Here is a 63,529-nt window from a genome sequence, read left to right as displayed (position 1 = left end):
GATAAAAAATTAAAAATACATATATAATTTTGTAACAGGTTATGTATTTTTTAAATTAAACTGGTTTTTAAAATTATTTTTGGGTTAGCCATATTACCATCACTTTTTTCTTCCATCGACTATGATTGATGATGCAGTGTGTTACATTTTTATAAATTACGCCCTAAATAATAAATGTTTTATACGTTCCCAGATAGCACAGGACATTCTATGGACATCCGTTTTAGGTCTACACGTCCAAGGACATGAAATGGGCATCCATCGTATGTCTGATTTTGGAGTCTATTAATGGCCAATTTTTGGACGTCCACAGGATATTCATATTTATATGTCAATCGGGAAGCGCGCTATTATCGCGCAAAAATAATGTTTCATACGTCTTTTGTCGCAAATACAAAGTATGTTTACATTTGGACATTTTAAAAATATCCATCTTATTATTAGGTGTTGGAATTAATTCGTAGCGTTTTACGAGAGATGGCGGGGATACTACAGTTTTCTGTTTTTACCGTCAGAAGCAAATTTATCTTAAATCAGTTGTTAGGTTAGGTGTTATTTTTACGACATCTTACTTTCACTTGTTAATAACATCAAGTTATGATTATTTAAATATGTCTAAATTTATACCAAATAAAGTGTTTTTGCGGGGAGTTTTATTACATTACTTTCATATGAATAAAACTGCTGCGGAAAGCCATAGGATTTTAGAAGAAGTTTACGGTGAGCAAGCTTTAGCTGAACAAACGTGTCGGAAGTGGTTTGCGCGATTCAAGAGCAGTGATTTCGACTTAGAAGACAAGAAACGACCTGGACAGCCAAAAAAGTTTGAAGACAAAGAATTGGAGACATTACTTGAGGAGAACTCAACTCAAACGCTCGAAGAGTTGTCCACATCGTTGGGGGTTGACTTTTCAACAGTGGGAAAACGACTTAAAGCGTTAAGGATGATCCAAAAGGAAGGATATTGGATCCCATACGAATTAAAGCCGAGGGACGTTGAAAAGCGTTTTTTGACTTGCGAGTTACTGCTTCAACGGTACAAAAGAAAAAGTTTTTTACATCGGATTGTTACGGGTGATGAAAAGTGGATATATTACGATAACCCCAAGCGCAAAAAATCATGGGTTAAGCCTGGACAACCATCATCATCAGTACCAAAACGTAATATTCATGGATCTAAGCTTCTTCTTTGCATTTGGTGGGATCAACGGGGTGTGGTTTACAAACTGCTAAATCCGAATGAAACCATCACTGGGGATCGTTACCGACTGCAATTGATGCGCTTGAGTCGGGCATTGAAGGAGAAACGGCCGGAATGGAGCGAAAGGCACGACAAAATTATTTTGCTGCACGACAATGCTAGACCGCACGTCGCAAAGCCAGTGCAAACGTACCTGCAAACACTGAAATGGGAAGTCCTAACCCACCCGCCGTATTCTCCAGATATTGCTCCTTCGGATTATCACTTGTTCCGGTCGATGGCCCATGGTTTGTCCGCGGAGAAATTTACTTCTTATGAAGAATGCAAAACTTGGATTGATTCATGGATCGCCTCTAAGGACGAAGCGTTTTTTCGACGGGGTATCCGTCTCTTACCCGAAAGATGGGAAAAAGTTGTGGCAAGCGATGGAAAATATTTTTAGTAATGTATTTTTATATTTAAACTTAGAATAAATCGTTGTTTCTCTCTAAAAAAAACGCTACGAATTAATTCCAACACCTAATAAAAAAATTTTCTAAGTCTGCTCGCGACGTGGTACTTTCGCTGCAGACCTAACCATTTTTTTTATGAAAAAAATGGTTATTGATAAATATTTATTTTAATTTTGTAAAAGAACGTTTTCTTAACATTAAATAAAATAAAAATGTTTTTTAAAGTAATAAAGATCGAGAATCTTTCTCAAGAATTTTTTCCGGAAATTTCCAAGCGATCACCTATCCAAGCCGTAATCGTAAAAAGAATTTAATTTTATATATGCTTATATAAATAATATGCTTTAATTATATAATATGTTTTATCTTTTCAATACCATATATTGATTTGATATACACGTGTTAACACAAAGTGTTCACAGATCATCACCAGGCATCAGTTCGCAGCGGTCTTACAGGTCAAGCAACGTTGGGCAAGGTTACGACTTGGATGGGTGGCCGCTTGAAAATTTCTGAAAAAAAAATTCTTAAGAAAGATTTCTGACTTTTTTATTTTAAATAACATTTTTATTTTATTTAACATTAAAAAACGGTTTTTTATAATATTAAAATAAATTTTTATAAATAAATTTTTTTTCCGGAAATGTACTGAAAATTATGTCCATTTTAGGTCCTTTTGGACGTCCAACATCAACGTTTTATGGACGTCCAGCCGATTTGCCAGCGTACGTCGAATGGACCGGCATACTTACAGAATCTCTAGTTACTAAGCGAGGAGCGAGGGCTCCTATATACATGTCCCAGAGCGATGTATACATATTATCACGATGAGGTAGAAGAGATCAAGTTAAATCAAAAAGTCTAATACCATTTTGCGATATTTGCAATAACTTTCGAGTAATAAAATATTAAAGTCGGCGAATAAGAGCGCGCGAAGAGACAAGCGGTCACTCGCCTGAGTCGTAGGACCGCCCACCGCTGCCCGACTGTAGGCGACGCCGCGACGGTAAGTGTCAGGGAGGGGGCGGGAAGGATAGCTTGGCACCGCACGACTCCCTCATGCCCCCGCACCAAGCCGTGGTACGCGTCAACGTTATACACTCGCGATCGCGATTATTAAGTATTTTGTTTTTTGTAATATTTATAGCATTTTTTATAGCAAAAAACCAAAAGTTAAATAATATACCTTTGCGAATATAGTATGCTGACACCTCCCATTTTAAAGCACAAGAATACAGTAAATATTACAAGTTTTAACAACAGTAAGAATTAATCATATTTGAGTCCCACCATTATGTGTAATTTCAAAAATACGTATAAACTGTTACTTTTTTTATACTTTTAAATAGGGCACGATATTTAGAGAAAGTGTGCTGCTGATTATTTATCGCAGTTTTAATAGAATATTTTCTACGATCATCAATTTAAGCACAGTTACAGCAGCAACATATTTTAATGTTAGATTTTATACTTTTTTTTATAATAATATATTAAATTACATTTAATAACATTACTTATATTTACAGTAACAATGTGCTATATTATTACGTAAATATTTCTAATAAAAACTGTCGCTAAAACTAGACTAAATTATAATCAGCATGATACTATTTATCCGAGTGTCTTATCGTGCTTAATATGAAAAGTATAAAGAAATGGTAATAGTTTAAATTTTTTACTTGAAATTATACATAATGCTGAGATTCAAGTAGTATTAATTAAAACTGTTGTTTAAGGAAATAATATTTACTGTGTTCTTGTACTTTAAAGAGAGATGTAGTATAGTAGAATATAGTAATGCTATATTCACGAAGTTATATTATTTAACTTTTGGTTTTTTGCTATAAAAAAATGCTATAAATATTACAAAGAACAAAATACTTTAATCGTGACCTCTCACCATCGAAATGGAAGGTCATCATTTCGAACATTTATTGTAATTGAATAGTGAGAGGCGAGGGGACTCACCGAAATAAAGCACCCCGATGGTGAGAGGCGAGGGGACTCACCGAAATAAAGCACCCCGATGGTGAGAGGCGAGGGGACTCACCGAAATAAAGTACCCCGATGGTGAGAGGCGAGGGGACTCACCGAAATAAAAGCACCCCGATGGTGAGAGAAAATGGCAAAAACTAATTTTTACTGATTACATCTATCACGATTCGAAAAAATGTCTCGGACAAAACTTACGTATTTTTTTCCAAGGAATCCGAATCTGCAATAAAAAATGGGGGTTCCCACTTGAAATTTCCAAGTTGACACCCGCCCCACCCCTAAGGGGCGGTGGGGGTGGGTTAATTTTTACACAGGCAGACGTCCCCCTTGATAATGTTAAAAGTTTATTTGGGACATTTTTTCGTACAATGCTTATTTTTCGAAATATTTAGTTGTCTCAAGTTAAATGGGACACCCTGTATAGTATCCCACACTATCTCATGACTTTCTTCTTTCCTTTACTTGATAAAATTAATTTAATTTGTAACGAACCGATTTTAATTAGCTCATCGGGATTATTCAGGGCGATTCGAGATCCGAGAGAACTAGATGTTAATTTAGTTTAGTAAGACAAATGGAATTTATTCAAGGTGCGTTATATACATCCATGGTAACTGATTCTGTCCCTTAAAAAATTTTCTAAACTGAGAAGTCACCATCTTTCTACATACTCGCAGTTCATGATTAATGTAACGACTAGAACTTATTGGTCATCACGTTAATCATGAACTGTAAGTATGTAGAAAGATAGCAACTTTTCAGGTTAGAAAATTTTTTGAGAGATAGAATCAATTTCCGTAGGTGTACAAGAGTGCTACATTGACATTGCGAATAGATATTTGGCACGTATATGGAGACCTGACAAAATAAGTATTATATAACTGAATATAACGCACGTTGTACAGATAAACGGGAATTGAACTAACAATAAGGTACAGAAACAACAGAAAATTTATATTACGTGAGTCGGAACGTTATCAATAAATTACCGACGTCGGCGGTGCAATTTACCAATGACGGTCGCAGTGAGTAAGCGCACGTAATTATACCGGAAGAACGGTTTACAAAAGTTGCGAGTTACGCGATTATTTCCTGCAGCACGGTATTTCAATTCGTGAGCGCGATGTATTTGCTTTCCAACGACGCGGCGATCAGCTGTTGCTGTGCTATTATTAGATGGTACGAACCGCTTTTTCTGCACGCGTTAACACGCGCTGAGTCGAGCGCGTTTCTAGGTGGGCAGGCACTCGGTAGAGGGACGCGACGCACGAATATGCGGCCTTTAATTTCGAGATTCACGGTATTTGTGTGTTAGAATGGGACAGTGCCGAGTACGCTCGGCAGAAGCAAAAACACTTTACCTCGTAGTTTTTTAATCGCTGCTTAGGGAATAATTCGGGTGTTCAGACAAGAACACTTGCTCAAGTACGTTTAAACCCAGCGTCGGCGGAAAAGACGGATTATCGAAAGATACCCTGTCAAGAAACAATATTTTTTAAATGTTTTTTAAATATTTAAAAACGTTATAATGAAGAATAAATATTTAAAAAACATTTAAAGAACTTGTCTGTTGATAGGGCGTTCGGTAAAGGCAAAGCACGCTTTACCTCGGGGCTTTCTGTTGGATGCTTCTTTGAATAGACTAGATCAGGCATGGCCCTGTGGGCGCCCACAAAGCATGCGAGAAGGAGAACATGCTCTCTCTTCGCACGGTTGCTTCTTCCCGTCGTTCCTTCTGACTCCGCGATCCACCTATCCCCTCCATACGACCGCTCTCGGTCCCTACTATGCTACAGTATGTGTACGTGACTCGCGCGTGTGAAAGGGGAAGCGGAGAAGCTCGAGCTATAATTTGTGGGCCATGCCTGGACTAGATGGTGGAATTATTCTTCTGAATAGTCGGCGGAGAAGACCCCAGTATCTCGCTGCTCCGGTTCTATTATACCTGCATCTCGAGGCGTCACAAGAGACGTCGGGGATGTCCGAAAGCTTCTCATAGTCATTTCCGCCGCTCGAGATTGGTTTCAAACAACAAGCAAAGTAAAACGGAACATGCTAGCTAGGCGTGCAGATCACGCTAGCCGGCGTTGGTTCGGCGTAACGCGCGTGCACGAGAAAATACTCGACGCGCAGATGCGTTCTGGACGCTTGCGTACGCGCGTTATAGAGAGATTTATCGACAAAATGCGCCTGGTTTTCGTTCGATGGATGATTAGCCAGGAGGTAATGGATGCGGGGGATGGCAAAAAGGTGGGTTGTTATAAATTTTTCCTAACACTGTTTTATCTTTACTTATTGTAATTGTCAAATGTGTTATAATATATAAATCTAAATTTGATTTTTTTTGTATACTTTAAACGTTAAGTCACTTTATTTTAATTTGCAGAAACATCGAAAAATTTTATTTGGACTCGTGAAGCTACCAAATCTTTTTTACAAAAATATGCTAAAAGAAAACATGGTTTTCAAAATCCAAAAATAAAAAAATGAACTATGAGAAGAAATACAAAAAAGATTTAACAAACGTAGGTTATAAAGTAACCACTTAATGTTAGAGAAATTCGAAATTTAAAGCATCTTTTTAAACAATAAAGGATATTACCCACATAACAAAAAATGATCCAAGGTATATCCTGCTGATCCCGCTAAACATGAAATCTTCAGGGAACGTAACGTTTTGACCGTAATTTAGTGAATTTGTAACGTTTCATATGTACAGATAATTAACAGATCATGTAACGTTTAAAAGTAACGTTTTACTTGCGTTAGTTTGTGGAACGTGTCAGAAACATTGCGTTTTTACCTTAAATATAATCTTTTGGAACGTCACAAAATAAACGTTTTGTGACGTAACAGTAACGTTTTACATAAACCGTTTTTTTTGTAACCTTAAAAACATTACCTCAACGTTGTAACAAACCGCCTTTTTGCACCCCCCTCGGACCGTCCACTGTTCAAGGCTGTCTGGCCGAGCAACCGCCGGACAGCGAGAAACCGGCGCACAGCGCCAACAAAAATCGTCAAAATCGCCATAGCGCGCATATACGCATCCGCGCGTCGAGAGATCTCCGCGTGCGCGCGCGCTTCGTAAAGCGACCGAAGTGGCGGTCGCTGCCGATCTCGAGCGACGGAGATTCCCCTTCCGTAACCGCACCGTCCCTGCCCTCGAGATTCGGCTATATAAGCGCCGCCGCTCCGATAGTCGAGGCTTCTTTTCCCATCCGCCTTCCGTCCGAGAAAGAAGTACATCCTGAGTGCTAGTCGGAGTTAAGAGAACAGCTTCTATCAAGTGATCTTGACAACTAGCCATCCGCTTCCCAAACTGCCGGTTCACGGGCTCAAGTCCACCTTGGGCTCCACCAGGAGATCCTGGTAACCGGCACTTTCCCGATCCGCTGTCCTGCCACGGCATCAACTCACGACTCGGGATTTGGAGCTCCGCGCCTCCACCAAGTGATCTTGGCGTGAGTCGATTGTCACCGCCGTATAACATCGCGGTACTAACCGCAACGCGTCGCGATCGGATTCGAAGGAAAGTACGGCCGTACCGCGCGCACGACGTCTCCGGCCGTGGCTGCGGCCTTCGGCAAGGCCACGGCACCAGCGCATCAACAGAGATTCCGAATTCTGAAAAGCTCAGTTGTGAATAAACACCGCCTGTAAATATCGCGTTTAAATCCGACCGTTCCAATCACCGTGTTCGACTTTCCGCCTTTGTTTGTCCGCGCGTTCTGATTTTCCGTTTGTCCATCCGCACGTAAATATATATAAGCCTCTAGGTGCGTTCGGCAATGTAAATCTGAGATGTGAGCTAGCAGATGGTGAGGTTGATCACGTGATCTTCGAGCAATCCGAGTGCCGAGAATTAATTCCGAACGATACAGAGCATACAGAGCTGTCATTTAAGTAAGATTAGGTTAAGTTATAAAATAAAATAATTTATTTTTATGAAATAAATAAAAAACCATATTAATTAAAAAATCTTTCGGTTTATTAAAAATCGATAAGTTTTATATATTAAAAATGGATCGTTACATGAAGCGAACTCGTACGCAAGATTCTAAAAAAAAAAAAAATAATAAATAAATTTAAATTTCAACAATTTGAAATTTATAAGTTATATTATATATTTCTTTTCAGAAGATACCACTTCACTCTTATGTAGAGACCTGTTTATTCATGTATTACAATCTATTTTATAAAATCCATCAGTTTTTAGTAATTAAGACACAATTAAGATTTGTCAAGTAAGATAGAATATAATGTATTTTATATTTAGCAAGCATTTTGAAGCCTACTACTTTTATCAAGATTGGAAGCTAAACTTGAGATTTACCAAATTAAAAAATGGATGAAGAAATGATTCCTACAATTATTTATTTTGCTCAAGAAATATTTTTTAACGACAGTAGTGATGATGGAGATAAAAATTTAAATATTCCAAAAGTTTATCAATACGCTGAAGAAGTTGTTCCTCGATTTTCAAATAAAACGTTTCAGATGCATTTCCAAATAACACGAAAACTTTTGAAGACCTGCTTACAAAAATTCATAATATAAAGGAAAATAATAATAATGTTGGACAGAAACCTCTTTCATTAGAAAAACAATTAATGATTACTATTTGGTGTTTAGCAAATGTTGAATCTTTTCGGTATGTATATGTATATACATCTTCATTAATTGTCACAACATATATGTATAATATATGTATAAGGACTTGGAATATTTATAATTAACTTAAAACTTTTTTATGTTTTCAGATCAGTAGCCGATCGTTTTGGTATTAGCAAAAGTACTTGTTGGGATGTATTATATAGAACCTGTAAAAATGTACTGCAAGTTAATATTAGATATAAAATTATATCATGGCCAAATAGAGAATGCGCAAATAGAGAATGCGCTCTAAGAATAATGAGAAAATTCCAAGAAATTAACGGCTTTCCCAGTACGTAAATTGGGGAAGCGTCCGTTTAGACACATTGCAATTGGACACAAGTTAATTACATTGCAGCGGCTGGTGCCTAAAAATTTTCTTCTGTTCAAACACTGTGAACGGCTTGTGTCCAATTGTAATGTGACCAAACGGTACCCACCCCGTAAATCGTAACCTTCCATTATTCTAAATTTTTAATTTTGTAATATTTACGCAAAATATTATTAAATACGTTAAGTATCAAGATCCACTTTAGCTAAATGACTTTTTTGTTTTTATTTGTGTTTAAATCTTTTAAATTTTTTATAGGAATTATCGGAGCCATAGATGGATCTCACATTCGTATAGTAAAACCGAAAAATAACCCAAATTCTTATTGTAATAGAAAAAATTATCATTCTATCCTTTTACAAGGTGTATGCGATAGTAACAAATTATTCCTGGATGTTTATACAGGAGAACCAGGATCTATTCATGACATGAGACTATTCAGAAAATCCGATTTATATAAAAGAATAAACAACTCATTAAGGGGATGCTAAAGTGACAGACGAACTCAATCGAGGTCGATAATATAGATTTGGTGAATCTAGCTCGCGGCAGGTGGCGCGGCGAGACGGCTAAGACTAGAGTCCCTAGAAGTAGAGAGTCTGGACATCTCGGGGTTCCACGTGATTGGATACACGTGATTGTGCACCTAAAATGGCAGCACCAATACGGATCCCTGTTTAATCCTCTTTAGCCAATGCGATAACAGCATACAACACGTTCAAGTGCACACAACGATAAACATACACACACATAAAGCTCACGTACATACACTGACATAATCATCACCGACATTTTAGGAACAGATGTCCAGACTCTCTACTTCTAGGGACTCTAGCTAAGACAGCTATTGCTGCTTCTCCCTCCTCACCGCGCCGGCCGTGGCAGGCGACGCGGCGTAAAAAAGCTATTTTTAGCTTCTCTCTCAGCGCGCCGCCGCGCGCGGCCGTGGCTGGCTTGGCGACTGCCGCTGGTTTCGCGGCCGACGGGCCCCGCTCCCCGCTCCCTGCGTGCGGTGGGTAGGGAAAGTACGTACTCACTTGCCGACTTTGCTAATTTTTATCTCAACTATTGCGAATTTTAAAAAATCGTAAAGGACTTTTCTTCTCAGTTTGACTTACTCTATCAACCCAGGAAAGTAAACTTTACCTGACACCCTGTATATATACATACAGAAAAGAAGAAAATTCCTTTACCATTTTTCAAAAATTACAATAATTACCGAGATAAAAATTAGTAAAGTCGGCGAATGAGCGCGTACTTTCCGTATCCACTGCGTGCGGGGACCGCTTAGCGGTCACCTAGCCATCAGGAGCAGACCGCGCGGCGAGATCGTCAATGACGCCCTTATTTATCATACCAGTACCATCGAAATAGACGCCTTTGGTATTTATTTTATTAATCAAAATTGATCAAAATTAGTGCTCCGCTATCGCATACACGCGCTACTAACAATAAGAGACATGTACGTGTGCGTCTTTGGGTATGTGCGATAGCGGAGCGCCGCGCGCTAAGGGACATTTATGCCGATGCGTGTATGTACAAAACCCAGCTTGCAAGCCAAAGTATTTCTACCTCTCTGTCCGTCGCCTTGATAGAGTAAGACAAGAAGTAAATAAAAAAAGGATAGAGGTTCTCAGTTCTGCCTGCATTAGTTTTAGAATCTATCGTTTATATATTTAAACCCACGCGCGCGAATTTAATTTTCCTGTAACCAAATATTTTTTAACAAAACTAAAAGGGCAACAAATTTGTTTGTAATTTTTTTACAACACACGGGCAACAAACAAAAAAAAATACAATTAATTTTGCTCATATTGTTTTTTATAACTAATTCTTATTTCATTGTACAGAAATTACATTTTTATTAGAGGCGAATCACTCGAAAAATTATAAAAAAATCAATTTTCAATTTTTTGGAATGACGTTTTATTTATATTTATACTTTGTCACGTTTACAGAATACAAATATAAATTAGTAATAAAAATATGCTTCTTATTTTTATTACTATCAAAAATATTCGAAAAGAGAATATTGTCGCAAATATACTAAAATTGTATTACAAAATCGTGTTATACGATTTATTAAGAATATAGAATGGGCCCCTCCATCGCCCATTCCTGTGAGACGCAACCAATCTTCCTTCGTCTCTCCAACATTCTAATTTATCAATTGAGACATTTTTTATATGTATGATAGCCAGCTCACGCTGTGATAATTATTTGAAAGTAGCTTGCTCCGGATAAACGCCCCTGGTATTTTTTACATCTATCTAACCTAGTAACAATTAGCTGCAAAATTGCTGTAAATATTGGCAAATTATGCCAGCAGGACGTTATGATCTGCTTCTTCATTCTGCTCAAGTTCTTTGAAAGATTCTGTAAGGCAGATTCTTGTAAGAAATTTGCACATATCTGCTGTAAGAATTTCAGTATTTTGTTTACAGTCTGCAGTAACGAGAAGAAACTGCTCTGCAGCAAGAATCTGCTCTGCAGCAAGTATCTGCAACCAGTTCATTTGCATGCACATTGCATAAATCTTGCTGATAGACTGTCAATAGGAGAATATTAAGAATAATCTTTTACACATCTGATTCAATTTTGCTGCACGCAGTTTCTGCTCTTCAGAAGATTAAGAAAAAGATATACTTCTGATTTTTAGAATAATTAGATAAACGCGTTTCTAGAATTTTACCGGTACTTAGGAGAAGACGCTTCTGATTTTTATAATTATCAGTACCGTCAGATAGATACTTACTGCTAGTATTAAATTTTATGCGTCTAGTATTTTGCCAGAACCAGATAAAAAAATGCTTCTGATTTTTATAATAATCAGTAACATTAGATTTAGAAACTTCTAACTGTTTACTTGCTAATATTAGTATAAAACAAACATTTTATTTATTGAGATATCAATAAATTACATATATTAATATTTTAAATTATTTTTCAAAGATAATAATGCAGCACATTTTTTATCGTGTTGGAAAAGGTAATAATTTATTGCTTTCTATAATTTTTATAAAGTGTTGTCTCATACACTTTACATGCTTGAATATTTTACATTACAAGGATTATCTCCTAAGGCTACAGTTGTGGCAAAAGCTGCGGAATATATACCACAACTTAGACCATCAGGTTGTGTATCAACTTTTTCAAAAATTATATCACTTTGTCTTATTTGTGGATATCTACAAAGTATATAATTTTTTTCTTTGACCACTAATTTATCATACGTACAGCCAGGTATACTATCATATATGTGAAGTTTGATGCTATCAAAAAATATACATCGCCAGTGTTCAATTCCCTCTCCAGTCCATTGATTTTTTCCTCCAATTATTGTATTCATATATTCTTATTAAAGTTGCAATTATTAAGTTTATAATTTCATAATAACTAATCATACTTTAATTAAACAAATAATATGACCATTATAATGATTTATGTTTCAATTCATAACTTTATAGTTGCAACTTTTGTTATTTTTCTTATTTTTACTATTGCTAATAAATCACTTGATAACGCGCGAAAATGCGCGCGTAGTGAATTCACAAAGCGCGAATGCCGTACGGATTATCTGCACGGTGTGAGCTCACGTTTTCTGACAGATGCGTCAGTATATTACTACGTTTACACGGCCCGGCTTACGCCGAAGTTATAACATCGATGTTATAAAACTGGCTAATCACGAATATTCCTCAGAAGAATGGAAAGATTGTGATTAGTTAGTATCATAACATCGATGTTGTAACTTCGGCGTAAGTTGGGCCGTGTAAACGTAGTATATGAGAATTATATTGGTCGCACGCGTGCGGTACTCATGCGTGCAAGCGATGTGAACCTCAAATGCGTTCTCCAAATAAGACTCATATTGCTTGCATGCATGCATACAGCACTCAAAAATTGTAATCATTGCCCATTTTTTTATGTTTCAATGAGCACATATTATTTAAAAAATGTTTGTACAAACATTTTAACAACTTTTGCAATAAAAGTTTTTCAAATTTTTTTTTACGTTAAATAAATATTTTCCCAAATCATTATTTCAAATATTTAATGTTACATAAACGTTAAATAAATATTAAATAAATATTTTCTCAAAATCATTATTTTAAATATTTAATTAATGTTGAATATTTAATAAATATTTTTGTTATGATAAATTGTACAATGAAAAATTAATATAGATGTTAAAAAAACAAAATATTGTGTGCTGATTGGCATACTTTGCATTATTTTATGTATCAATGTTTTTTTTTTTTATGATTTACAATTAAAAATTAATCGTATTATTTACAATATCTTTAGTAAAAGCATAAAAAGTATTTGAAAAAAATGCACAATAATTGGAAGTTCTTATAATATTTTGTTAATTTATTAATTTTATATAATATGTGAGAGGGACTTGTTTGATTACGTTGCGATTGAGCACAGCGTGCTCCCATCACATTGTGAGGGCAGCATGATACGTTCTTGTGCGTACACTCCGTGCTGACGACGCTGACGTTCGACTGCCGCATACACGCGAAGCCGCACACGTCGTGTTTCTTGGCAGCGCGGCGGAGGTCGGGGTGCAGGCAGACAGTAGTGGGGAACGTTTCAATAGCGCATCTTCCTCGCTCGACGCTGGGTCGAGAGAGAAGACACGAATCGACACGCTACCATGGAGAAACTCAAATAAGAGAAATTTAATAACTATAATGTCTCTATCATACTTTAATTAACTAATGATATAACTAATGAAATGATTTATTTTTTAGTTGACAACTTTATAGTTGTAACTTTTGTTTTTATTTTTTTAAATTTTACTATTGCTAATAAATATATTGTATTTGAGGTCGTTCATATTGAATCTTAGTTCGTTTACGTATATTTGCCTAGGTAGCGTTCAAAATGCTATTTCAAAGCAAACTACGGGAGTTAGTTATCTATTCACTTATATGATTTGTGATAGGCTTCGCCGCGTGATCTGCGAAAATATAGTGAATTGCAGTGAACAGCAGATAAGGGCAAAATGCCAAGAATTCCACGCAAATGTAAGTATTATATAATAAAAATTTATAATACACACACACACACACGAGAGAGAGAGAGAGAGAGAGAGAGAGAGAGAGAGAGAGAGAGAGAATGAGTGAGTGAGTGATAATTGTACATTGTCCAACGATTCGTTCCTTGGGGCGCTCCACGGTGTAAGGAAGACGTGGATTTTTCTCGATCGAGCAACTATTTTGTACCGATCAATAATTAAGTCGATATTTTAATCAGGTGCTGGTTATACTTCGCGTTTCCCTTGCCCTGCGAGGAACGAATACCAAGGAACAAAGTATAGTCGGAGAGTGTACAGTAGGCAAAATATGTAATTATTTATTGTTTTCTTTTTTTTTGTTACAGCGAAAAGCGACGGCGCCACGCCTGAGAAAAATGGTACCCCTCCTCGAACACCCTTCTCACTAGCCGAAGAAAGAGAAGAGTGGAGGGAGGAAGAGAGTCACCGGTGGAGGGAAGAAGAGAGGGAAGGAGGAAGAAGAGGAGGAAGAGGGGGAGGAAGAGAAGGAGGAAGAGGAGAAAGAGAAGGAAGAGAAGGAGAAAGAGGAGGAAGAGAAGGAGGAAGAGGAGGAAGAGAAGGCGGAAGAGGAAGAGGAGGCTTCCTACATAAAAATGTAAGTAATTTATAGACACTTGTATAACTGTTTGTACTGTATGTCCGTCCATTTAGCAAACAAAGTTTTATGTCAAAATGACATACACAATTTGATGTAAAAATGACAGTTTGCTATTTGGATCTGTTTATATATTTTCATATATATTCATAAAATATATTTTTTTGTTGCAGCAAGTCAACCAAATGGTGGGGCAGGCGATACAGAAGGAAAGGAGGCGGATGTATGCTGGAGGATACGCATCATATCAAGCGTACGTTCCTCCAGCACCGCCTCCTTTGCCGCCGATGCAACATCCAATGCCAATGATGCCACTGCCGCCGCCGACGGTGATACAAATGCCGCCACCGCCGATGGTGATACAAATGCCGCCACCGCCGCCGCCGCCGCCAACGCCAACACCACATACATATGGTTATTACTACCGGTATCCATAAAAAACTATATTAAAAAAAAGATATGTAAAGTAATATATATATATATATTGTGACGTGACATCCCGTTTGGCTGTCCGTCACAAGGATCGTAAGATCCGAACGAGGAGCGCACGCTGCGGCTTTACGTCCTCTCGGCTCGGAGACGGACGTGTCGGCGAGTGCGCTTATAATTCCGCGTTTTTGTTTAGTGTGCGTGTGTCCGTCCGTTAATTTTAGCGACGTTTTGCGGATCGGCGGCTAGCGAATATTCCTTTTTTTGTATCGACAAAATCTCACCCGGCGAGCAGACTAGAAGAAGGAGGAGGCTGCCGCCACTGGAGACCTTCCGGACCGTGCGCAGGATCGCAGTAGCGCACACGACAGGTGATCTCTCTTCATTTAATTACGTTATCTCTTACCGTCGCGCCTGTACGCAACAGTAAGGCCGCTGAAATTGTAGGACGCAAAGAGGGAAGGTCCGGCGTAGGAGATGTCGACACTCCACGCAGATCATCGCGTAGGAGACTCCGAACGAGGAGCTGCGAGGGAAAGTTCCGGACGTGGTCCCGAGCGCAGCGGCACCGGACGTCGAAGAGTCCGTAGGGATAGCCATCCGGCCTCGGGAAAACCACGGGAAGAGTCGCAAGCTGCCCGAAGACACCGACCTACCTCGAATTGCGCGCCGCGGCGCGACAGCCTGATTAGAGGGTCGCGAGGACCGCGTTATAAGGCGGAACCAATAGCGCGGCGCGACGAACCCCCGTGCGTGGGGGCGAGAGATCCTGCGTGCCGCCTGCCGAATTTCCTCGCGCTATCGATCACTTCGCTGTGGATCGTCACGGGTGCGATATCAAGAGCCGAGACGACGGGAGCCGCTTTCGAGGCCGAGTCACATCCCCGCACGAGGACGAGTTCGGGCCCAGCCAGCGTCGTGGTGAGACGAACGAACTAGTGTAAAGCCACCGATTTCGCCGGCCGGATGAGTCGCGCGTGCGAGAGTCGTCTTTAGAGTTAACGTTCGCCGTACAATCCTCCGCCGGAATGGGAACACGCTAGTGCTCGCGTGCTGTCCGCGTGCTCAACCGCCGTACGCCTCATCCGAACAAGTCGCGTCTTGATTCTTTCGGTTCCGTTTATTGAGAGCGTCGCCGACGCCACAGCCAAGTCGCGATAATTGTATCATACTTTTGTGTGTCGTCTGTAGTAGCGTGTGTATGCGTTTCTGTTTGGTGATTTCCGTTTGTTCCGCGTATTTCCGAACGCTTGCTACCGAATCGCCATATAATTTCGCGTGAAATGAGAGTGTGTGTGCCGAGTTGCGAGTGTGCACGGCGTAGTTTGTCCGCCGCTAAGTAGAACGGAATTTTGTCTCTCTCCGTTCGGTGAGCTCGTACCGACGACCGCGTAATATTTTCCGACCGCGCCCGAGTCGCGAGACATCGTCGCGAGGCCATGCGAGTAATGTTAGATCTCGGAAATACATTGTCCAATTCTCTATTAAGTTGAAGTGTTTTCTTTAAGTTCCCTCGCTCTCCTCTACCTCCCCGCCCGCCGCGAACCACCCCCTCTGCCAATTCCGTGGCTGAGCTACCGGTTAAAAGAGCCCGTTATTGCCTGTGACGAAGTAAAGTATTTTCGCGTTTCCTTTTCCGGCATGAATCGAGAGATCGGTCACGTTCCGATCTAAGAGTGGCACGCTCGCTCGTGCCTGGCGCCCAATCGTACCGACTAACTTCGCTCTTGAGGTGAGCGACTTCGCGATTACCGTGGCTGCCTAACTACCGTCACGAGCAATTAACGTAGTTGCACCACGCTCGTGAGTGCGGTCGCAATATATATATATATATATATATATATATATATATATATATACATATATATATATAAACTATATTAAAAATATATATATTAAAAAAAAAATTGTATACGTTATTGATTTCTCTCTCTCTCTCTCTCTCTCTCTCTCTCTCTCTTTCCCCCTTTGCCCTCTCTCTCTTTCTCTCTTATTCTTTCTTCTCTCAAATAACACATATACACACCCATATATGCACGCACGCACACACACACACACACACGCACACACACACACACCCCCACACACACATACACACACACATACACACACACACACACACGCTTGCACCCACGTTTACAGCACGTACGCATGCAGGACACACGCTTATACGCATGCAGCCACATAACATCCATTTCATGTGAAAAACGAAAAAAAAATATTTTATTTGGTACGTAGAGCTGTCACATGATGAAAATATTTGCTTAGTGTGCAAAATCTATGATATATATACACAAAATAAAACCTTATTCCCCTAGGGATAATATATGCGAATAATATCCTGCAATTCAAAGTAAGATTGAAAGTCTAGAAGAAAAGATTAGCTTAAATAAAATTTTTATAATTGCAAATCTAGATACAAGACGATGAAAAAAGGAATCTCATTGCACGCACGCATTTTGTAGAAATGTACTTGCGATTTCATTATATGCATTATATTGCATTACAATATTCAAAAATGTATGCAATGAGATACATTTGGGAGAGGAAAAGCGAAAACTACAAGCGGCAATTTTTTGTAGTTAAAAAATTTTATATTTTAATAAAATTTTCTCATTTCTGTTTTTTCCTTAATTCTTTAAGATTAAATGTTATATATTCCTTTGAAACTTTTTAAAATTAAGTACATCTACTTAGGTTAAAACAGAAAAATTTTTCAATAGAAATACACAGATAGTATCACTCAAATTTTATTTAGAAAGGAATTAAAGATACCACTTAGATTTTATTTAAAAAATAAAGATACTATCACTTGCATTTTATTTGTTAAAAGTAGTACAGCAATTATTTCAAAGAGCAACATATTCTCTTTATAAATGGCGCAATTTAAAGATTTCATACATTTTTTGGGAAGAATACATTTAGGTTGGATTAAATAAATAAAAAATATTTATTTTTAAGTAAATACTACTTGGGTTAGAAATAGGAAGATTTTTCAATGAAAATGCAGAAATACAATCACTTAGGTTTTGTATAGAAATTAAAGAGAGTACCACATGGGTTAGCATAGAAAAATTTCTTTGTTAAAATACAGAAATAGTATCACTTGTGTTTTTAGGTAAAATTAAAGATAAGGTGCGCGCACACACATAAATACCGCTTTTTTTTACCTTTTTTTGAAAAGGTAATTTTGTACATACTGGGTAATTGTACGCTTCCTGGTTTAGCATCTTCCCGATGAATAAAGATTATATCATGGCAATATTTATAGGCTAAAGGTAGTTTTTTAAATATATAATTATAGGCTATATTATTTAAAAATGTAGTTAATTGAAAAAATAAGAAAAAGTAAAATCATGATTTTTGTTGCGCTTTTGGCGTTCAGAAAATAAAGCAATTTTTTTTTTTTTTTTATTAATTTAAGTCCGCAGTAGACAATTGTACGCATCCATTTTGAAAGGCGTGAGAACAACTACAGTGCAACTAGTAGTGCAGTTTGTTCAGTTAAAAGAATGGACTATAATCTCATTATGGCGATTCCTTATTCCACTAAAAGAAAGCATGCCTGTGAAAAAAAAGGATTATTGTTAACCTGTTAATACAATACATTCAAAGTAAGGTGTATAAATAGTCAAAACAAAAAATCATTAACCCTTCAATTGCTTGTAATGAATCTAAGATGTTCGGCACAATATAACATCTTCTTAGGTTAGGTTGCAAAAATTATTACAATAAAATAAGAAACAGATATATTAAGTTGGAATCACACAATGCTCGATTTCTCTTGCATGTATCAAAATAAGCCTAAAAACATGCGTACTTTATAATGTGCGCATGTTTCTATGCTTATTCTGATACATGCTAGGTTGTTTATAATGACGGTATATCATATAAAGTTTGCAACAATTGCTGCGACTGTACTCACAAGGAAACCTCTCGAAGTGTCACACCTCAATTTTAATGAAACTTTGTACACATTTAGGTAATATAATTAGATGATTTTAGAAGTTATCAATCACTGCCCAAATTCGGTTTCAAGGGATGAAATCATCCCTTATGTGTATAGTGGTTTTCAGCTTTTTGTTATATCTCGGAAATTATTTAATATATTAAAAAATGTTTTATACAAAAGATTTACGATAAAATTACCTTTATTCAGTTACGTTAATAACATTTTTTAAAATAAATATTAAAAAAATTTTTTTTAATAATTGTTTAAAAAATTATTTTAAAAACATATTATTGACGTGAATAAATAAAGATAATTTTATTGTAAAATTTTTGTATAAAACATTTTTTTATATTTAAAAAAAAATCAAGACATAAAGGGAAAAACTAAAAATCGCTTTACACATGAGAACTGATTTCACCCCTTAAAACCGTATATTGGCAGCAACTGATACTTTTTAAAATCATCTAATTATGTTACCTAAATGTATGTAAAATTTCATTAAAATTGGGTTGTGACATTTTGTTTCATGGCAATAAAACTTTTAGAATTTTTTAAAAAAGTATTTATTATTAACAAAATGATAAAGTGCTATCATTTCCACACCACCTTCTATGAGAGAAATTAGCATAGCACGCTTTTTTAGCATGGCGCCCACTCTCTATTCCATTCTCTATTTTTTAATGCACGAATTTCAAATGCCGTTCTCACTCTCTTGAAAGATATATTATTATTATTATTACATAAAGATTCACCCAACTTTTATATGACAAAATATCTTGTATGTTATAATGCTATAAAATAATAAAATTGTTTTATTTTAAATCTGCACGATATTCCATGATATCAAGATGAATTACCGTGTCATACGAGGTGTGTTCAAAAAGTATCGCGAATTTTGAATTTTCGCGGGTTACGTATATTCGAATTTCGATCTTTTTGTGGCGTTATGTTGGTACTCATGTCTCTCACTTATGCCGACAAGCTCGGCCATTTTGAATGTTCACTTAATTGTTGACAGCTGCTTTGCTTGCACGTGTTTTGGATCGTCTTCGATTTTTACCTATTCAAAAAAATGGATCAAAGAACCTGTATCAAATTTTGTGTGAAAAACGAAATTAAGTGCGCGGATGCATTCCGAATGTTGACTGTGGCATACGGAGAAGCTACCTTGGACCTAAGCAACGTTTATCGGTGGTACAAAATGTTCTCAGAAGGCCGAGAAGATGTGAACGACGAAGAGCGTGCCGGACGCCCGAGCACTTCAACAACAGACGAAAAAATTAATGAAGTGGAGAAAATGGTATTGGCCAATCGTCGAATCACCGTTAGAGAAGTTGCTGAGGACCTAAACATATCGATTGGCTCGTGCCATTCGATTTTCATCAATGATTTGGGCATGAGACGGGTCGCCGCGAAATTCGTACCAAAATTGCTCAATTGCGACCAAAAACAGCATCGCATGAACATTGCTAATGAGATGTTGGACTCTGTCCGCGACGACCCAAATTTGCTCCAGAGGGTCATAACTGGTGACGAATCGTGGGTTTATGGTTATGACGTGGAAACCAAAGCTCAATCATCTCAATGGAAGCTGCCGCACGAACCAAGACCGAAAAAAGCGCGCCAAGTTCGGTCGAATGTGAAAGTTTTGCTGACAGTTTTCTTCGATTGCAGGGGCGTGGTGCATCATGAGTTCTTGCCACAGGGTAGAACGGTCAATAAGGAATATTACCTGCAAGTTATGCGCAATTTGCGCGAAGCAATCCGCCAGAAACGCCCGGATTTGTGGAAGAACAGAAATTGGCTTTTGCACCACTATAACGCCCCTGCTCACACATCGTTGCTTGTGCGCGACTTTTTGGCCAAAAACAACACACTAATGATGCCGCAGCCACCGTATTCCCCAGATCTGGCCCCCTGTGACTTTTTCTTGTTCCCTAAACTGAAGAGGCCCATGAAAGGACGACATTACGCTACGCTTGACGAGATAAAGACGGCATCGAAGGAGGAGCTGAACAAGATAAAAAAAAATGATTTTTTGAAGTGCTTCGAAGATTGGAAAAACCGTTGGCACAAGTGTATAATATCTCATGGGGATTACTTTGAAGGGGACAAAATAGATATTCATGAATAAATAAATAATTTTTGAAAAAACACAAAATTTGCGATACTTTTTGAACACACCTCGTATATTTCCTATAATATATAAGCACATTTTTTATTATAAATAGCTATGAATTTATTATATTTTATAACTAATTGTAAATCTTGCTATTAATACTAACGTGATGACTATATGACAAAATGTTGGCAATTATGATATTTTTCAAAAAAATGCTGCATACAAAAATGTTTCTTGCACCAGGAACATCGTATTGTAGAAGGTGTATCACATATGGAGCAGAGTGGTTTCTTTATACTTTTTTAAAAAGTTCTAAAAATTTTGTCGCCAAGAAACAAAGTGTCACAATCCGATTTTAATGAAACTTTACATACATTTAAGTAACATAATTAGATGATTTTAGAAAATATCAGTTGCTGCCAATATACGATTTTAAGGGGTAAAATCAGTTCTCGTTGGACGCTCTCGCCGTTTCCGTTGTGAAGGAGATGACTGTTGAAACAAAAGAGTGAGCGCTGCCTTCCCGCGCCGTCGTGTGTTGCCGTCTCTCTCAAATATGGGCGAGAGAGAAAGAGAGAGAGCGCAGATGCCTCTAATGTGTAGGATGGCCGCCGATGATCCGCTCGAACGAGGATGCGAAACCGCACGTGGTGCGCCACAGTGAGTACGGTGATGGCTCGTTCAAGTGTGTCGCCGTCTTTCTCAAGTATGATAGAGAGAGAGGGAGGGGGAGAAAGAGAGAAAGAGAGCAAGTTCGGCGCTGCGCCGTGGTGTGCGGTACGCACATTCGTGTATCGCCATCTCTTTCTAGTGTGTGCGTGTGTGTGTGTGTGTGTGTGTGTGTGTGTGTGAGAGAGAGAGAGAGAGAGAGAGCGCAGTTGCAATTACTATACAGAATACTCGCTGATGATCCGCTTGGGTGAAGATGAGAGGCCGTACGTGGTGCGATAATTGTGGCGATAGCCCTTTTGATGTGATGAACGAAGGGGAAGGGGAGGGGGTCGTACCTCTTTTAAGACATTCAGCGATGGCTCGCAAGATCGCGAAGATATAGATATGGCGGCTGTACGGCGCCATAATAAGATAACTCGCCTAAACTACTATATCATTTAATTCTAATAGAAGATATTTTAGTTTGTAAGAAATATTGTTTAAAAACGCAGAGGTGTTCTGGTGTTTGCAACTTTTCTTTATACATGACTATCATTACTATATTTGTTATTCCTTTGTATTGTTTTAGATGCCTCGTAGGTATACAGGGTGTCCCAGACCAATGTATAAAGATTACTACGATGAGGTAGAAGGGATCGAGATAAATCAAAAAGTCTAATAACAGTTTGCGATATTTGCAATAATTTTCGTGTAATAAAATATTAAAGTCAGCCGAATAAGAGCGCGCGGAGAGGCAAACGGTTGGTCGCCTGAGCCGTAAGACCGCCCGTCTCGATGCGGTACGGTGCCAAGCTATTCTTTCCCTTGCCGCGCGCCACTTACCGTCGCCTACAATCGGGCCGTAGTGGGCGGTTCTACGGCTCAGACGAGCGACCGCTTGTCTCTCCGCGCGCTCTTATTCGGCTAACCTTAATATTTTTTAACTCAAAAATTATTGCAAATATCGCAAAATGTTATTAGACTTTTTCATTTATCTCGATCCCTTCTATCTCATCATGATAATCTTTATACATTGGTTTGGGACACCCTGTATAAAGAAGACAAATAAAAATGAATGGACCGAGTATCAGTTAAAACTAGCAATACGCTCAATAATGCAGCCTCCTCATTTCAAAATCAGAGAAGCTAGCAGAAAATATGATATCCACGGGTCTACTTTCCAAAAGCGGATGAAAATGGATTTAGTCGAACATACACCATTAGAACGCAAGCCCACTTTCACGGGAAAAGAAGAAACACCGTTGTTATTAAAGTCGCGAAACTTTATTATGGAATCACTCCCCATGAGCTTCGCAGAATTGCTTATAAATTTGTATAAGCAAAGGAAATTAAGCATACATTCAATACAATATCGAAGTTGGCTGAAAAAAATTGGCTTTATCTTTTTCTCAGGCGACATCCACATATTTTATTGAGAAATCCAGAGGGTACCAGCCTTAATAGAATTATTGCATTCAACAAAGACTCTGTTAATCGATTTTATAGTAACTTGAATGATGTTTTAAAGATATTTAGATTTAAACCAAATTAAATATATAACGTGGACAAAATTGGCATCACTACGGTGCAAAAAAAGTGTTCTAAAGTTTCTGTGCAGAAAAACACTAAAAAAGTCGGAGCGACGACTTCAGGAGAAAAAGAACAAACTGTTACTGTAGCTTTTGTATTAATGCTGCAGGAAATTATATTCCACCCATGTTAATTTTTCCAAGAATTTGCAAGAGTCCTCTGCTTGTAAGAAACGGACCATTGGGAGCAATTTATGGTTGGGTGGATTAATGAGGATCTTTTTATAAAAGGGTTGCAGCATTTTAAAAACTGTGTTAAACCAACTAATAAGGATTCTTCTTATCGGTTCTATTAGGTAATCACTCAAGCCACATTTCTTGTGCAGCTTTTCAATTCTGTAAAAATAATTGTATCACTGTTATTACTCTTCTCCCTCACACGTCTTACAAACTCTTGATTTGACTCTTTTTGGTCCGTTGAAAAATGCTCTTTATCGGGAGTGTAATTTCTTCTTAAATACCAATTCTTATGAGAAAATCACTGAATACAATCTCGCAGGTTACTGAATAAAGCATTCGTCAAGGTGGCTACAATGGGAAAAGGAATTTCTGGTTTTTCTTCAGCAGAAATTTGGCCTTTCAACCTCGACAAATTTGATGAACACAATTTTGTTCCGAAAAAGATTACTGACCAAGAAGTAGTTACTGAAGCAGTTCCAGAAACTTTAAATACATATGAAAATGCTGATCCCAATAAACCGAATAATTATGCTGATCATGCAATTGCTGTCTCTTCTTTAAATGGATCTATATTAGCTCCTTTCGATTCAACTTCGCGCACTTTTAAAATCACTATTGCAGACATCTCATCGGTTCCTATAAGAAAATCAAAGACAAAAATGTGATATTGACGTTAAAAAATGCAATCTGAAATTTGCACTGCCAGTCTGCAAAAGCAAAAATTGCAAGCTGTAGAAGAGAAGAAAAAAGATTCTCTAAAAAAAAAATGCAGAGATTGGAAGCAAATGCCAACCGAGCTAAGAAGAGTCTAAAACTATCAACAGGATTAAAAAAGAAAAAGATTGAATTGATAACAAAACGAAAAATCTGATGTCAAAACGGAAAATTCGATACTTTCCCCTCCTAACCAGTGCATTATTTGCAGTGCTTCCGCAAGACAAGACAATTCAATATTTTTTGTAATCTTGTTTTGTTCTTGAAAAATATTGAATTTTAACTTCTTGTTTTGTCTTGCCCAAATTCTTGATACGAACAATATTGTCTTGAGTCCGCTTTTTCTTGATTTTATCTTGAAAAATCTTGTCTTGATGACAATTTTTCTAAATACCTATATTTTTCGAGACTAGGGTAAGTTATTGATCTAGTTTATACCGATTAAATATAGATATCACGTATACATTTACACGTATTGTTGAAATTAAGACAATTTAATAGAAAGCTACTAAATATTACGCGTATCAAGTATTTGGTGTAAACAAAGCCATTGTATATGCACTGAGAAAAGATGCTTGGCATTTGTTTTTAAATGGTTTAATAAAAATTTTATTAAAACATTTTACTTATTAGAGGAAAGTTTACTACTATACTGTATTCCAGTGCTGTCAGCTACTTGCAACTTTCGGTCGGATTTTTCGACGCACGCCTATTGCTCCCCTCCCACCGCTTGCGCCGTATAATAAACATATAATGATTTTAAATAAACCAACATAATTGAAAAGGTACTTTAAAAACTTTGAATTTTAAATAATAAATAAATTGCACAAATATTTCATTTTACAGTACACATACGTTATAATATATGTAATAATAGTATAGTAATAATTATTTAATTATGTAATAATAAAATATTACTTAAATGTAATTATTAAAATATCAAAAAATAAATTTCAATAACTTTTGTAGAATTATAAGACATTAAATAATTAGACTGTTTTATGACTCATGAACTTATAACTTTTGTATTATGCACGGTCCTGAGACGATGTGTCGCGCTCCTTAGTTACGCCGTCCGGCGGCGCCGTTGCTAAGGTGCGCGAGCGGTGGGAGGGGAGCAATAGGCGTGCGTCGAAAATCCGGCCGAAAGTTGCAAATAGCACTGCTGTATTCATACGGTAATGTTATATAGAATTACAAATTAAATAAATTTAGTTAACCAAGCTGCAAACTGTAGTGAAATGATTTTCATTCACACTTAATATAATTATTGATGATAAATATATAAAAAATATAGTAATTTACAATTTTAATCATTTTTAATATTTAGTAATCTATATCAAATTTTTCTCAGTGTTAACAATTTCATTTTAAATTAAATACTACAATAAAAATTCTGTTTTGTTTTTTTATTATTAAATTTTATTTCGACAAATAAAATAAACTTATTTTTTATTATAAAAATAAATACTAAAATTTTTTATTATAATTCATAATATTATAATTATATTTTTATGTACTTATAATCATATTGATACTTGGCATATGCGATTTTTTAAAAAACTTATCATCCACGAATGGATGCAAAGCAGAGCTCTTAAAGATTCATATTTCATGGAGCATCTTTTGAGCGTCAAAATACCTGATGCTTCTGAAAATAATTGCTCCACAAGTACGGAACTGGGAATAACACATAAATAATCTCTCGCCATTTTGGATAGGGTAGGAAATATATGCATGTTGCTTTTCACCATTCAAGAATTACCGTATCTTTTGATGCTCGTGGTGCGCTAATATATTCGTCAATTTCTCTCCTCTAATTCACAGACGTTTCATCTGTTTGATACACAGAGTTTAGGTTTAGATAATCTTCCCCTAGATTTTCAATACTTTCAAAACTTTTTTCATCGTCAACTTTCGAAAATATTTCAAAGTAAACAGTTTTAAAAATATTTTCAAAAAATTTCGTTGACTTTTGTTTGAGTTCTCTTCCCCATGGTGTCTTGTCGAATCCTTTGTACTTATGACGAGAGTCGAATATTAAGCAAAGCAAATATATCCAATTACAATTACGATAATGCTTTGCAAGCTTATCTAAACCAGCTTAAAAAACAAGTAAAAGCTTTTCATAGATACATTCGGTTCTGTTTTTGGAACATGACTGATTTATTTTATCTTGAAGAGAAAAAATAATTTTTTCAATTTAGTCCACGAGTAAATTAAAAACAATTACACCTGGCGGCATTGATGCTTCCTTTTCTTTAAATACGATTGCGGATGCTTGCTTAAAAAATTGCAGGTATCTTAATAACTGCTGTAAAATATCCCAGTCTGAATCTTTGAGTTTGTATTTCGGAATTTCTGGGCAATTCAGCCACAGCATATTATACGCGAGTTTCGCGTTATATGCAGCTTCTAACATATCTGCAGTGCTATTCCAGCGAGTTGACACATCCAGAATTGGTCTCAAAAATTTTATATTTAATGCAGTGCAAAACCTCTCTAATCTATTTGCTAAAACTTCAGATTTGCGAATTTTCCTAATCGTATATCTTAATTTGGAAATAATATTAGAAACACCTTGATCATTTTCTTCTTCGTCATCAGTATTATCACTGCAAGGCTCTTCAATGAGCTGATCATCAGTAGTTATATCAAATATCGATCTTAAATTTGATTGAAAATTTAAATTTATCATTTTTAAAACGTCCTGAACACCTAAATTTAAAATATGAGCCAAACAGCAAAAATGTTGATTATAGCTATCAAATGATACACCTTCTTTTTGTAATAATGTACTTAGTTCTTTCACAAATGTATCATTAGCTAAAGCATTATCTAAGGTAATACCTTGAATTTTGTTTTGAACTCCAAATGATATAACTGTATTTAAAAACAATTCAGCTATGTCAGAACCTTTATGTTTGCCTTTTGATTCAAGAAGATCTAATGCTATTGAGTGCAAACGCCAATCACCATCAATAAAGTGCACTGTAACACCATAATACGACTTGCCATTTTTTCCGAACCAAGCATCTACAGTATAAGATAATTCAAATTTATTTTTCTGTAAAATTTCTTTTACATTTCCCTGCATTTCTTTAAATTCCTTTATTACTTTTTTTATGCATAGAAGTTTTTTTTGGCAATTTTAAGTTATTATTGATTATTCCAAAAAAATTCTGTGTTAGGTCGTTCAAAAAATTAAAAAGCAAGTTTTTATATGCTGACCAGCAAACAGTTACTCTATCCATATTTACATCTTCTTTTTTAATCTGAAAATATAAAAAATTAAATTTAAAAAAATCGAAAAATTTAAGTTTAAATTTTCAACTGTAAAAAGTGTCCGAATTTTGATGCATATATTGACTAATAAAAAAAATTATTGAAAAAAGTTGAATAATATATAAAAAGTATATGTTTACCCTTCAATGTTAATAATTTTATGTATAAAATATATAATTTGTTTTAATGATGAGGAAAAATGAGCTTGAGAGCCACGCAAGATGTCAGGTGCGAATAAATAAATAACAGCATAAATCCAATGATAAACGTTTCGACCTTTAATGTCGGTCATCCTCAGTATAAAAGTCTATGAGAACAAAATAATCGCAATAATTATAATAATGTTACAAATTTTTTTCGAAACAAACGAAAAAAAAAAAAAAACACAATTAAATCTAGTTACCAAAAAATTAGAAATTGTAATGAGCCGCGATGTACATCCTCTATCCTCGTAACATAATAAACAACCTCAAGGAGCATGTGCCGAGACAAGAGCTTCGAAAAATCAACATGACTTGATTTGCTGATTAAATTAAAGAATAATATTAAGGAATGAATATTAAACTTGTAACAAACAACAATACGAATTTAGTAATTAAAAATAATTAACAGGAGATTAAAATTAAGAAATAAATAATAAAATAAATATTGTAATTAAATAATTAAGTAAATGTGGAAAAAAAGTAGAAAACTGTACAAGTCAAGAGATGTAAAATAGTAAATAAGAAATAATACTCGAAACAAAGAATTGTATAATAAATACCTCTAGGCACCAAAACTCGTGTCACAGTGTTTCTCCCTTAGAATTTAGTCCTGAGACTCCTCTGGACACTTTACATAACAATTGGTTCACCAATCTAAGCGGTATTGATATCCCGAATGATGTCCGATACCTTTTACAACTAGGTGATCGTTTTGGTTTACCGTTGTTGAATATAAACAGGGGTAAGATGTTGTTAGAATTTATCAAACACATTGAACACAACATCTCTAAATACAGGAAAAATATACATGACGCAATTAGAAACAGATCTGTATCGATCCTGGAGGGCCTGTTCCGCAGAGACCGTTCGCGAAATATTAATGACCAGCTAATTAAAGACTGGTTACGAACCACGAGTAGATTTGTTAGGGAGCATCCTAACATTTTGTTTACCAGGGCAGACAAGGGTAACATAACTGTTGCCCTTGACAGAAATGACTACATCTTGAGGATGGAAGGCATGCTCTCAGACGATTCTACTTACGTCAAATTATCCAAAGATCCGATTGTTATATTAACAAAAGAAGCGCGCTCCCTCCTCTCTAATTGGAAGGAGAAAGGTTTCATCGAACAACATTTATATAGGAGTATGTTAACAACGGACGGCATCTTACCGAGAGCCTATGGTCTGCCGAAGATCCATAAACCTAATATTCCATTAAGAATCATAATTTCTTCTATAAACAGTCCACTATACTCATTAGCTTATCATTTACATGAAATAATTTATAACAGTTTACCAGAAGCGGATAGTTTCATAAAAAACAGTGTCCATTTAGTTAATAAACTAAATGGCCTTTCCTTGAGATCAGATCACGTCTTATTGTTTTTGGACGTCGTGTCACTTTTCACCAATGTTCCAAAAGACTTAGCGGTGGAAAGCGTCACGTCCAGATGGGATTTGATTTCTAAAAATACTACTATTCCGCTCGTTGAATTTCTCAAAGCTCTTAATTTAATAATAGATTCTACATTTTTCAAATTTAATAATGTGTGCTACAAACAGATCTTCGGTTTGCCGATGGGTTCCCCGTTGTCTCCTATCTTGGCGGATTTAGTCTTGCAAGATTTGGAGTGCAAGGCGATTAAATCTCTCTCCTTTCATCTGCCATTTTACTATAGATATGTAGATGACATATTATTAGCAGCTCCTGTAAGCTTGTTACCGGACATTCTTGACACGTTCAATTCTATGCATGAACGCTTACAATTTACTATGGAGAGAGAGAGCGAGGGAAAAATCAGTTTTCTTGATGTCATGCTATTGAGGGTGAATGATAGAATTATTTTCGATCAGTATCGCAAACCAACGTTCTCGGGAAGATACTTGAATTTTTTCTCACATCATCCCTTGTGTCACAAAAAGGGTGTCATCTTCGGTATGGTTGACAAATTAATTTCTTTATCACATCCGCAATTTCATCGTAAGAACTTCATAATTTTAATCAATATCTTATTAGAAAATAATTATCCATTAAATTTTATTTTTGCCATGATTCATTGTAGAATCAAACACCTTTTTTATAGAGATGACAGTTGTGTTATGGATAAACATGTGAGAAGATTTTTTACGATCCCTTACATTGAGTCGGTATCAGAGAAATTCTCGTCTTTCTCATGTCAGTTTGATTGCAGTGTGGCGTTCACGATCCCTTCTAAATTGAATAAATTTATAACCACCGGTAAAGACCACATAGAGCGTCTTTCTTGTAATGACGTGGTCTATAAAATCAATTGTAAAGACTGCGATTCTTCTTACGTGGGACAGACTAAGCGTCAGCTAAAAACAAGAGTAAACGAACATAAAGCGGATATTAGAAAGGCCAGTTCTCCTTCGGTTATTTCGTCACATCGTATTTCTGAAAACCACGATTTTGATTGGGAGAACGTCGAAATTTTAGACAAAGAGCCTTCTTACGTAAAAAGATCTATATCCGAGATGTTACACATCAAAAATCAATCGCATGGACTCAACAAACAAAGTGATACCGAACTCCTCTCGGATGCGTATCTTCCTATTCTCGAACGTATTCCCCCTTCTTAGGTTTATCATCCCTCCTCTTTGTACTCTTTTCGTGCGGTCCGCCGAGGCCATCTCACTCGTTCGGTTCTTATTATTTGTATCTATTCCTTCCAAGATGTAACATCTTTCCTCACATTACTGTGACACGAGTTTTGGTGCCTAGAGGTATTTATTATACAATTCTTTGTTTCGAGTATTATTTCTTATTTACTATTTTACATCTCTTGACTTGTACAGTTTTCTACTTTTTTTCCACATTTACTTAATTATTTAATTACAATATTTATTTTATTATTTATTTCTTAATTTTAATCTCCTGTTAATTATTTTTAATTACTAAATTCGTATTGTTGTTTGTTACAAGTTTAATATTCATTCCTTAATATTATTCTTTAATTTAATCAGCAAATCAAGTCATGTTGATTTTTCGAAGCTCTTGTCTCGGCACATGCTCCTTGAGGTTGTTTATTATGTTACGAGGATAGAGGATGTACATCGCGGCTCATCACAATTTCTAATTTTTTGGTAACTAGATTTAATTGTGTTTTTTTTTTTTTTCGTTTGTTTCGAAAAAAATTTGTAACATTATTATAATTATTGCGATTATTTTGTTCTCATAGACTTTTATACTGAGGATGACCGACATTAAAGGTCGAAACGTTTATCATTGGATTTATGCTGTTATTTATTTATTCGCACCTGACATCTTGCGTGGCTCTCAAGCTCATTTTTCCTCATCATTAATTTATTTAAGTGAGCCTTAATCTTTGAATAATTTGTTTTATTTTAGAATTTTCATCTAATTCATATTTAAGATAATTTTGTTATTAATATACTTATTATCACTTTATCACTCATATTTTTCACTATGAAACAAAATATTGTATACCTATATTATTCAAACAAGGTTATTGCATTTAAGTTATGCATCTAAATCAACGTATATTGCTGCTTTTAAGAATTTTTAGTTTTATTAAAAAAATTAATAATGTAGAATTATTTTTATTGCTCTAACAAGCAATATGATATCTTTCAATCAAATTAAAAACTTTATTATAAAATATTCAAGTTATTTACAAAACCTAATTTATTTTCATTGTAATGCAATGTCAAAATAGTTGCGATTGATTAAAAAAGTAAAGAATCTCATTATTCAAATAAATCGGTAGGTACTTATATAAAAATATATAAATAAATGATTTAATTTAAAAAAGCTTAAGTATATTATGTGTATACTTACTGCTAAACATTGGTAAATGGTTTTTTGGTTCGCTTGTAGCTTAATTTCATGTGGAAACATTTTTTGAAAAAGATCCCAGTGGTTTGTTTGTAAATGATTTTTCATTCTATTGGTACTTCCATTCGTTCTCAGTATTTCTACGCATGAACCATTCTTTTCGCAGAGAAAGCAGACACCGATCTTTTGGCTATTTTTATTTGCAGTATAACGAAAAACATCTTTGTACTTTCCCATCTTAACAGTCTTAGAATTACAACAAATGTCTTCATCAACTTCTTCAGTTAAATCATCATTAGAGTTTTTACTGTGCGATTTTTTCGTTGAAACTAAGGCAGCCTCTTCACTTTTCCTTTTATTCATTATCTATGGGTTATGCACAGATTATACACAGACCTTACATATGTCGATAAGAATCTAATTGTACACTGTACTTACATAAAATCAGTTTCTATTAGGTGAAGATTGTAATAGTTACGGTTTGAACGGGTGTCCAGCACTGGCGCAACACTATGACTGAATACTACATCTTAATATTGCTGAAATCATTAAAGAAAGAAAATTCCTTAAATAAGTAATAATTAAGGGTAAACTTAAAGTTTCTCAGATTGAAGCAAAACAAAGATTTTAGTACTATAATCTGGTTCCAAACAAATAAGTGGTCAAGATTTCAAACATATAAAAGTATCTCAAATCGTAAATGAAAGAATAAAACTCACACAAATAAGTGTATCTCAGATCGCATAAAAAACATGTGATTGCAAACTTATTATAATAAATCAAGACATAAGTAAGTAATAGATAATCAAAACATATGATAAACATATTAATTTACATAAATGCAGAATTGTCGCACCAGATATAGAGAATCAAATCATATATCAATAGATATAGAAGTAATCGCACTAAAAATCACACATAAATCAAAATAATACAACATATAATATAACATAAGATCACATGCAAATACATCATACATAAGGTAATATCAATCACACATGAATGTAAGCGACATTCAGTAGGTTCTCAGTGGAGACCCCTCTGGAGGTTAGGTTGCGTAAGATGGCGTTGCGGACTTCCACCGCAGCGCACCACATTACGAGATGGGCTAGTGCGGCCTCGTGAGCGCCATTGGCCCTTCCGGCCAGGTGATCTTAAGTATGGCTTGTTATTGGCCGCTTGAGATAACGGAACCGCCACCTCGTGGCAGAGTCGGGCAAGCGTAGCGAAAAGACGGGGGAACGGACACTCTCCTCATGGCGGCCGTACGTGTAAGGACTCTTGTAATCCTTGGGGCGAATAAACGTTATAGTGTTTATAAGACGGTATTGCCTTCGTGTCTATCCTTTCACTCTCTCTCCTCCCCTCCTCAGTAATTTCCTCACCCGGTCGGTTACCCTGGCTTACAGCCAAGAATTTCAGAAGTGGGATTCACCTTCGCATTTTCCTCTGTCCTTGTCCCGCGCAACGGTCAGAAAGTAGTCATACGGGGAGAGTCAAGTTTTCCCGTCTCTCGCGTTCGCGGTGCTTTTATTCGGTCCGTGCCTCGTCTCAGGGTTCTCCCCGTGATCTCACGGTTTTACGGGCACGCGATTGTGGCCGCAGTAATGCGCGGTACGCTTATACACGGCCACGTGTAACGGGCAGTGTCCGCTGCGGCGCGGTATTCCCGCTATCGCGCATTCTTTCCGCCGTTCAGTGATTTCGCTTGTCGGCTTTAATATAGGCAGCTAGGACTACTAGCCCTGCTGCCTCGGTGCTTCAACACCATTATTACGCGTTATATCACGCTTTATACGCGTCTACGCGCTCGCGTATTCGTGCCGCCCGGCATAGCCACCATCTTGTGAATCGGCGTGATTGACGGTTTCTCTCGCCGGTGCACGTTTGAACCTGTTGCTGCGCGTTTGGTCTGACGGTTTCGTGAGTGCCCTCGCGAGTGATTGTCGAGTCATGATGGACCGCCAGCAGCTTGAAAAGCTTTCCCTGCAGGAGTTGCAAGCCGAGCTTAGGAAATACAGTTTGGCTGTGCTAAGCGATCCTGCGAGTTGTATCGATGCTCTCATGTCCCATTTCGAGAGGAACGCGCCGGTGGACCTGCTGGGCCTGAACCCTCCAGATAGCGGCTGTACGTCGACGCCGTCATCGGAGGTATCCAACGCTGCAATTCAGCAATCTCTGCAGCGATTGATTGATCAAAACTCAGCTCTATCTGAGCAAATAAAATTGCTGGTGCAACTAAACTTAAATACACATAATCAAAGTGCGCAGAGCCCTCACACTCAGATTTCAGGCGCCCAGATTTTGGATTCACACACGCTGGATGTAGCGGGCTTCCAGTCTCCACACGCACAGTCTCCTAGGGTCCGAATGCCGGATGCCCACGTTCCAGGAGCTTCACGGTCCCCGCCGTTAAACACTTCCATGCATGGTGAGGACCAATATCTGACAGATATGACAGCTGGGCAGGCTGTCAGGATGCTCACCACTCAGATCCCTCTGTTCGGAGGAACAGAGGATGAAGACATCGAGCTTTGGATTCGGAAGGTGGAGTACATCGCAGCCACGTATGGTGTTTCGGACAAGCTGGTAAATTTGGCTGCCTCGGAGAGACTCACCAAAGACGCCAAGGACTGGCACGAGATGAACATTGGACCTACTACAAGTTCATGGGCTTCATTGAAACCTGCACTGGTCAAAGCATTCCGTCGCAAGGTGCCCATTCATTTGGCGATGCAAAAGGTGGACGCTCACAAATGGAACTTCTCGAGGGAAAGCTTCCAACAGTATGCAAGACAAAAGTTGAAGTTGATGCACCCGCTACAATTGTCTGAGTAGGACAGCATTCAATTATTGATTAACGGCATTGGAAGTGTGGCACTAAGAGGTACTGCTGCAGCCCTCCGGGCTGAAACCATAGACGACTTCTTAGATCTCATGTTTGAGATCACCAGCTCTTGTGCCGCTACAACAGCGAGGATGTCCCCCCCACCAGTTAAGAAAGAGAAAGGCAAAGTCTCGCCGCCCTCTCCGACGAAGTCCAACCAGTGGTCGAGGGAAGCTAAGGACTCGCAGTGTGGCTATTGCAAGGCGAAGGGCCACATGAAGGAAGACTGCTTTAAAGTGAGACGAAGGGAGCAAGCCTTGTCACAGAATTCTACGCCAGTGTCGTCCAAGTCATCACTCTCAGCCGCGGAAGTGAAAGCAGCTACGTCGCAGATTGGCTGCGTCGGTAGCCGTCCAACATCAGATGATGAGGCGATGCCAGCGGATCCTGAGACAATTGGGTGCGTCGAGTCGAGCCAGCATCAGAAGTTTAAGATAAGCGACACGGTTGTTAAAATTTTTGCGGTTAATGGCTCGAAATCGAATCTTATTGCTTTAATTGATACCGGCAGCCCAGTTTCGTTTTTGCAATCGTCGGCTTTAGATAGTCTGCAAGGTCAGGTCCCTAATGTTGACGCGTCTAAAAGAGTTTCGTTTAAAGCTCTCAATAACTCGGTAATACCTACTCAGGGAGAAGTAAGTTTGAATATCCGTTTAGAACAGTTACCGGATTGTCTTGCTAAAGCCAATTTTAAAGTGATTGATGACTCAGGGTGGTCTACCCACGCAATTCTTGGTCAGGATTTTATTGCGGCCAATAATCTTCAATTATTGTACGATCCTTTGGATCCGAAATTATCTAACAGAGTTAAACTTATGAACGAAGTAGCCTCGGCGGCATACTGGAGGACGAGCCTCCGCACTTGCCCGCTATTGATATTCAAACTGACTTCGGCCATTTAACCGATCAAAAGGTGTTGCAAATTATTAAAGAAGGAAACGAATCAAATATAGCCAAGGTAGAGGACGGCTATTGCGTCTCGGTCGTTTTAAAGGATAACTCGACTTTTGCGTACGCTCCAAGGAGGTTCGCTTGGATGGAGCGCTTACAACTTAGAAAAATAATTGACGATTTAATTGAGCGGGGCATTATTGCGGAGAGTTGCTCCCCTTATTGCTCGCGCGTTGTTCCGGTGCGAAAAAAAGACGGAAGTTTGCGCCTGTGTGTCGACTTGCGGCCGCTTAACGACCGTACAATCAAACAGAACTATCCTTTCCCAGTAATCGAGGATTGTCTCGCTAGAATCGGGCCGCGAGTAATGGTGTTAACTCTGCTAGACATAAGAGATGGCTTTCACCAAATCAATATACACCCGGACTCGACGAAGTATTTTTCGTTTGCGACTCCGTTGGTCAATATGAATTTTTAAAGCTGCCATTTGGCTACTGCGAAGCCCCAGCTGAGTTTCAAAAGAGACTCATTCATATTTTGCAACCACTCATTCGCCAGGATAAAGTTCTGGTGTACATAGATGACATGTTGATTTCTTCTTGTACAGTGAAAGAAAATTTAGCAGTCTTGAGGGAGGTTCTTATTCTCCTTAAAAAGTATAATTTTGAGCTTAATTATAAAAAATGTAAATTCTTGAAAAAAAACATCGAGTTCCTCGGTTACAACATATCCCAGGATGGAATGACATTGAGCGAAAGGCATGTCAGCGCAGTGCGTGACTTCCCGTCTCCGCGAAACGTTCACGAACTCCAGCGATTCCTGGGCTTAGTGAGCTTCTTTAGGAGATTCATTCCTGAGTTTGCGGTCAAAGCAAGACCGTTGTACAATCTTCTCCGAAACGGAGTTCCCTTTGAATTTGACGATATCTGCGAAAACGCGTTTAACATGTTAAAATCTATTTTAATTTCATATCCGATCGTTCGTCTATACAATCCTAGTCTTGAAACTGAGCTGCATACAGATGCTAGCTCCATCGCGTTAGCGGCTATACTCCTTCAAAAGCAGGATCGCGGAAAATGGACGCCCGTGGCGTATTATAGTCAAGCGACCAACGATGCAGAGAGTCGCTACCACTCATTTGAGCTCGAGATGCTCGCCGTTGTAAAAGCCGTGGAACGTTTCCACATTTATTTGTACGGAATTGAATTTACTGTAATAACAGATTGCCACGCGTTGGTTTATGCCCTAACCAAAGCGCATGTCAACTCGCGAATTGCGCGTTGGACTTACAGACTACAAAATTATAGGTTTAAGGTTGTTCACCGCAAGGGTGAAAAAATGGCGCACGTGGACGCCCTTAGTAGAGTGGTGGCGTCGATAGATGCGTTACCTCTCGAAAGAGAGTTGCAAATCAGGCAATTGACCGATCCGCACATCCGGGCATTAGCTGAGCACCTTGAGTCGGGTGAACATGAACACTTCACCCTATTCGAGGGGTTAGTATACAGGAAATTTGAAGATAAGCTCCGATTTTACGTTCCGGACAGCATGGTTCACAATATCATCCATCGTTATCACGACGAATCGGCCCATTGCGGATTTGATAAAACGGTTCAAGGCATCTTAGCCAATTATTGGTTTCCGGCGTTAAGAAATAAGACCAAGAAGCACTTAGATAATTGCCTAACTTGCTTGCTGACTAACTCCTCCAGTTGTACCAGGGAGGGTGAAATGCATCTCACCGAAACGCCTAAGTTACCTTTCGAGATTATTCACCTTGATCACTTTGGCCCTCTCATAGAGTCACGAGATAAGATTAAACATGTACTGGTAGTGATTGATGCGTGTACACGCTTCACCTTTCTGTTTCCTTGTAAATCAACTGGCTCTTTAGAGGTTATTAATCACTTAACTCCGATGCTTAACGCTTTCGGCTGTCCTAAGGTAATTGTCACGGATCGCGGTACAGCTTTTACCTCTCTCGAGTTTGCCAGCTTCCTGGATGCAAGAAACATCAGACACCATTTAGTTGCTGTCACAGCACCGTGGTCTAACGGTCTTGTCGAAAGGGTCAATCGTTTTTTAAAATCATCACTTAAAAAAAAAGTCGAGGACCAGATTAACTGGTCAGAGCATCTCTCTACCGTCCAGTATGTGATTAACAACACGTACCATTCTTCTATTAAAAACACTCCGTCTAAACTTTTGCTGGGTTATGATGGTCGGAACAAGTCTGATTCAGATTTGGTCCAATTTCTCAACGATCTGGTTAAATCTTCTATTAATCTTGATGATGAGAGAAATATTGACCGGAAAATCGCCATAGAAGCCTCTAACAAACTTAAACAGTACAACAAGGAGTACTATGACAAAAGACGCCCTCACGCTACCAGGAGGGGGATTTTGTTTTAATTAGAGATACAACTCCTAAACCGGGCGAAGCCCGAAAATTGAAACCGGCTTACAAAGGGCCTTACTTGGTGGCCAAAGTATTAAAGAAAAACCGGTATGTGATACAAGATATTCCTGGGTTTAATCTAACAGCCAGGCCTGTGAATACTATCTTGTCGTCTGATAGGATCAAGCCTTGGATCAAACCAATTGCCTCTCAAAACTGCTAAAGCATTCTTGATCTAGTGCTAAGATACGTGTACATCATAGATACACCTATCTCCTCTTGTTAGTGTAAGTGCGTTCACTAGTCTAAGTCCACTAATATATGAGCGTTATAAATACTTAAGTGCGATCGTTCCTATTAATATATAGAACGTTGTTTTCTTTTAGTTCAGAGTCTCCTCATAGTTTATTTTCGTTCAAAATAGTTTAATTTTATTTTGCGTGCGCGACGCATATTTTGTTTTAAATCTAAGTCTTCTCTGTAATAGCGAGATAAATGAATTGTGATATGTTTATTTTATGGTATCTCTGCTTTCCCATGTTCGGGACGAACATAACCTGCAGCATGGCCGAGCTGTAAGCGACATCCAGTGGGCTCTCGGTGGAGACCATGGTGGAAGTAGACATGGTGTGCGCAGTTTGCAAGCGTCTCTCTCTAATTCTTTGCCCTCTCACTTATTTTTTGACCGTAAGTCCCCATGTGTACCAACCTTGTTTAACTCCGTAAAGTTGTTACAACTGAATGTGTTTGTTTTCGTTGCACGCACGTCATTTAGTATTCTTTCGGTCTCTTTTTATCATATACGTGCGTGAATGTCGTATGATTGCACTTATCGTATAATTATAATAAAATGTACATTAAATTCGATATAAAAAACGTATGGAAGATGTCGTTAATTTTGAAAAGAAAATCTTAAGATTCATCTCCACAATGCTAAAACTCGGTGCAACTTTTCGAGCTGAGAACTGTGTGATCAATTAGCTTGTCACTTTTCCGTAAAAGCTAAACATTGATGGGTTACAAACTTTTCGATCTGAGAACTCGGACCGATTTCTAGCCATTTCTAGCATCGCGGGCTTTTATAAATAAACTTTTCCATAGTAATCAAAGAATATCGTAATATTATTACAATTTCTAAGAGCTGGTTTTAAAATCTCCTGTTTGTGACCAGTTCAGTACCAATTGTAATTGATTATTTCTGGTCAATTTTATTTAACGACAACTACGATATGTAAGATAATAATAAAGTATATAAATGTAAGATAATATTAAAGGAAAAAAACTAATATAATAAAGGATAATAATAAACGACTTTTATTTATATAAAAAAAAACTCTGATATATTTAAACCAATGGTTTCGCGCTCGTGTTATAAATCACAGATTAATTATAGGCCGTAAACAAGCAAGACGATTATTAATTTAATAAATTTATTAAAATCTAAAAAGATTGTGATTACGAAACGTTTCGGTCTTACTTGACCTTCTTCAGCTGTAACGTTAACATTAATCTACTATCTTTTTGAACATATTTTTTATTTATTTTTCTACTCGTATATAAGTACGAGTTCGTACCAAACATTAATTATAATATTTCATCGAGAATGCATTGATAGTATTCGATATTTTCTTTAACAAGTGTAATTATTTTGTGTATTACATAATTTTCTTGGGAAAAGTAGTCACCATGAAAATTTATAAAGCATTTTTCAACAATTATACTAATATGAATTAATTCATCAGAGGGATACATTATTTGGTACCCTTCAGAGACATAATGATATGTATCAGGTATGAGAGAAAAGGACACAACGAACATATAGCAGAGTGTGACAAAGATGCAATCAAAACAGTTGTAGTAACCTGATATCATCAAACATTTAGTTTTTCGTAGTTGGCAGACTTGGGGACTTACAGTCTCTCGATGCGAAAAAGGGGCGTGGTTTGCGAGTTTCGCGCACACCATGTCTACTTCCACCATGGTGGAGACCCCTCTGAAGGTTAAGTTGCGTAAGATGGCGCTGCGGACTTCCACCGCAGCGCACCACATTACGAGATGGGCTAGTGCGGCCTCGTGAGCGCCATTGGCCCTTCTGGCCAGGTGATCTTAAGTATGGCTTGTTATTGGCCGCTTGAGATAACGGAACCACCACCTCGTGGCAGAGTCGGGCAAGCGTAGCGAAAAGACGGGGGAACGGACACTCTCCTCATGGCGGTCGTACGTGTAAGGACTCTTGTAATCCTTGGGGCGAATAAACGTTATAGTGTTTATAAGACGGTATTGCCTTCGTGTCTATCCTTTCACTCTCTCTCCTCCCCTCCTCAGTAATTTCCTCACCCGGTCGGTTACCCTGGCTTACATGAATATAAGAAATCAGATAATATAATCTCGGTTCACACGTAACGTGAAGGCAACCGGAAGTATCAGCAATTCCTGATCATAAATAAACGAAAAAAGTAAATATTTAATTGGATCGCAATATGCTAGTAAAAGAAAGAGATGTGAATATAAATGCATCTCAGTACGCAAGTAAGAGAGAAAGAATGCGAACATCAATGTATCTCAGTACGCAAGTATTTTATAAAAAAAAGGATTCTGACGTATTTTCGAGTTTCAGATTACAATAGCTCGAGTGAACGGAAATTAGAGAGAGAAGGAGAAATGATTTCCCTGCGCTCGACGTGCCGTGACGCAATTCTATACGCAATATATTATGACTTTATTAATTCAAGAATAAAAAACCGCGTCGATCTGATTGATAATGATGATAATGTTGATCAATGTTAATTTTTTATTTATCGTGAACGTTGATAAGCTACTGAAACCGAGAAATTCGTCTCTGCAGGTTAAATTCTTTCTACAACCGTGCAGGACTGAGAGCTTTCCAGAATCTCCGGCAGAATCGTTCTCCCAGTAGCCTTACTTGTATTTCAATCTCAATTGTACAGATTGTACTGAGTGTACCACCGCTGCAATGAATCTCAGCAAGGATATACGTTCTCGATTTTGAATACGTTCTCGATTTTTCGTCTGAGGAACACTACAGAGCCTTCCTGTTCAATCTTTTGTATCGAGTAGTGATGCAATACTGAACTAGCACGGGCGCACCGTTAAGGTGCCAATTCATGAGTCGCTGAAAAGCAGCGTTGGTGTCGTCACGTGACCTCACTTTAACTCTAGCGTCAAAAGAAAGAAATTGGATTTCGTTAACTTCTAGTGTCAACCAGCGTCAACAGCAGTGAAGCGCGAGTTTTGTCCAATATTGTGCTTTAGTGAAATAACTATAGAAGATGTAAGTAAAACAATATTTTTATTATTAGTTTATAGCTAAAAGATTTTAATCACGAAAATAAAATCATGTTAGCAAGTTCAGAAAATGTAACTTTTAGGTTATGTTATGATATGAAAAATTTTTTAAAGTAATATTTTTTACAATTTTATATATTTTTCCAAGGAATATAGACCCACATAGCACGTAATATTGCAGTGATATCATAGCAATATCACTTTTACATTGCAATATTACAAATGAAATATTGCAGAAATATCACGAAATATTACTGTGATATCACAGTAATATCAAAATGTCCGCGAAAACGCATCACAGTAATATTACTGTGATATTTCATAGTAATATTACTGTGATATTTCACAATATTTCTGTGATGTTTATGTGATATTTAAATAATATTGCAAGAAATTAAATAAATAAATTATTTCAATTTATTTTATTTTTATTCTTAATATTATTTTCATATTGTTACATGTAATATATATTAAACATAAAAAAAATAATTATATTTATTAAAACAGAATACAATAATGTAAACGTAATAAATGTTTAATTTACAAAAAAAAATCTCTTGTATCCTTTTTCATTTTTGTTAAAAAAGATTCAATTTGAATTATAATTTTAATTTATGTTCAAGATTAAATAACAATACAAAATATTACTTACATGTAAAAATATAAAATTTTATATGGAACAGCGTTCCACACGTACCCCTTAAAAAAAAATTGATAAACTTATTTCAATAAACTGATTACTAATCAGTAACTGACAAAATATAATCAGTTACTAATCAGTAATCAGTTTATTGAAACAAGTTTATCAACTTTTTTTCAGGGGACGTTACATTGGGAAAAAAATTAGAACAAGTATTCGTTTCCAAATTACAACAAGCAACGATTTTCTTTAAAATCTCACTGAAGTGTGAGCTAGTGAGTCGTGGTGAGCCGGCCCGGTCGGCCGCAGTGGCGTCTAGATATAACACCTGTGGCTGCACTTGACTCACGAGAAGGTCTCCAGCGGCGCGGCCACCTAGCAGTGGTGCCAGCACTCACTTGTTTGCGTGGAGTCTTATACACACGGCGGGACCGCATAGCGGCTGTGCACGCGCTCGCTTGTTTCGTCGTATGTTGTGACGGTCGGTGACCGAGCCGCAACATTATATACATACATATAATTAATGAACATTGTAAAATACCTAATTAATGATAGAATATATATAATCATATTTTTTAATAAAGTTGAAAAAAAAGTGAAATCTAAAGAAAAATTTGTTGGAAATTTAATATTTTAATTAACTTGAAAAACCTTTTACTGTGGTGTATAATAGTCTAATCAATATTGATGAATAAACTATTTCACAAAATAATCTACCGATCAGTAAATATTAAATGACGTAAAAATGTATATTTTTTTAAAAACTTCTAAATATACTTTGAAATATTTATTGCCAAGTGAATAATAAATGTGTATTAACAAAACTTTTTGTAAACATTTTTTTTTAAATTCCTCATGATAAAAATTTTTAAAAATTAAAATCAATTTTGTGCTCCTGTAAAAATTATAAATGGCAATAAGACAAATACAAAGGTTTTTTGTAATTTTTTAATAAAATCAGTATTGATCGAGTTGTAAAGCAATAATTAAATTGATAGATTACATAGAAGAGCGTACATTATAGTTTATACATATATACAGTTTAAGGAATAAACTAAGTAAATATCTAAACTAATAATAAAGTTAATTAATTTTTTTTCTTAACATTTACTTTTATTCCACGAAAGGGTAAAGACATAATTATTTTATTTGTAAGTTGATTTCTTCTATAGAATACCGAAATTACCAAGAATATTAAGGATACTAAAAATATCGAAATTAATCAAAGAGATACTGACGTTGCATTAATAAGACATAATAAAAACGTCATTTGACATTACCTTGTTCTTTGAAATTAAATATTGCAACAATATATTGCAATGATATCATTGGAATATTTTAATGTTATTATCACTGTGTAATATCACAATAATATTTCTGTGATATTTCTGTGATATCAGTGGAATATTTCAATGTCATTATCACTGTGTAATATCACAGTAATATTTCTGTGATATTTCACAGTAATATGTAATAGTTCTGTGATATTGCAATGATTCTGTGATATCACAGAAATATTACGTGCTATGTGGGAAATTGTTCACACGTGTGGATTATGTGAAGAAATATGTGAAGCCAAAAATTTAAAAAAGCATTCTTGTTTGGAAAGTTATAATAACTATATTATTGATGAAAATACTTTATATTTTTATCCAGTATTAGGTAAATCGACTTTTTATTGTATTTTAAGAAACTTAATTGTATATTTTAATATAATATTAATTATTGTTGTTTAATATGATATTAATGATTGTAGATGATGGTATTACAATTATTCGGCGTAGTGCAATTAATAATGAAGAGAAAATTGTGGCAAAACCATTTCAACAAGGTAATAAAGTTAAACCTAAGCAAACAAAAATATCATTAGTGTACTAACATTTTTTAAAGTTCTTTAATTACATTCTTAATTTCATTCATTTTTTAAATTTGTTTTAATTATTCTCTGTCTCAAGTGTTTTTATATGAAAATAATTTTGTCAGCCACTACGTCAGCAGCTACATCAAATAAAATTAAAACACAAAAAAGAACATCAAAATTAACTTTGATGATGAAGAAACTTTGATACTTGAGGTACAAAATAGGCCTGCATTGTGGAACTATGCATTACCATTAAAAGAACGAAATGGAAAAATTAAAAAACAATTGTGGGAGGAAATTGCACAAATTTTGAACAGTAAGCATAAATTTAGAACCTTTTTTTAAAAAGTACAAAGTAAAAAATGATTTTTAGTAAATTATAAAATCTTTGTTACAGGAAAATTTAGTACGGAAGAACTCAAATTAAAATTTAAAAGTCTCCATGATACATTTAGAAAAATTATACACTCTGAGCATCAAGCAAGTGGGTCTGCCGGAAAAGTTCTACAATAAAATGGCCTCATTATCACTCTATGCAATATCTTCGTGATTCTTGTTTATATAAAACGTAAGTTTTTATTTTATTACATGTTTGTTAATATATAAATAACAAATGATTAATCAATATGTAAAATTTTAATTTATGTATATAATTTCTAGGACAATGTCTAACATTGAAATTGACGAAAGCAATAGAACATCAAACGCGTCAATTAACGACGACGATGTCAATAGTATTTTAACAGGTATTGGAAAAGAAAATTCTTTTTACAACAGATAATACGTTATTAATGTTTATTTTTTTAAATAGTTATTATTTAACATTTATTCTAGTATGACTAGTCAAAACATTTTTTTACGATAATTTAGTCTCCACCTACGTAGTTATGACTATATATGATTCCTATATCTATTAGATTTTTATTTGTGTAAAAAAATAAACGTAAAGTTTATTGTTTAATAAAACTTTTAGACTTAATATACATAACGTAATTTTAATCTGCATCTTATTTATTTTTGTAATATTGTAATAGAAAAAATTAATAATTGATTCAGATTCTACTGAAAGAAGAAAAAAACCAAGGAACGAAGGATGCACTCGACAGAATTGCTGATGCTGTTTGCAAATCCAACAATGATTTGCTTTTACCCCCACCTCCAGTACCAGATGAAATAGATTCATTTTTGTCAAGTGTAGGACATCGTTTAAAACGAATGTCGCTTCGAGTGCAATTAGATGTAATGCAAGAAATATATGATATTACATATAGAGCATTAATTAGAGAATATAAGTAAAAACATCATTTATTTTTTACTAAGTCACATAAAATTAAGAATTGTTTTGTTTTGTGACATTTATTTGATTTACGATTTTTATTTTATTTTATTGTTATATGTATACATACATATATGGCTTTGTTTTGTTTTCATTGCAATTATTATTTTATTTTTAAGTATTTTAAGTATATTTCTAAACATATAACGGACGAGATGCAATCAAACATTTTTGTTAGAAATAAAACAACTTTTATATTGAATACCCAATTTCAATGTTTATTTTATTTTAACATGTATTTAGCAGCGGTCATATTGCCACGGTACAGCTCCTTCGTTATTAAAACATTTACAAAATTGTTCACGAATTTCCATAGCGTTACGAGAACAATTATTACTACCAGTTTTATTTATATTTATTAAGGCACTATTGTGCATATCTTCTCTCCAACAACCAGGAATAAAACCCTCGGAATCTTCTCTATCAATCAGCGTCGGCGTTACATATTGATTTACATCTATGTCTTGTTTTCGTATCCAATTGTGAAGACACACAATTGCTTGAACAATCTTCATTGATTTTTCAATGTTACAAATAATAGGTCGTTTTAAAATTCTCCAGCGGCTTACTATAATACCAAAAGTGTTTTCTATTGTTCTTCTTGCACGACTAAGACGGTAATTATAAATTGTTCGTTGTTCGGTTAAATTTTTTCCAGGGTAAGGCCGAAGTAAATAATTTGTTAACTGGAAAGCTTCATCACCAACAAGAACATAAGATAATGATTCTCCATTTGATGTTAAAGGTCTTGGTTGTGGTAAATTCATTTCATTATTATGAAACTTTTGACCTATGAGAGAATCTTTAAAAATGCCACCATCACTACGTCGACCATAAGCGCCAATATCAACATATGTAAAACAATAGTTGGCATTACAAATTCCAAGTAAAACAATACTGTGAGTATGCTTATAATTAAAATAAGAAGAGCCTGCATTATTAGGACACTGAAAAAAAATGTTTGTGTTATTTACTTTTGTGCAAACAAATACATTTAGGCCCGATTGCATCAATATTACTTTGGCTTTAAACGAGATTTAACTATGTGTCTGTCTTTATTTATTTAGAAAAAAAGATAAAGATAGATACATGTTTAAATTCTCGCTTTAAAGCAAAAATAACATTAGTGCAGCCGGATATTATGTATTGGGTATATATGTATGTACATATATATAAAATATATACCTGAATAAGAACATGTTTTCCATCGATTGCTCCAATACAATGATTAAAATTCCATTTAACTTCAAATTTGTGAGTAACATCCAACCAATCTTCTTCTTTTAAACAAGATAAAAGTACTTTCTTTATCAAACAATTCCATATAGCGTTACAAGTTTCTTCAATAATATTACTGACAGTCGTTAATCCAACAAGATATTGATAAGATATGGAAGTCACCAAATGCCAAAAATCTTTATAAAATAAATATCACACTTATAGAAATTTACCAAATAAAAAATACAATAAATAAAAAATAAATTTTTTAAATAAATTTACAAAGAACCTTAATGTCATTGATAATCGTTCTCCAGCAGATATCGGTTCTCTAATTACAGTCTGTTTAGTTATAAAAGGTGCAATCATGCACAATAACTCTTCAAACTGAGTTACACTCATACGAAAATAATTTCTAAATCTACTGTCTTCTAATGTGATAATTGGATATATTGCATGATAAAATCCATGTAGTTTACGTTCTCGAAATATTGGTTCAACCCAATAACGTTTTTTAGAATAATTTCTTTTCTTCTTTTGTGTCTCATTAATAACAAGTGCTATTAAAACTTTTTTCCTTATTTGTTGTCTTTTTAACAATTTTTGATTGCATTCATTCACCCAAATCTGATATTTTTCCGCATATAACATTTTTAATAACACTGATCACGATTTCTAACTGAAATGCTTTAACGCTGACGCTATATCACTTTTCATGGATTTTAACTGACGCTGGCGTTAATATTAGATCACGTGATCTGTTCAACGCTGAAATTGAGCGTCGAGCGTCAGCATGAAAAGGCACCTTTAAGGTGCCTACTGATGGACGCGGCAAATGCCGCGCGCGGCAACGCAGCAGTTCAGAAAGAACTAAATTCTAGGGGCTTCTGAACCACTGCGATGCCGCAAGTGAAGTTGGATTAATCCAACTTCACTCGCGGCATCGCAAAAGTGATTACTAGAGCGAAATTTGAAAGATTATAACGATGGCCGAAATGGAGATTCCAAAGGTTAGTAGATGTTTATATTTGTATTCTATATTTGTGTGTAATATGGAGTTTTATACAAAAATGTTAAGATAGCAATTAAGGAAGTAATATATTAATGCAATTAAGTAATATACGTATGATTTATTATAATCATCAAGATTGGAGGTTAAGTACATATGTTTTACATGTTTTCGAAAACAAAATTGTATGATAGTATGTGCAAATAAATCATCTATTTCAATTCTTATAAACATTTATGACTTGGAACCGAACTTTTGAATGACATTGGTGATATAATTAATATTTTTGTTATTATAGAAAGTATATACATGCGGAATGTGCGAGATAATTCTTGAAGAAGAAGATACACATGCCCATGAATGTTTAAAGAATTATCCCACAATTGTTAGCGATGAAAATTTGTATTTGTATCCCCAATATGGTAAGTAAAAGGTGAAATGAATGATGTAAAATTATTTTAGCGAATGTAACAAATTAAATATCTTGTAGAGGATGGAAGCATTGTACGGCGCAGTGCGATTGACGAAGATGATCAGGATGGAGTGTTGGTGATGGAATCACATCCTCCGACAGATCAAGAACCGCTTACATCAAACACAGAACAAAACGTAGATGAAATCATAATAGCAGAAGTGTCGGTACGACCGCTATTATGGAACCAAAGAATAAATATAACAAAACGTGATAGACGAACTGTACAACAGCTTTGGATGGAAGTAGCTGATGCGACAAATGGTACGTATGTATAACATACACACACATACACACACACACACGTGTGTGTGTATGTTGAGAAAGAAGGAAAGGAAGATAATTATTTATGAAAACTGTATAGAATTAAAATGATATATAATAGTACAAAATGTATGATTTTATTATTACAGGCGAATGTTCTGTCGACGACGTAAAAAAAAAGTGGAAAAACTTGAGAGATCGTTTTATGAAAATCGTCTCTCTTGAGAAGTTACCAAGTGGCTCAGGAAGTAAGCCATCACGTAGAAAGTGGCAATATTATGACTCGATGTCTTTCCTACGGGACACTTATCTGCAAAAACAGTAATCACAAAAGCATTCATTGAAATACTGGAGATAGTTAATATCAATATATTCCATTTCATTGTATTTCAGGACAGTTTCAAATATAACAATTAATGAATCCATTGATCTCATTAACGACGCTCAGGAAGCTCATGGCGATGTGGAAGCTGAGGATGAGGAAGTCAACGATGCGGTTTGTGCACCGATCAGGGGTATGTTTCGGAGTAAGGTATACTGACAAGTGAACAAATTGAAAAAGAATAGTACAGAAAGAGAATAATACTAAGACTATACAATAATAAAATAGGATTCTTGTACTCAAATTTCTATTTTCTTTTCCTATCATCGTAGGAAGCTTTGATTATTAAACGACATATATATTTTTATATATTGTATGAATATTATACAAAATTAATATTTCACTTGTTAGTACTATTACAGCTACTTCAATTTTTTTTCAATAATGTAAAATGTATAAATTCTTTTATTTTCAGAAGAGAATAGAAAACGAAAAAAAGACAATGAACAAGACGTTATGAAACAGATAGCGGAGGCTTTGCAAACTCCGCGACCAGCATTACCAACTCCTCTTGTCCTCGATGAGATAGATAATTTTACTTCTATGATCGGCTGCCAGCTAAGGGAGATATTACCAGCCCGCAGACGCCACATAATGTTGAAAATTCATCAGCTTTTATATACAGAATTGCGTGACAATAATAGTAATAATACATAATAATAATAAATATAATAATTAAAAAATTGTATTTTTAGTAGCACACTAAACACACACACACACACACACACACACACACACACACATACATTTTGTTTGTGCTGAATTCAAATACACCAAATTTCTTCAAAAATCAATAGAAAGTTTCATGTGTAATTATTTATCGTTTTGCCATGCCACTGCGCCTTCATTATTAAAATATTTACAAAATTCATCTCTAATGAGCATGGCATTCCGAGTACTTGTGTTTGTGCTACATTTGGAGATGTCCACAAATGCACAACCATCTTCCATAATCGTCCTCCACGAACCTTGTACTTGATCACCTTCTGCCGTCTCTCTATCCAGCATGCCTGGTGAAATATAATCATTTTTTTCCATGTTATTCCTGCGGAGCCAGTTATGAATGCAGATTGTACCTTGCACAATTTTCATTGCAGTTTCCACACTACTAATGATTGGTTTTCGGTAAACTCGCCACTGGCTAGCAAGTATTCCGAAAGAGTTTTCGATTACTCGCCTGGCTCTGCTGAGTCTATAATTATAAATGCTTTGTTCAACGGTCAGGTTATTTTTGCCGGAGTATGGCCGTAGCAAATATGATTTTAGTGGGAAGGCTTCATCCCCGACAATGCAATAAGGCAAATCCGGTCCTCCTTTATAAAAACGATCTGGTTTTGGAATATTCATTTTTCCTGCATCGAATTGTTGTCCAAACCGGCTTTCGCGAAAAATGCCTCCATCACTTCGCCTGCCATATGCACCAATGTCGACGAATCGGAAAATATAATTAGCATCACAAACAGCTAATAGCACAATGCTATGACTGTTTTTGTAGTTGTAAAAATTGGAGCCAGCATTGTCTGGACACTGAAATTACACAAAGATTATCGTTTTTTACATACTGTAAGGAAATTGGATTTCGCTCATATCGTTTTTTCTATTTATTTTCCAATAGCTTTCGATATTTTAATAATGCCTAAAAACAATCGTAATAATAAAATTATAACTTACTTGAATGATTACATGCTTTCCGTCGATTGCTCCAATGCAATGTGGAAAGTCCCATATGTCCTCAAAATCTTCTGCGATGCTCCGCCAGTCATCTTCGAGTAGTTGAGATGGGAGAACCAAAGGACACAGCTGTTCCCAAATAATTTGGCACGTTGTAGCAATAATATTGCTTACAGTAGTCAAACCTACCAAATATTGATATGTTATTGAAGACATGGAGTCACCAGCTGCCAGAAATCTGAAACGTGATAATTGATAACATATAGATGTGCTACTCTGTAATGCAACATTTACATTCATATAACTAAAGAAAAAACAAAAGATGTTTACCGTAATGTTAACGTCAATCGTTCTGCTGCACTTATCGGCTCTCGCACGACGTATTGTCTCTCTAGATGTGGGCCTACAATGGTTAACAATTCTTCATATTGCACAGTTGACATCCGAAAATAATTATGAAAGCGCAAATCTTCCAATCGCAATGTTGGCAGCAAGGCATGGTAAAAACCATGCTCATAGCGTTTTTTAAAAATTGGCGCAACCCAGAAACGTTTCTTTTTCTTGTCTCGTTTATTTTTTTTAGCTAATAACAAAGCTAATGATCCAAGCAGCTTGTCACATCGATCAGCTTCTGCCATTACATGAGTGCACTGCACTAACCACTCATGCATTTTTATTTTCACTGACATGATTTGCTGATTAAATTAATTACAATGCCGACAATGATATTAAAATTATAATCGAGATATTTTTCTTTGAAGTTTGTGTTGAAGAATAGAGGTTAAGGTGCCTACGATGGACGCGGCAAATGCAACAACGCCGCGTTCACGCGGCTGGCGGCATGGAATTAGAAGCCCCTAGAATCTAGTTCTTTCTGAACTGCCGCGTTGCCGCGCGCGGCATTTGCCGCGTCCATCAGTAGGCACCTTAGGTTGCGTTAGCACGCGGCCGAGTCTCGCTGCAAGCGCCGGCGTCTGGGACCTAGAGTCCCTAGAAGTAGAGAGTCTGCCCTTAAAATGTCGGTGATGAATATGTCAGTGTCTGTACGTGAGCTTTATGTGTGTGTATGTTTGTGTGCACTTGAACGTGTTGTATGCTGTTATCGCATTGGCTAAAGAGGATTAAACAGGGATCCGTATTGGTGCTGCCATTTTAGGTGCACAATCACGTGCATCCAATCACGTGGAACCCCGAGATGTCCAGACTCTCTACTTCTAGGGACTCTACTGGGCGAGAGCCCTCTCTCGGACGTCGCTTACGACATTTGACTAAACGTGCACCTGATTTTATGGAATACTTTATACATAATCTTTTCAGTGAGTCAAGATCAAGATTTCTCGAAATCTTTAGCAAAAGATCTTGTTCGGACTGATTTCTTGGTTTGTCACTCTTGATATTGGTCTTGATTGTTTTATCATGGATCAAATCTTGATATTGTTTTGATTTTCAAGACAAGATAAAACAAGATTAAAATTTTCTTGCATTTTGCGGAAGCACTAAACTTGAAAGATTTCTAACATTAATACTAGAAATTTGTTAAAGATCGGTTATTTACAATGTACATGACCATTCATGTAATTCCTTTATTGGTACAGGCATACCTCAAGAGTTTACAACAAACTCAGAAGATAACTCGGGGGGCTCCGGAAGTATGCTGCACGCGTTCCCGGAGCCCCCCCCCCCCAGTCATGGACCAGGGCAGGACACCCGGAGAGGTTTCAGTGGGCATGTCCCCGTCGACACGCAGTCGGCGGGGAAGAGCCCCACATAACCATCAGGCCTCCCCCGAGGTCTGGGGTATGCGATAACGCATTTCCTCTCCGTTACAAAAAAAAAAAGATAACTAATGTAAATGTGAAACGCGCGCGGGTGGCAGAAGAATAAACAGTAATAAACCGTGCTTAAGTGAATTACACACCGATTATGCGCACGGCCTCTGCATTTAGAAGTTTATATATGATTTATTTAGATACCGTAAAATGATCGTAATTTACGCGAGCGCGGAAATAAAAAACCTCTTTAGCAAGATAATTAGATCTTTAACGATATTACATCGCTCGATTATAAACGAGTGTTTAATTGCACTACTGTTTATTATACAAATTTATACAAAAATTCTTTGTAAATTTTTTTTTTTTATATACGTATGATGGCCACATGTTACATTTATCTTTCGTTCTCTATTTAAATATGAAATTAAGGCTTCTTATTTTGCAAAATCAAAGAAATGTTTAGTAAAAGTTTCTGCTCAGTATGATCAGAGGATATGCGGTCGCAACAAGTATAAATTGGTTGTATGTGAATACGTATTAATATAGATTTTTGCTTGTACAGCTTATTGCGCCATGGACATAATGAGTATATGCTGTACGTGTCGTAAGTTGATCGAGAATGTGTTTTATCACAAGACGCAGGAGTGGGCAAATTTTTTTATCGAACGCGCACACCCTTCTTCTTTTTCCCCCCATCGAAATTAGCCAATCCTCGCGAGCGGTACAGCGAAAGATGAAAAGCGCACGGACTGTTGAGCACGTATAGTGCGGAATCCCCCCGAATATTTTTGCACGCAGAACTGTTCCTCTCTCGAGCGATGATGAGCGCGGTTCGGAGAGCGCTCGACCCTCGCATACACGTGCAATTCGATCAATGCCCTCCTATCCTATTACCGTCCTATCCTATCGAAACAGTTCGGCGGAGATCTGTCCTGGAAGGGTTGACACCAGCAATTTCGTACCGTAAATACCTACACCCCTGACTACGCTGTTCCTCTGATATCAATCGCGGCTTGTCCACCACCGGCAATTTTTTGTAGTTAAAAAATTTTATATTTTAATAAAATTTTCTCATTTCTGTTTTTTCCTTAATTCTTTAAGATTAAATGTTATATATTCCTTTGAAACTTTTTAAAATTAAGTACATCTACTTAGGTTAAAACAGAAAAATTTTTCAATAGAAATACACAGATAGTATCACTCAAATTTTATTTAGAAAGGAATTAAAGATACCACTTGGATTTTATTTAAAAAATAAAGATACTATCACTTGCATTTTATTTGTTAAAAGTAGTACAGCAATTATTTCAAAGAGCAACATATTCTCTTTATAAATGGCGCAATTTAAAGATTTCATTTTTTGGGAAGAATACATTTAGGTTGGATTAAATAAATAAAAAATATTTTTAAGTAAATACTACTTGGGTTAGAAATAGGAAGATTTTTCAATGAAAATGCAGAAATACAATCACTTAGGTTTTGTATAGAAATTAAAGAGAGTACCACATGGGTTAGCATAGAAAAATTTCTTTGTTAAAATACAGAAATAGTATCACTTGTGTTTTTAGGTAAAATTAAAGATAAGGTGCGCGCACACACATAAATACCGCCTTTTTTTTACCTTTTTTGAAAAGGTAATTTTGTACTGATATCACGATTTTTGTAGTGTTAAGCAATAATATACTTTTGTAGACTTAAAGTTAAACGTAATTACCACATAGGTTAGCATAGAAAAATTTTTCTGTTAAAATACACAAATAGTACCACTTGGGTAAATACTACTTGGGTTAGGAATAGGAAGATTTTTCAATGAAAATGCAGAAATAGAATCACTTAGGTTTTGTATAGAATTAAAGAGAGTACCACATGGGTTAGCATAGAAAAATTTCTCTGTTAAAATACAGAAATAGTACCATACGATATACATGCATCACATCACATGAGATGCGCATGACGTGCATAATGCATTATATATCCTCGTTTAACGTTAGTTAGTTGAAAAACAACAAGGATAAATGATGCATCGCATGTTATGTTATGCATGAAAAGGAACGCACCCATAATCACATAAAACGGCTATAATGAGCACCATTCCGTGTCGAAAACGTATACAAGTTTCTCTTAGCGACGATCGGCAAGAAGAATGTCGTCTGTCCCGCAAACCGAGATATATTGCCGATTCAGTTCAGGTTACGGGTTAGGAAAGCCATGATATCACGACAATCATTGTCGCGACACTCGCGGCCATCGTGATGCATCACATGGTTGCATGCGGGCTGATATAGTGTAGAGTCCCTAGAAGTAGAGAGTCTGGACATCTGCCCCTAAAATGTCGGTGATGAATATGTCAGTGTATGTACATATATGTATACATATGTATACCTTATGTGTGTGTATGTTTATCATTGTGTGCACATAAACGTGTTGTATGCTGTTATCGCATTGGCTAAAGAGGATTAAATAAGGATCCGTATTGGTGCTGCCATTTTAGGTGCAGTCCAATCACGTGGAACCCCGAAATGTCCAGACTCTCCACTTCTAGGGACTCTAATATAGTGTAGTAACGAGCGCCACTCGTTACTCGTGTCGAAAAAATGTACTGGACACGATTCGCTTGGCGACGATAATAATAATGACGTATCTTAAATGTAAATCGTCGAGATTTGGACTTTGCGTCGCGATATCTCCGCTCGTAGGGCACGGAGAGAAAAAATAAAAACACTTTTATTATGCAATTTTCCCCAAGCTATCGATTGAGACTACTCGGAACTTGATCGGTTCAGCCGTTACTGAGATCTGATAATCTCATTATGCTTGAACTCGCTGACTCGCGTAAAAGAGGCGCTGGTCTTTCTCGCTGACGCTGATGATGACGCTAACGCTGATGATGAAAAAAAAAAAAAAAAAAAAAAATACCGCGAGACGCGACCGCGCCTCCTGATAAAGAATTGCTAGGGTAAAATCAATGTACATTTAATTAAACGTTGGCTAATATTGATTTATAGTGCGTCAAACATAATCACGTTATTTTTATTGATTAAATACGTTACAAAATAAGCTAAAAGTTAAATTTAAATCTAAATTGCAATTATGACATTAATGAATATCAAATACAGTTGCTTGTTGTATTTGCAATTTAAATGAGAAGCTAACATCATTTTTTTGCCTTGAAATACGATTTGATTTATTAATCTTCAATATGTTAATATTATATATCAGTTTATTTAAATAATCAATTTAAAGCGCATAAAACAGAATATTAAGCACAATATATTCATTTTTATTAATTTTTACATTCAATCATATAATTGTTTTAATTAAAACATTTAGTTGTATATTTTTCTTTTTTTAATTAAAATATTGATTCAGTACTTAGATAAAATTAAATTTAATTGGACATTCTTTATGATTTAAAGTAAATATTTTGTCTTAATAAAGTTTAAGCACGAGTATTAATTTCTCGGAAATTAAGATAGATTACACCGTTTAAGGGCACTGTCAAGACTCCTTTCGGATCAATTGTCATTGGTACTATAGTTTCTTCACACGGTGTCACCTCGTATTTGCTTAAGATCTGAAGCAATGTTAGCTTTGTTTGCAAAAGCCCGAAGCGGATGCCTGCAAAGTATTATAAAACAGTACTACGTAATATTTAATATCTTAATATTTTAATAGAGATTATATTAAGAACAGTTCTTGCACCTATACACGCATGTGGGCCTTCTCCAAATGGGAAATAAACGCATGCCGGTCTGCTACGTTTATTTTCTTCATTAAATCGTTCCGGATCGAATTTATTCGGATTGGGAAAATGTTCCGGATCGTAGTGCAGGCCAAGCATCGAAATATAAATTGGTGTACCTTTCTCAATTACGAGATTGAATTCTGGCGCTTCATAAGTCTGATTAGTCATACGATTTATATAACCCAATGGTGGATACATTCTCAAAGTTTCTGAGACCACCTTATCGAGATACGGTAACGACGATGTCTAGTAATAAAAAAATTATATCATTATTAAATTGACAATTTAATTTGAGATAATAAATCTCTAAAAATATTTGTACTTAAAACAAAATAAATATATATTTAGGCGTTAGAGAGAGAGGAGGGAAAGAGGGAGGGAGGGGGGCGGGAGGGAGAGAAGAGAAAGAGGAGAGAGAGAGAGCAAGCAAACATTCTGAATGCAAAAAGTGCAAGCAGCATAAGCAGGTCTAAAAGAAAATTTATAAAATATGAATATGAGAAATGTAGCGGATGATAGTAGCGGATGAATCGTATACCATGTCGTATGTAATTTCTCCATTGGTTTCATCAAGTGCCTCGAGAATTTCTTTTCGCAGAGTATTCTGAATTTCGGGTTTCACCGCAAGTTCATATAATGCGAAAGCCGTAGTTGTTGAAGAGGTTTCAAAACCAGCTGCAAAGAAACTAACTGGTTGTGCCAGAAGATCATCGCCATCAAACGCTGAAATTTATATTTTTTAATTTAATTATAAATTTTTGAAGAATTTCATTACGTGCTACAATTTCGTTAGCATAATTATTAATCAAATTAGTCTTAATTTCTCGTTAATTCTATTAAATTCTATATCCGTATTCGTTTCTATTAAATATAATTTTTAAATATGTTTGCATAAACTTGGAATTAGTTTTTAGTTCGCTTACTGAAATCTGGTAGATCCTTATTATTGCTATTTTTAAGTTCAATAAGGATGTCGATAAGATCGTTTCTCTTTATGCCAGATTTTATGCGCTGAGTGAGCGTCTCCCAAAAGACTTTTCGCAGAAAGTCCGTGGGCTGTTTGCCGAACATTTTTAAATGTGCCAAACGAGTTATAGTTGGAAGAAAAAATATCGCGAGCATCTCCAAGCCGCGAATCATATTAAACTGAAACATCATCTTGCCATATTTGCGGAACTCTGCGTCTGGATTTTTGAATGAATTCACGTCGAGCCCGTAAGCGGTACTGCCGATTATATCCGTGGTAAATTTGGCACTTAAATCTTTTACTTCTATTGTCTTTCCCTCACCTGCCATCAATTAAATTAATTTTTTTTTAAATAGGCAAATTTTATCGCGCTCTAGACTAGAATACCCTCTCAATGCTTCGCATTTTATGAATTATTCAGTACTCACCCTCTAACTGTAGTGAATTGAGATATTCATCTAAATTCTTTACGCATATTATCATCAAATCGAACATCTTCTTCATTTTACCAGACGTAAAGAACGGCGTTAGTTTCGTTCTTATCGTCTTCCAGGCTGGATTTCTGATAAAAAGGAGATTTGCGTATCCTATGCGATCCGCAGGATCTGCCGAATTATGTCGATCCGAGAAGCAGTTGAAATCTTTCACTAAAATTTTCTTGATGAGTTCTCGATCGCGAACCAGCAGGAAGGGTTTGTCCAATACGTAGAAACCCGCGTACGGTACGCCCTTCGTTTCATCGTAAATATCCTTTAGGAAATACGCCGGTGCTTTCTTCAGAAATAAACACTCCTTGAAATTGCCGAAGAAAGGCGTCGGTGTCATTTCCAAAATACCCCGTTTTTTCCAGTATTTGAAATTGCGCGTCATATAAAGGTAAGCAGTTGCCATGATAGTTAGAAAAATTATTATGACGTCCAAACTCCAATAAACTGTTATAAATGCCATTGTTTGCCACTTTGCCTACAAAAATACATTTTTATATTAGTCTAAAAATAAAATGGTTGATTATATGAGCAACTCATCGCTAATATTTATTTGTTTATTAATTATATTATAAATAGCTGAAGAATCGATCAATTATATACAAGTGTACGGAATTGATGGAATGACACTGAACTACAACGTTTTTCACCAAATATAACAACTGTTTAATAATTCTTGTGATTGACTTGCTTTATACGTACGTCTTGTCTTGTCGCTGATTAACAACTGTCTGATTTCAATACGTATTTTGAAAAAATCCGTTGCGCTGACGAGGTCAAAACCATTAAATAAACCGATAATGGCAAACACGCGCGCAATGATGATTCTAGCGCTATTCGAGCAGACAACAAGTATTGGGCATTAATACAGATACTAATTTATAAGATTTGTTTAGAAAACAGATTTTTATTATAAAACAAATTTAAGTATTTTATAAACACAATTGGTTTCTATTAACACTCGGTTAATTTTATATATAAAAAGCGTATTAATTAACAAAAAAATACAAACTCCTGCGCGCATTTAAGAAACGGAACGATTTCAAAGCGTCACGCATCATCAGTATTACAGTCTATACGCTTTACGTGTAACTTACCAGAGATCGATCGAGACACAGATCGATCGAACGGCGATCATCGTTTACGGACAGAGGTTTTGTCAGCTAGCGTCAACTGCGCAAAGATCGTTGAAATTCACTCTCGCCAGAGATGAAGCTATCGTCGAGCGATGATAATGCGTATTGTCGCGGGATACAATTATTTAATCGCATGCACAATTTACAGGTCGATTTTTTAATTGTTATTCCCGGAGAATGTAAATCGGTAAGATTCACCAAATGGTGAAGAATGACTATGAGCGTCGTTCGCAGTTCTTTTAACCAGCGCCAGTAGCATATCTCGAGCCGATTTCCGAGGCGACGCCTAGTGTCTTCCCTCGAGCTCTTCACTCCGCTCGCGGCCCTACAGCTATGGCCTAGGCTATTTCATTTAACAAACAAGACGCTCTACACTCTTGAGCCACAACATTTGAGAACGGGCGGCAGCTAAGCTAAATTATTTGCCAAGGCCACGGTTCGTTGACCGAGCAACGCTAAATTAATTCTGCACTCTTGAAAACGATGTTATAATAGTACTGTTACGCAGAGTTGGGAAGTAACGCGTTACTTGTAACGCCGTTACCGTTTTCGTTACTTTTTTATGGTAACGAGCGTTACTTTTTTATGTAACGCTAACGTAACGTCGTTACATTTTTACAATAACGGTAACGGAATTTAGCCGTTATTTTTCGTTATTTTAGCTAGCAGTATCTGTGTTTCATAAAACGTATGATGCGTCATTTTATGCTCGTTTTACATTCGGTAACCAACATGCGCTTTACAGAATTCGGCCCATAATTAGTAGTTGCCAAATTAAACAAGTACGTTCGTTCATACAGCGCGCCAGTGATATCAGTACGGGCACTATTTGCAGTCCGCGCGCGTGGGGGAAATGGTTGCACTTGCCACATTAATTTAACGTAGACTTTTTGTATTGATTAATTATGTTTAATTATCACTCATAATCATTTGATATGGTATATGATTACGAATCACAATTGCGATAAGATTTATATTCAGTGATAGAATCATATTCTTGAATGTACACATGGAGACATATGGTACATATATTTAAGATCGTCTTAAGTATCATCTTATGATTCCATTCGAATCAGAGAGACGTATCAGCATCTTAAGACATTACTTAAGATGATCTTGAAATAAAAAATCTACTATGAATACCGGCCATAAATGCTTTAACATCTGAAGTTGCACGTGTGTTGAAGACAAAATAAGAAAGAATGAGATAAAGGCATGAAAAGACATAGAAAGGTATTTATGTCCCTCTATGCAGATTTTGTAAAAAAAAAAAACATGAAACGTTTCTTTTTATCACGTATTGAATAGATTTTCTTAACGTCAAAAGATCCCTATTTTAATATCACCAAAAAGTAACGAAAAAGTAACAAATCGTTACTTTCCAAGCAACAATAACAGTAACGCGTTACCTTTTTAAGTTAGTAACGGTAACGTGTTACTTTTTACAAACGGTAACGATAACGGTAACGCGTTACTTTTTTAAGGTAACGTTCCCAACCCTGCTGTTACGTAAGTTATTTGTGAACATTGTAGATCTTTTAAAACTATCTGCCATGGCCATGATTCATTGACTGATTAGATACGTTAAATAGAGTACCATTGCGCAAGTTATTTGTGTCATGTAGTATCTGCACAAAGTTTATCATAACGATACCGTAAAGGTTACAGATTTGTTCCATTCATTGCGTAAACATCCTTAAATTGCCATTATAAACAGAGTTGGGCAATTTAGCGTTTTGAGTGGTTTTTTATATTTCCTACGTATAAAACGTATAATACGTATAAAACATGTATGAAACGGCAAAATGTATTATGTACGGCAAATCCTTAAAAACTCATCGCATGATATTTACAATATAGCATAAATATAATTAAGTTTTGCGTTATATATGATCAGTACAAAATTACCTTTTCAAAAAAAGGTAAAAAAGATGCTAAGTGTGTGCGCGCGCCTAAAAATCTTTAAATACTTATAAATGGTAGTATTTTTGTATTATTTTGTATACAAAATACAAGGATGGTACCACTTGGGTTTTGCAGAAAAAATAAAGATTTTTAGGTGTGTGTACACACTTGGCGCCTTCTTTTACTTTTTTTTTTAAATAATTTTGTATTGCTCTTTTATCACGTGAAAAGAACGGTGTTGCTGATGTGTAAAAAAAATTTAGCTGAATACAGATCTGAAAATAATTTTGTAGAGTCATCAAAATAATTGTGTAGGACACTCAAATTGGTTGCTAGAGCATCAAAATTTTTTGCAGCTTTGCTTATCGTGCTTTAATGCCATGCATAATTATTTTGATAATCCAATAGAATTATTTTCAAATATGTATCTAATTAAACTTTTAGTTTTACTTCATCAAAACTGTTTTTTCTATATAAATATTATTTAGATAAATATTTGCAATATTTTATGCTTGTTTTTTTTTTGCGTTGTTCTGCGGAATTCTACAGATACCCTGCAAACGTCATTAATATTGAATAACGCATGTTTTGCGTTGTCTCCCTCCGCAATGACAGAGCCGACAACAGATTTGACGAATTAAAGTAATTTCGCGCCTCGCGCATATGTAACACAAGCGCATTCGGATTCATTGTAAATGACAGCCGACTTGTTTGCTTTATATGCCCCCTTAAAGAGATCCTAAAGTGAAACAAATTACCAACATTTTGTCATTTAAAAATGATTTTATCTAGTAAGTTAATATATTAATATTAACTATGATAAGTAATTAAAATATATTAATTAAAATAAATTATTTTCTTAGTGATTTACGATTTCATGAAAACAGCTTTCAATGCTCTATCAAATAAATGCAGAACTTATGATGGGTCAATCACTGACGGAATTTATAAATTAAAAGTACAAATTACAAATTATGATCCAGTAGATAATATTAATTTTGAAAAAAGGTCAAAAAATGGAACTAAAACGGTGATACTGTGGCTGCGTTCCGTTATTCACTGCGAGTACTGCCGGTACTGCGAATAGCGTACCGATATAGGTGGCAGTACACTGCAGAAGTGTTGTTAAAGCTATATGCACTGAACTCAATACATACAGGAATGAGCCGTCCTATAGAAATCGTATGTAAAAGGCCGGTCAGAGAGAGAGGTTTCCATTATGTTGGCTGTTTCTTTTTTTCTTAAGCTCTTGAAACCTGCCATTTTTGATGGTACAATCATATCTAAAAGTTAGTTAAATCTCTTAAAGTGGCTCTAAATCGTTCTCTAAACTCATCAAAGTTATTTATAAAATATTTAAAATACTTTTAACATTCTTTTCAAAATGTCTTATTGTTGTGTTAATGGATGTAAAAGTATTTGGACTCCGGATAATTACCTATCCTTTTTTAGGTGAATATTGTATGACATAAATTTAAATAATCTTATAACCTAAATCTAAATTTATAATATAATAAACTTCAATGATTTTGTCTGACATAATTTAGCATAAGAATTAAAGTATTTATTATAATTTAACTGCATGTTTTTCTTTATACAAATTTTGTACATTAATAGTCGCTGTTATGTATAGCTGTATCTCATCATATTTTTATTTGTTTACTTTTTTAGATTTCTATTAAAAAATGATAACTTATTACAAAAATGGTTTAAGGTTATACCATGTAATAAAAAAAAAAAATTACAAAGTATTCGAAAATTTGCAGTAATCATTTAAAAAAAACACAATATGAACATGTTGCTTACAAGCGAATGTTAAAAAAAGATGCAGTACTTTCTATATTTCTAGATTATATTGTCCAAATGGTAAGTAAATTAAAATATAATGTTTGATTTTATAAACAAAATGTGTGTGTGTGTGTGTGTGTGTGTGTGTGTGTGTGTGTGTGTGTGTGTGTGTGTGTGTGCGTGCGTGCGTGCGTGCGTGCGTGTGTGTGTATGTGTGCATGCGTGCGTGCATGCGTGCGTGTGTGTGTGTGTGTGTGTGTGTGTGTGTGTGTGTGTGTGTGTGTGTGTGTGTGTGTGTGTGCGTGCGTGCGGGTGCGTGTGTGTGTGTGATGAGCAGTTTCTTTATTTTCTATAATAGGAAACAAAGAGATGAAAATTCAAGTCTCCAATGTAATATTATAGAAGATAAAAATAACAATGAATATGATTAATTTAAAACAATACAAGATGCTATATGTGTACAAATGCCATCAAATATGGAAGTAGCTTCTTATTCTGAAGATTTGTATTCTGAAGAACATGTATCGATGCCATTACATATGGAAACAGTAAGAGTTAGTGCTCATCAAGATAAACCAATTTCATACAATTATAGACAAGCTACTATTCTAACGCAGGTTTGAACATTTTATAAAAAAATAATTATTTACTTTTGTATATTTGGTTTTAATATTTCATCGAGAGGTACTATCTATAATCAATACTCAATATCAATATGTTTATTAGGAATTAGATACGCAGGTATCACCAAGAAAATTAAAATCTATCGCAAATGAAAGCAAGTTACGCACACGAATACATACTCTTCAAAAAAAAATCAAGCGCAAAGAAAATAGGTTGTCAAATGTGCGTCAACTGTTAAAATTTCTAAAAAGTGAAAACACTCAGATCAACTAAAAGAAGTTTTGTTAAACAATTTTTCAGAATTTAATGTGGAACTTTTTCATAATGAATTAAAAAATACTCGTAGAATTAAAAAGAGTTATAGCGATACAATGAAACAATTTGCTTCGATTCTTTATTACTATTCACCGAAAGCATACCCAGCAAACACAGTTGCATAACGGCAATGTTAATAAAGTAAAATCGAAAGTAACACGCAATATAACATGCGCGTTACATGTAATGTCCATGTTAGTTGTAATTTCCCACTCATAAGAAAAATAACAGTTACATAACAGTTGTATCATATTTGTTATACAGCCCTGTCGAAAATGTACGATTAAAACCGATAAAAAAAATGAAATCCGAATCGATCGGGATTTCTGCACCGAAAATATAATATTAAAACCGATTGAAAATAAGAACCCAATCGAAACCCAGATAGATTAATTAAAACAGAGTACATTAAAGTAAATGTAATAAATGTTTAATTTACAAAAAATATTTCTTGTATCCTTTTCGTTAAAAAAGATTAAAAAAAGATTAAATTTGAATTAAACATTTCATTTATATACAAAATTAAATAACAATACAAATTGTTATTTATACATAAAAATATAAAATTTTATGCGGAACAGCCTTCCACACACACGCATCATATTTGAAAAAAGTGCGAGCGAGTATTCGTCTCGAGGTTACAATAAGCAGGTCCTAAAAGTCTCAGTGAAGTATGAGCTGGAGAGTCGGCCGCCGTGGCGCCTAGATATAACGTATATGGCCGCACTCAACTCACGAGAAAATCTCCCGCGGCGTGGCCACCTAGTGGTGGCGCCAGAACTCACTTGTTAAATCCATTTCAATTCGAAATTACAGAATTTCATAAATTATAATTAAATCAAATTTTAATGCGATGTAACACGTTGAGACGCTAACAATTCTTATGTACCATTTTTAAATAGATATTTTGATGACAACACTATAAATCACGTTAACAAATTTGTAAAATTGTCCGAAAGCTATGTTTGTTTTTGGCAATTAATAATTCTTGACAACCGTCAAGAAAAAAGTAGTTTCCAAACAATTTTACAAATTAGTAAAAATGATGTACAATGTTATTTTATCAAAATAGTTTTTTATTTAACAAATAGCATGCAAGAATTTTCAGCGTTTCAGCATATCATTTCTCGCTACTAATGTCAAGATTTTGAAACGTGGTCGCTGAGAGTATATAGGAGTCTTAATGCAAATAAATTAAATTTTTAAAAAATTTTTAT

The 63,529-nt window shown here is 35.8% G+C and overlaps 4 protein-coding genes and 1 pseudogene across 6 annotated transcripts; 1 reads left to right on the top strand and 4 right to left on the bottom strand.

Annotated features, from left to right (window-relative positions):
- Positions 1-44,309: 44,309 nt before the first annotated feature.
- On the bottom strand, positions 44,310-45,586 carry LOC120356796 (protein ALP1-like). The gene has a single exon (XM_039448627.1). It carries the CDS (start codon positions 45,567-45,569, stop codon positions 44,799-44,801), a length of 771 nt encoding a protein of 256 aa, XP_039304561.1. The 5' UTR covers positions 45,570-45,586; the 3' UTR covers positions 44,310-44,798.
- LOC113005893 lies at positions 45,568-46,582 on the bottom strand (annotated as a pseudogene).
- An 88-nt stretch (positions 46,583-46,670) lies between these two features.
- LOC120357638 lies at positions 46,671-48,609 on the top strand. The gene is made up of 4 exons (XM_039448611.1): positions 46,671-47,522; positions 47,672-47,843; positions 47,916-48,037; positions 48,320-48,609. Exons 1-4 carry the CDS (start codon positions 47,339-47,341, stop codon positions 48,559-48,561), a joined length of 720 nt encoding a protein of 239 aa, XP_039304545.1. The 5' UTR covers positions 46,671-47,338; the 3' UTR covers positions 48,562-48,609.
- On the bottom strand, positions 48,497-50,477 carry LOC120357637 (protein ANTAGONIST OF LIKE HETEROCHROMATIN PROTEIN 1-like). Its single transcript, XM_039448599.1, has 3 exons — positions 49,906-50,477; positions 49,576-49,813; positions 48,497-49,431 (listed from the first exon to the last, which is right to left on the bottom strand). Exons 1-3 carry the CDS (start codon positions 50,262-50,264, stop codon positions 48,718-48,720), a joined length of 1,311 nt encoding a protein of 436 aa, XP_039304533.1. The 5' UTR covers positions 50,265-50,477; the 3' UTR covers positions 48,497-48,717.
- A 4,299-nt stretch (positions 50,478-54,776) lies between these two features.
- Positions 54,777-57,900, bottom strand: LOC105206584 (cytochrome P450 6k1). 3 transcript variants are annotated; one of them, XM_026141463.2, is made up of 6 exons: positions 57,642-57,900; positions 56,488-57,022; positions 56,016-56,381; positions 55,631-55,815; positions 55,050-55,338; positions 54,777-54,965 (listed from the first exon to the last, which is right to left on the bottom strand). In XM_026141463.2, exons 2-6 carry the CDS (start codon positions 57,005-57,007, stop codon positions 54,787-54,789), a joined length of 1,539 nt encoding a protein of 512 aa, XP_025997248.1. In that variant the 5' UTR covers positions 57,008-57,022; positions 57,642-57,900; the 3' UTR covers positions 54,777-54,786. The 3 variants fall into 3 exon arrangements, with proteins under 3 accessions (XP_025997248.1, XP_025997249.1, XP_039304528.1); XM_026141464.2 differs by lacking the exon at positions 57,642-57,900 and adding an exon at positions 57,247-57,401; XM_039448594.1 differs by lacking the exon at positions 57,642-57,900 and adding an exon at positions 57,148-57,166.
- Positions 57,901-63,529: the final 5,629 nt, after the last annotated feature.

Source organism: Solenopsis invicta, chromosome 1, assembly GCF_016802725.1.
Source record: "Solenopsis invicta isolate M01_SB chromosome 1, UNIL_Sinv_3.0, whole genome shotgun sequence".
Taxonomy (NCBI): domain Eukaryota; kingdom Metazoa; phylum Arthropoda; class Insecta; order Hymenoptera; family Formicidae; genus Solenopsis; species Solenopsis invicta.
Note: the sequence above shows the minus strand (reverse complement) of the source record. Positions and strands in the feature narration are given on the sequence as shown.

Coding starts and splice junctions, on each gene's coding strand:
- LOC120356796 (XM_039448627.1), bottom strand. CDS start 45,569: ATGCAATCGGGCCTAAATGTATTTGTTTGCACAAAAGTAAATAACACA.
- LOC120357638 (XM_039448611.1), top strand. CDS start 47,339: ATGGAATCACATCCTCCGACAGATCAAGAACCGCTTACATCAAACACA. Junction 47,844..47,915: donor GACACTTATCTGCAAAAACA/GTAATCACAAAA, acceptor ATTGTATTTCAG/GACAGTTTCAAATATAACAA. Junction 48,038..48,319: donor GGTTTGTGCACCGATCAGGG/GTATGTTTCGGA, acceptor TTTTATTTTCAG/AAGAGAATAGAAAACGAAAA.
- LOC120357637 (XM_039448599.1), bottom strand. CDS start 50,264: ATGTCAGTGAAAATAAAAATGCATGAGTGGTTAGTGCAGTGCACTCAT. Junction 49,814..49,905: donor CGATTGACGTTAACATTACG/GTAAACATCTTT, acceptor ATCACGTTTCAG/ATTTCTGGCAGCTGGTGACT. Junction 49,432..49,575: donor GAAAGCATGTAATCATTCAA/GTAAGTTATAAT, acceptor GTGTAATTTCAG/TGTCCAGACAATGCTGGCTC.
- LOC105206584 (XM_026141463.2), bottom strand. CDS start 57,007: ATGGCATTTATAACAGTTTATTGGAGTTTGGACGTCATAATAATTTTT. Junction 55,816..56,015: donor TAAGGATCTACCAGATTTCA/GTAAGCGAACTA, acceptor TATAAATTTCAG/CGTTTGATGGCGATGATCTT. Junction 55,339..55,630: donor GAGAAATTACATACGACATG/GTATACGATTCA, acceptor TTTTATTACTAG/ACATCGTCGTTACCGTATCT.